Raw genomic sequence first — 72,089 nt, 5'->3', positions numbered from 1 at the left:
AACTAACCATGCATGAATTTACCAGAAGTAGGCTTAGAAAAATAAATTTTTTAAGAGATCAAGCAGTAAATATGTTAGTCTTTAAAGGCTAAAGGGTATCACTTGCTCGCTCTCTTGTTTGGCACTTTTTAAACACCTTTTTATCTTGGATTAAGGAACCCTGAAAAATATCAAATGATATGAACTGATCACTTTCAATGAGACGTAAAGTAGGACATACTTTAAAAGCTGTGTTATCTTTAGTTTGCAATTACACAATATGATTAAACTTTTTTTTTTAAAACACTATACATTCTGGGGCAAGTATTTACTTCTGCTATCATGGCACATAGTATAGGCTGTATTTAAATGAATGGATGCAACTGTCCTTCAGCAGATCCTTGTTTACAAGAATAAGCAATGGCTTCTGAGGCTGTGGTATGCTGATCCCTGAGTATCTCTGGACACATGACTGGAATTCTGGGGATTCTCCAAGCTGCTCCCTTAGTGTGCAGCTACGTTCTCTCATCTGTTGCTTGAAACCGTAATTCCATAGACTCAAATTGCTTGTCAGGATGCATGAAGCAAAGTGCCCACTGTGTGTCTAGAACCACAAAAGATGACTCATATGCTCTGGCAAAGGTGCCAATATTGGAATGTTGGGTGGTTGTCCAGTTGGGATCATAGGGTAAAATGACAGCCTGATAGGTGGGAGTGGGGTTTTCCCTGAAAGAAATTGACATTCACTTTTTAGGAAGTGGCTAACTCTTGGCAGGAAATGAGTTGGCGCTTTAGGTTGAGGGTGGTCAAACTTCTTTCTCCCTCTGGGGCCAGTAGGAGTTAAGCCTTGATTACAAATCACAGAAAAGCCTGGATGATTTTGTTTGTTAGGAGTAAACTAGTGGCTGCCTAATGAGGGTCAGAGCTAGAATGATTGGTGTCATGAAGTTCATGATTAGCCATGGTAGTGTTGAGGAAGAGAAGCAGTTCATTTCTGGAGCACCCAGCAAGTTCGAAGGGTTACAGAATCTGAAGAAAGCAGGGTCCTTTCCTAAAGTCCAGAATAGGATATGCTTCTGGGAGATTATGTCAAAATAATTAGGCAAATTACTACAAAGTAATTGGCAGGAGAGGTGAACTACATTTAGACATTATTCTTACTTAAAATCCCACAGATCATCAAGGGAAGCAAACACGTAATCATACTGTTGTAATATAAAGTATTAAGTGTTTTGCTAGAGGTGAGGTCATAGACTAAATTAATCTGGTGCCTAATTTATCCTGGAATTGGTCCTTGAGAAGTATTGTCTCTGAGCTGAGATTGCATGAATGAGGTCAAGTTAACCAAGGTAAGATTTGAGGTGAAGGGCCTGTGGATAAAGGAATCAGCTTGTGCAGGATCAAGTGGTTTCAAAGCAGTAGCGTGGAGTTTGGTTAGAGGAGTGACATTGGAGCCAGACTGAAGATTTACAACCTGACTCTTCAGCACTGTTTAAACTTGGGCACACTTGTACATTTGTCTGAGCCTCTGCTGCCTCACTGGCACTCCCTATCTCATGAAGTTATTAGGAGGCTTTTATGGAGCACTTGGAACCTCGTGTGCAACCAAGTGTGGGCAGAGATGTATACACAGGTCTTCATTAGGTTCATGGACAGGTGTGTTGTGATAAGTCTGCTTGAATTCCGACTTTCACACCAGAATAATCTTAGCTCTTAAATGTCTTTTCAAAGCTTGTGGGAGTGCCCTCCCTAATGTTGATACGAGGTTGTTTAAATAACCACGCATAATTCATGAGAGAGGAGTATGAGGGCATACACAACCGCGGTCAGTGTGTAGCTGATGTCTAAATAAAGCTTTAGCAGAAGAAAGCAAGCCGCCTTAAACACTTTCCTGCTGTTTCCTCATCTGACGTTGATTCCATCAAGGACTCTGGCCCTTCTTCCCTCAGTGGCTGCTAAAATTGTGAGAGCAGAAGGCACAATCATAAGGTCATGGCAATTACGTCATCCGAGTCCTTAGTGATGCAGAGGGAGGGAGGGAATCCTTCAGTTGGCTTTGGCTTGAAACTGCTGGTGCCAAAAGCTTCAGCTCTTCCTCAGTCTGTGACTGGTTTAGCTGACACCCTTGACTGGCCATTCCCTCATCTTGTTACAAGCAGTATTAGCATGCCATGTGGCCTGAGGCTGTGCCAGACACTGATCTAGGAGCAGAGTTTCTTGCTCTTTAAGTGGGAAAGTACCCATTTCTAGTATGTTCAGCGATGCCTTCATGGAATTACAAGGAAAAGAATCCAGCAATCTGCCACTCAATTACTCCATTGGTTTATCCAGTCCAGTTTTTCCCAATATGAAAGCATTTTTTGCATGTTTGCCTCATGTAGACTTTTGGGTCTGATGGCCGATTTTTTTGGATGATGCCAAGAATGGGCTTTAGTAAATGTGGGAAACTTGTATTCCTCTGAAACACCTATTGATTCTTTTCCTGCGAATAAACTTTTTAAATGAATAATGAACATAACAAAATATCTCACAATTTTGTAGCTTCCAAACTTATCACGTGTGTTTTTTCCAGTAGCTTTGGGAAGATCATTCTCCCCATTTTATGGCTGAGGAAATTTAAGTTAAGAAGAGTCCCTGTGATTTGCCAAGGTCCTAGTACTAATACTTGCTGGAGTGAGGTTTCAAACTCAGGTTTCCAAATGCAAGTTCACTTCTTTTCCATCTGCTATGCTTAGATAGGCTTTCTTACTTTTCCTTGTATGCAGGGAGAGTACAGCCCCTATCCTTGAGTCGGGACTGTATCCAGAGCTTTCGGTAAAGTGACCTCACTCTTGGCTCTTGCCGAAGATCCTCAGGGGGGAAAGAACAGCATCAGAAGCAATTAAAAAATACTATTTGATGATAATTACAAATGAAAAATATCATGTTGCCTTTACAGTGCTTTCTGTAACTGTCTAGACTCTCACAATTGTGTAAGCAGCAGAAAGGGGAGAGTCTGCTTCCCAAATCAGTCAGGGGGAGCAGGGAACCACGGGTTCCAAGCAATCTTCTTCACAAAGGAAAGTCATCAAAATCAGTGTCTTCAAGCCCTGCAATGCTAGTGAGTCTTTTGTGGATGTTACTCAAATGCAGCTTCTATTTTCAGTTTGGGTGTCTGTGAGGATGCTTCAAGAAGCGCGGGTTAAAAACAATTAAAAGAGAAATTTATGTTGGTGCAAACATTTTTTTTAAATTCGTGCATATCAGAAATCTTCTGAGAATTAGTGGAAAATGTATATTATGAAAAAGTTGTACTTTGGGTTTCAATTTTTTTTTGCACCAAAATAAATTGCTCTTTGAATTTCATTTCCACGAATTTTTTAAAGCATTAGTACGCAGCTGCTTTAACAAGCTCATAGTGATACTGGGTACAATTTCAGTAGCAAGGAACTTAAGTCACTATTAAATGTGACTTAAACATTGGAGGATTACAATAACACTGGTATCTGAGAGCGAACTCCAGAGATTCTAATTTCATTGGTCTAGGATGTGGGTTGTGGTTTCAAGATTTTAGAGAGTCATTCAGTTGATTCTGAGGTGCAACAAGGTTCGACTTTAACCCTCTAAGGTTAGTATCCTAATTTATGACTTTAAATGACAAAATGATTGCAGTAGCACATAGCTAGCCATTTCAGATGGGTTGGAAGGGAGAGTAGTCATATAGCAAATGTGCCACATCTTGCTCATAGAAGTTTTCTGATAAAATGAACAAAAATTTTGTTTTCCAAATTCCCAGATGGCACTAATAGATTCTGTTTTCTGAGTATTCCTCCCCCCGCCCCATTAATACACATTGTTACTGTGCTGACTGCTGAAAAGCAAGGAAACATAGTGGTTTTCAATTCACATTTCCAAGTTTTAGAATTGTTTTTCCTTTTCTTTGTTTTGAATGAACTATGTATTTTTTGCTACAGTGTTCCTATATTCAACTATATAGATTAGTCTAAGAAATATTCATTAACTATCTAAATACTATGTTCAAAGCTACACAGTGCCAGGCTGTGAGGGCCTGGTGCTGAATATGCCTGGTACCAGAGTTCCTGAGTTTTGGGGGTCTGGATGTTGGAGGGTAACTCTAGGTAGAGTCAAGGGTAAATAGTAAAATGCTGTATGATCAAGGATAGGGAAGTATGGAAGGAGAGAAGAAGGAATCAGATGAGTCCAGGAAGACTTTTCTGAGGACCTGGAAATGGAGGATGGGATCCTGATGGGATTTAATCACTTGCAAGCGAGTCAGATGAGTTTTATAGGCAGTAGGAAGAGCATCTCAAAAACCTAGTGACAAGGGAGAACATGGAAGGTTTGAGCAAATGGATGAAGTTCAATGTGATTTGAACGAAGAGCAGGAGAAATGGAGGTAGATAGGAAGATACAGAGAGATGCAGGATTCAAGCTGAAAGGTTCTAGTCGGAGAGCTTAAATTTCAGGAAACTGAGTTCTTAGCGACTGGATCTAAATCCCAGCTTTGCTACCCACTGATGTGACATAGCCCACACTAGTCACTATTTAATATTCTCAAAGTCTTATTCTTGGCTGAAGGAGGGAATAATAATTTCTGACCCTCAGTGTTGCTTCAAGAACTGTGGGAATAGAAACATCGAAGGAGCATGAGAAATGTTTATTATTTAACCCCATGAACAACCAGGAGTTACTATGTTTCTCTTTCTGGAGATTGCAGTTTGTGAGGGGTAAGATTGAATGAAGGCAACAGAGTGAGAAGGTACTGATAATCATGTTACTGGGACAAGAGAACTGGATGAATTGGTCAGATGTTAGGAAATAAGGAGGATTGTGAGACTGAGATGGTCCTTGAGATGGGGAAAAGGGCAATAGTGATAAGTCTGCAGTGAATTTTATGGGTGTTATGTGGTTTGTACGTGTTGAGAGTATATCCATTTATCTGCAGAGAATAGATTTCATGCTAGCTTGTTTGATTGGTTATTCTGAAGGAAGTAAATGACTCATAGAATTGTCCAGAGGGATGAAGAAGCCGAGTCCAGGTTAACCTTTCCAGTGCAAACTCCAGTGCCACACCTATGAGCCCAGCTGCTGCCGGAGTTGCTGTCACTTTAGTCATCTCACATTCAGGAAGCTGGCTTCATTAGAACCACAGCATTACTGCCATGAACAGGAAACCACTACAATCAGGAAGCCACTGCTGCTGCCTGTTCTAGCACCACATGTAACAAACTTCATCAGCAGAATGGTTGTTCCGCCCCCTCTTGTCAGACTTAGGGCAAGTACTAAGGTGTTTCTGAACATTGGAATTCTATACTTGCAACTGCAGAAAAATCACAGGCTCCGACATCTGTGCTGGCCAGATGCATGGACAGCATGCTAAACTCCTGTTTGTTTCAGGCCAAATTATCCTAGAACATGAGCTGCAAGGATATAAGGAATCATATGTTATCTCTTCCATTAGAGAAAGACACATTAGAACAATATTTTACAAACTGGGTTATAGCTAATAAGAGCATAGTAAAATCAGCTCAGGTGGTCACATTTTTTTTTTTGTTTGTTTTTTACTTTTAGTCCTGTGGGTTACGTAAGATGTGTCTTTCTCTGGTAATGGGGAAAACATTTGGAGAGCCATTGCACTAGCCATTGGGTATTAGTCTTGCATTGCAAGGTCTCAGGCCAGGATTACAAGTTACTGACAATTTGTGGACTTGATTTTAGGTGAAATCAAAACAAAAGATATATTTTCCCATCATGAGCAGAAATGTATCATTAGAATCCATGGGAGTGGGTGAAGTCATCCAAGAGACATAATGAAGAATGCAAGAAAAAGAGGCCTGGTGCAGACCCTGGGCAGCAGACTCCGGACTGTTGGGGAAAGATCCTTTTAGGGGACTGTGTTGGTCCTTTGAGGCCTCTGATGGTGTTTTTTGTTTGTTTGTTTCTTTTTTAATGTGCTCTCTAGGAAGAGAGATGTTTCTAGGGAAGCTCATAGTGCATTAGAAGGGCATGTTTCAAACACATGCCAACTTAGGGCTGATTTGCAATTGTCTGGCTGAGCTGTAGCACACTTGACTGTGCTGGACTATAAACCAGTACAGGGCCTGGTGCCATCTGACACTCAGGATGAGTTCGTTGACTGGTTGAACAGAGCAGAGGCACTGAGAAAATAGCCCTTCAGGTTCCAGACGCTAAGCTTTAGCTGGGAGGCTGTGACCACAGAGGGGTCTAAGTTCTCACTAGTCAAAAAATGGTAAACATAACTCTTTGCGGGAAGCCACTTAGAATTTCCTAAGAGTATTTTTGTTGTGTAAGAAATGACATCAAAGGATGGGAGGTCACAAGATGTGCTTATTTCCACATTGTATGTGTTAGCAAAAATCTGGAGGCTAATCTGTAGCACAATAGATGAACAATGGCATAATGAAGCAATGAACAAGTTTAATGAATGTGCTTGATCAACACGTATCAGTCTGGACAAATAAAAAAATACAATGCAAAAAATAAAGCCATAAAATTTTACATAACATGATATAATTTATAAAAATTTTCAAGAACCACACAAAATTTTACTGCTTGCTCTTGTGGGACACAAATAACATTGTTGTATGACGGGACCACAGAAACTTCTAGGCAATATTTGTGTAAACATTAAGGAGGCAATAGAGGAATGGATGGAGAAGCTAGCTCTGTTTCAACTATGCTATTGTTTTAGAAGAATCAAAAACAAATAGAGCAAAGTATTAATAGTTATTAAATAAGCCTAAGAGCATGGAAAATTCTATTTTCTGTTTTCATATTTTAAGATAAATATAAATGTATATACATTTTCTAGTAAAAATTAAGATTTTTTCCTCTGACCCAAGGTTAGGCATGTGATCTATAAAATTCTTTACTAGGGGAAAGTGTGTATTTGAGAAGTTATCAAAAGGTTTATGGAAAATGTACATTTGGAAAACATTCTTGTTTATAAAAATTGAGTTTGTATCAAAGTAAGCTTGGCTTTTGAATTTATTTTCCCCAAGTTTTTAAAAGTAACCTAATATATACATATATATACACAGGCATACATGTGTATTTAACATATAAACACATATACATATGCATATACATATTAACACGTGTACATCTATGAATACATATACATGCACATACATTCATAAGCTCAAATTAAAACAAGTTTTACATTATTAGAGAATACCTAATTTCTCAGAGACTAAATTTCTTAAAAGATTTATTTAGGCGGCAGAGAGCAATAATCTGAAAAAAGTCCTCCCACCCACTGATTCACTCCCCAGATGCTCACTCACAGTGACTGAGCCAAAGCTGGGAATCAGGAACTCAATCCACGTCTCCCACATGGTGGCAGAGACTCAGTTATTTGAACCCTCATCTGATGTCTCCCGGCAGGAAGCCATAGTCAGGAGCCAAAGCCAGCTGTGGAACTCAGGTATTCTGGTGTCTTAACCACTGGACCAAACGACTTCCCCAGACACAGAACTTTCACGTTGTGGGACTAACCCTTCTCTGTGATCTGACCATTTACTGAATCCCCAGAAGTTTGGAAGCATTGTTATCTTACATTTAAGTAACTGGAATGACTGGGGAGAGGACAAGGAAGAACAGAGGAAATCCTACCCTGCATGCTGGGAATTTCTGGACCTGGTAAAGACAGAACTACCAAATGTTGAGAAGAAAGTCATGGGATTTTCCAAGGGCAGGAGTACAGTGAGTCTACACTGCCTTGTAATTTTTGTTATTGATACACCACTTTCCTCTACCAATTCTGCAAATATATCAAGTGTGACACTGAAGGCTAAGGGAAGCAGTAGGAGGATGGAGGGCTGAGTTTATGAATTCAAATTGAGTTTTTACCCAAGAGCCATACATCTTAGGTATCCTGAGCTCCCAATTATATACATTATTTATTTTCCTTGCATCAATGGTGCCATTGACTCAACCAACAGGTGCTGGTTGACCCACAAGAGTACGTGGATTTAGGTTTAAATTTCTTGTGTAATCCACTGTCTACGTATTTATCTGTTAACATAAACTCTTGTTTAGCTACATCATTTTTTGAGTCTTTAAAAAAAATCTCTCCAGTTTATAAACACAGAATTAGTGGAGATCTTGTTTTAATTTGAGGTGGGTGGGCAGAGAAAGAAAGGAAATTCTTGTCTTCTAGATTGCTCTCCCAAATGCCTGCAGTGACCAAGACTGGGCTTAGCCAAAGCTGGGAGTTGGACACTCAGTTCAAATTTTTCATATCCGTGTCAGATACCCAGATTCTTCAGTCATTACTACTGTTGCTTTCTAGGGTCCTCCTGAGCAGGAAGCAGGAATCAGGAGCTAAAGCTGGGAAATGAACCTAGTACAGCAAAGAGGGATGTGAATATTCTCACTGTATTTTTAACTGCTGGGGAAAAAATACCTTCCCCTGCTGTTATTTTGGTAAATGAGATGCTCCTTGTGAACTTGACTGCTGGCTTTCTTGAGCATTGTTTGATATAACACAAGATGAGGAACCACTCCTAGCGCTGAGTTCCTCTGTTTGGAAGATGGTTGTGACCTGTGAAAATGCCACCTTTCCTGAGTTGTAATGTGTGGTATTAGAACATCTGGGGAGTTGACACACACTCAGGCTGCATATATACCTTTTCAAGAATGCAGAAGTTGGTCCAAGCAACTCATTATCTACATAGGTGGTGTGTAATTAAAATAACACATGTTCCTTGCACTCCAATTCGCAGTCCTCTATCTAGGCTTCCTGAATTCAGCCTCTTTTACAATGCCTTTTCTTCCCAAAGATTCTATACGCAGCAAAAGCTAAAGAGAAATGCAGACTTTACTGAATATTTCAGAGTGGAGACATAGAAAGAAGTTGGTATAGCATGTTGTTCTCCAAATGACTTGAATGTTATCCCTTAGCCATCTTTGTTTTGCCAAATCCCTCTCATTCACAACATAACTGGTAGCTTTTCCATTGCCTCTTTGCTAGCATTTCTCTAATTTTGGGGGAGGAGGGGGTTCTTATCTTCTTTTCTTGACGAAAATACACCTTTTGCTGCATTCTTCAGAATAATGGTCAAAGACTCGCATTTTCCTATTGATGCTTAAGCTTAGAGGCTTATTCTTTAACTTAGATGCTTATGTTCTGCAGCCAACAGGCAGCTCCAGCCATGATGATGCAAACATCAAATATGCTGCAGCTGGAGAAGTCTCAAGGTAACTTTGGTGAACAGAGGAAGCTGCTTTTGTTCTTATGTCCCTCTTGCTATTTTCAGAGTCATCATTTGCTGTCAGCAGTTTTCTGGGAACATACAAACCCTTCTCCACAGAACTGTTTCCCAAGGGGTGTTTGAGGCAGTGAACAGCAATGTATCACTCAGGAGATGGCCACAGCTACTCTGACTAAATGACAACATCAACTTGACCATAACACACAGACTGAATGCTTGTTGAATGCATGCCACTTTCCTGGCAGGAAGCAAAAGTTGCCTGCTGTAGAATTATTATCATTCTTATTGAGCATGGAATCAGACATTTTCAGATAGTTTTCTTAATATGCTTATGCCCCTTACAGTCTAGAGGTTCAGCTTGTGTGTCCATATCTTATAGTTCTCAGATTATTCAGGAACCCTGAATCTGTGCCCACAGTCTCACTCTATTGAGATGACATGTAGCCAGTTACTGCTTGTACTGTTGGCTTTGTACTGGCATGTAGTTCCTTCTTGTGATTTGGGGCCTCTAGAACTCTGTTCAGTTCAGAGGCTTGGTCTTCCAAGATGAAGCAGACTTTGGAGAGACTCAAATTCAGCCTCTAGTGAGTTCTGACCTCAACAGAAGAAATGGCTCAAGGTTATCCATGAATCAGCTGCTAGGTCAAGGCATATATCCATCCTCTGCTTCACAGGTGGGACACTGTCCACTACCCACACCATACCTCATACCACACAACACAGCGCCATATTACCCACACCACATGGCACCGTATCACACCATACCACAGAGCACCATATTTTTTTCCTGCCTTTAACTGGAAGAATCCTGACTCAAGGCTCCTTTTAATCCTAGAGCTGTCTTCCCAAGAGTCACAAGGAGACATATGCAATTTAACATGTGGTTTCAGTCTTGATCTAAAGTTGTCTGTTTGCCCAAGTGTTCAGGTGGATGAAATACTGTTTAGTAGAGAGTTGGTTTTTCCTGAAGGCCAAAAGAGCTATTTATACTTAACTGCTGTATAAGAAGATAGACAACACATTTTCAAGGGGAAAGGTGTTGGTATCCACATACTGAAATTTGTCTACCATAACTGATATGGTAGCATTGACCTGCAAGTAATCCAGCAAGAACTGGGAGAGATTCTGATATATCCGTTTGGTTTGCAGTCCAGATTCACACACTGTCACCAGGGCTTGTCTTTTGACCTCTTTGTTGATGAGAAGCTCCAACTTCAGGTCGATGGAATGATTTGAACATTGTACGAGAAACTGTAGTTGACAAATGATGAAGTACCAACCTGGGAACTGGATCACCAGTTTCCCATCCTGATATTTGACTCCGTGAACAATACCATCTTTGTTCCAAGACAGCCTTGTGCTGTTGAGATGCTTTGACACTGGGAAGATAAATTTAAGAAAAAGAATTGTTGAGAAAACTATAGGTAAGTATTTAAAAAGTCTTTTGTTCAAGGATCCTTATACTAGGTTCACAGTTTCTACGATGCTGCCTGGTATTCAACCAATGGATTTCTTTTATACTATCCTGTTGTGTCATGGTATTCAAAGCACAGGTAGAAAGCTACTTGGATTTATTTTCTCTTGCTACTTGAACCCGGAAGGTCACAGAATATGAGTATATTGCTATATTCTATATAATAGCTTTCCACTTAATTATTAGGGTATTTTTTGATTATCATCAGTATTTTCCCCAAGGTCTGGACTGTCACATTCATTTATCATGAAGGAGTATTTAGAGTGAAACTAGTATTTGGTAGGCAATGCAGAGAGTATCCGAGATAAGAAATTCAATACTGTACAGCTGACAACCAATTTAGATATTCAGGTATCCAAGAGGAATCTCTATTAACCTTTGTATTAAGATATTCCTTAACTATTCACTATATGGATTTTTGAATGCTTCTTTTGATAATTATGTAGGCCTCTCATGTGCTCATTAAGAGGTTCCTGACATCTGGAATTTATAGAAAAGCAGAGAATTAGATCCTATAAGCCTACATGTTTGTGTTGGAAGGCAAGTCTCTGAGTCCTAGCAAATGACAATTAACACTGACTGGTAAGGGTGTCTTTCAGAACTGGGGAACAGATATACTAGTTTTAATTGCTTCTATACTTTCTCCTTTCAACCTCTTTCAATTCCACTGAAGAATGAGAACTAATCCAACTGCAAAATTGAATTTTAAGTGAGCAGAATGGCTATTCAGAGACTCTAGGCTGTCTCCATATTGCATTCTTTGGTGGTCTAAGTGCTTATTGTTTCATTTATAAGCAGTCTCTTACCTGAAGTGAAATGAAACATGCAAAGGACCCTGTGCCAAGATGTTCATTAAGCTGTCAATCTGGGAACAAGGAAATTTCGTGATTTCCTTGTGAATAACTTCATAGAGATAGAGATTTAAAGCCTGCTTCTGTTGCATGGGGGGAAAGAATTGAACTTGGCAGAAACTGGCCGACAGTTGAATAGAGAAGAGTCTTGGAAGAGCAGGTGACGCAACACATTCTGAGGACAGGTAGGCAACAAAGGATTGATTGGGACTAAGGAATGAAGAACCTCTCAGCTGTGAAGAGTAATTCTCCTCTTCCTTCAGAGACATTCAGACTCAAATGATAAAATAGTACCATGCAGGCTAAGCAGAACATGTGTGCAGGTCCTGCTTGGATATGACTCTGTAATTATGGCCTCTAGCTTTTCAGTGGCTAAAAGGACATGGCCCTCATCTGGCTAGGTTTGCTGCATTTCATTACTCACCTTGGAGGTAGGCCCATGACTTCTTGAATGGGGCCCTTTTAAGAATACATAAGAGGTCCTCGGAGCAGTTTCCTAAAGATAAAGAGATTATACAATAAAAATCTTGTGCTGTTGTAGGAATTGGAGCTAGCAGAGCCTTTTATGCCCTTTTGATGGAAACAATGATCATGTTTCCATTTTGGAGGTTAAAGAAAGAGCCTTGCCAATTTTGATTTTGTCATCAGGTATCTTAATTAAAAAACAAACCTTTGTTCTTATTGATTGCACACACATGGGCTTCTACAGAAGACTGCAGGATTCAGGCAAGGGAATGACAGGACCTGACTATGTCAACATGCTAGCTTCCGTTTCTGTCACCCTAAATAATTTATCTTAGTCTTTGTGCAAGCTCTGTGAGGAGAGGCATTGTTGAGTCCTTCTGACAGATGGGGAAAACCCTGGGGACCAGCCAGGCTAAATACACAATTCCATGTAAGGCAATGGTAGTCAGAATGAGAATATCATTGTGTCATTTTAATAGTGGTTGCTGTTTTCCTACCTACTGTGGACCAGTTACTAGTTTGGGTACTCTATCTGTATCAGTTCATGTAGTTCACAGACTAATCCTACAGGGTTAACCAGGATGCCTAGAGACAGTGAATGACACACTCAAGGTCAAACAAGTTCACAAAATAACTGGAATTCCCCATGTCCATCTGGTTCCAGAGGTCAAGTTTCTTCCTCAGCAGATAATGAATGTTGAAAACATTGTTGTATTTAATTTTAAGAGAACCTAGGATTCAAGGTAACTTAGCAGAGCATTTAGAATCTAGAACTTCCTTAACAGAGGCAAAATGGCAATATGACACTAAGTATTTAAGAAACAAAAACATGTTTCATACATTTGTATTCATAGGAATGATAGCTCGCATTTACTCATCACAGTAACTTTTGTATGCAGAGACTCAAGGTATAGCTTCATGAACTACAGCTCATGAATTCAAATCATTCCTAGCAAATCCCTTCTTTCTTGGAGGCTTGATTTTTCCTATGCTAAAACTTGAAGCTCTCGACCTGATGACATCTTTTCAACAATGTCATCAGAGACAATCATTAAGCCCTATCAATCAGTGATGAGGCAACCAAAGGCCCATTCAGTTGAGTGGCCACGCCTGGTGTGTTTGTGCACTGTATTTCACAGTTGTGCTTGTTGCTCCACAATCTTCCACATTGCCCTTTTGCTCAGGATGGGGAGGTCCCTCCTTACCTTTTTTACAGATCCATGAGGTCTTGGAGTGATAGAAAGTAAATGAAGGGTTCCCTCTGCTGTCTGAATAAGCTCACTGCTACTCTACCCGACCCCTTTGTAGAGGTTTCATCTTGTCTGACCTATGAAGTGGATCTGGGCCAGATTTACCCTGGTTTGTAAGAGCCAAATGACCAATTGCCAATCTCTTGGTCACATCCCTCATTCGTCCCCAACTTATGTCTGGTCCTACCTGCTGCAGCCTGTGAACCACTTTATTGAGGGTTGATAGGTCGAGAGCTTCTGACTATAGATAGAAAGTGGCCCACTCTTCTCTTCTTGAGATGAGAAACATCAAGTTGGAAGGAACTTCTGGGGGCAGCTCCGACTGAATTGCTTTGCTTGGAGTCTGTTTCTGACTTCCTGTACCTGCACAATCAGGTTCAAGCTCCTCTGTGTGGCATTCACGGCCTTCCCATTCTGATCCCTATTGAGCTAGACTTTCTAACACCACACCTTTGCTTTTCCCATTTACTCTATATCTCAGCGATAATAAAAAGAGTGGCAGCAGCAGCGATAGCAATAGGAATATGTGTTGAGTGATGTTATTTTCTAGACATCCTGCGAAGCAAGTTACAGACACTATTTCATTGATTCTCCCAATTACCCCATGAAGGAGATTCTGCAGTTATTTTGCATATAAAAAAGTTGACACTATCAAAGGTTAATTGACATCCTCAGTAGATTGTTCACTGCTCCACTGAGGTATGAGGCTTAGAGTGCTCCCAAATACATCATGTTGGTTTCTCATCCTACTTTGGCACCTGCTGTTTCCCTCTACTGAAACCCACCCCCCTTCCCCTTCACTGGAAAAGTTATTTATCTCTTGAAACACAGCCTGGTAATAATCGCCTACAGATACCTTCTAAGATCCTTCCCTCTGTTTGCCTATTTGCCTCCTTTAGTAAACCATGAATCTCAGGGCTGAGACTTACCATTCATATAGCTTTCTGCCCAGCCTACATGTTTGTTGACTTGAGTCATCTAGGGCCATCTCTTTTATGTCCCTCTGTGGATGCCAGACAATAACTTAGAGCCTAGGTGAGGCAAAGGAGGATGCTGGGATTGCCTTTCTCATAAAATGAGTCCTCATTTCCCCAGAGGCTCTGCAGGTCAGGTTAGGTTAGATGGGAAGATAAGACTTTCACCCTGGACCAAGGCCAGGCTATCACACCAAGAACAGGCTCTGCTTATTGGCCAAAGGCCCCCTCACACCATGCTACCACGCTGGCACCTGTGTCAGGTGAGGTTCTGTAAATAGGGAGCTGTAGGAGTGCAAGCCCAGGCATGCTCTTACACATGCAGGCTCTTTTGTTGTTTTTTTCCCCTTTGGTCTTCACATGTTTAGTGAGGTGACCTCAGCTGTAATTCTGAGAAACCCAAGGGTGGAAAAACAACCTTTCTTTTTTTCAAACAACCTTTCTTTTTTTTTTTTTTTTTTTGCATTTCCTGGGGTCAAATAGCATGGCACATTTTACTTTTTCTCAATCTTTTAGATGATTTCAAGTTAAAAGGAAAATATGGGCAGCCCCACTCAAAAATGATGTCAGAGCTTATAAGAGGAGAGGCTTGAGGCAGGACACTCTAGGAGTTATTACAGATGTGGAGCTGTTGAACTTGTACCAGACCCTAGAATACAGCACAATCTCTTCTTGTAACATCTCACAAGATCCTCAGCAGGAAAACAGTGTAACTTGCTGTATGGGGCCAAAACACAAAGGCTCGAGTAAAAGATGAAGGAGATGGGGCCCTCAGCTAATGGCAGATACTGCTTACATCACTGTTCCTCAGATGCAGCCATAGAAGAGCATATTCTGAGAACAGCCAACTCACATTCTAAGTTACAGTCAATGCTATTCAAAGATGAGGTGGGTTTCTTTGGGATGGTGAATCTCTTGTTAAGGAGGACTACACTTGCATTTCATGGGTGTGACTTGAGCCTCACCTTGTGAGTTCTTTTTTGATTATGAAGAACAGAAGGAGACACTTGTAAACAGGTATTCCTATACACAACTAGGATCCTACAAAGCCTCTGAAATTTTGAAAACTTGGAGCATAGAAAGCAGAACACACTCCTTGTTTCATTTCCCAAATGTGTTGGATGTCCAAAGTGTTCTATTATGAAGAACAGAAGACTAGGTAGGAGAGAAACGAGAGCCATCTGTCAGCTGAGGCTGAGCTGATGACTCAGGGGTTGGAATCCTGGCTTACCCTCTCTCTGGGCTGTTCCAGATGAAGAACAGTGGATTGGATAATCTAGAAAGGTTCATTTATTCTAAATTGTGAAGACCCAAGTATCTAGTGCCAGGCTTTTGTAGTGACAGAGAAGTCAATACTAGGCCAATTCAATGTGTCTTCACACATTCAGATTTTCAGACACCTGTAGTGGCAAGATAGAACATTATAGCTCCAGGCACAATGTGTTAGACATAGTATGGTTCTATCAGAACATGCAAGGTTTCTAGACATTGAAGTCCCCTGAGAGATCATTTGGTCTTGGCTTGATAAACACATGGTCCATGTGCTCCACAATCTTACCTCCCATGCGGGCTGTCTTAGTGAAGAAGGAGCAGAGCCTGGGGCTGAATACTATACTATAGGGTGCTCTATCTTTCAGAAATCTCAAATAACCCAGAAATTCAGATGTATAAGTTCTATAAATTGTCTCGCCAAGCCTTGACCTCTTCTAGAAGGATCATGAGCCTTTTTTTTCCCCCCAGAAATCTTGAGATAAAGATGCGCTAAGGAAATCCTCTGGCCTGTTGCAGAGAGAGAGATAGGGAGAGAGGTTGCTCAAGGTGGTTGAAAGGCATATATTCTAGAATCAGGATTTTGGTAACTTTTCGACTAGAACTCACTTTGCAATTTTCTGATGTTGCCCTGAAAGGATCATTATATAACATACTAATGCAGACCCTTGTTTTTTGAATGAGAAGAGTGAAACCAAACAGATTGAGGGGCTGGCCCAAGACCCACAGAAGTTCAGTAGTAGAGTAAGGTTCAGAACTGCAGAGCTCTTAAGTTCTAGATGGAGACTCTTTTCCTGTCTTTTAATCCTCCCATGGAGTAGGGAGGGTGAAATGCAGAAAGAAGTGGGTTTACAGCCTCCGCAGACACTGGAATGAAAAACTGATAAGCCAGCTGGAGGTGTTAGAAAACAAATACTAATGAGCCTTCTGGGTGTCCTCTTATGGAAGAAAGCCAGCTGATGACTTGAGACCCATGAACTGAGCCCTGCCAAGTCACAAAACATGGGCAACTGGGCTTCCGCAGAGATGCAACAATGCTCAAGGCAGCTCAACAGTGGCACAATAAATAATGCTGAACTCTCAGACCAGATGGTATGCACTGTGAGTGCCAGGTACCTTCCAGTTTGACCACACCTTTGACATAAGGACAAGGCAGACATCACACATCTCAGAGAATGCACTGAGTGCTTGTCAAGGATTTTTGCTTTGGACCCATCGCTTGCTCTTAGCAAACCTGAGTCATCATGCCTGTAAAGTGGATGTTGTGAAGATGCAAGGAGATTATGAATGCCAAGGCATCAAATCTACACATAGCTAGAAGGGACACTCATGAAGAGGTAGTTCCTTTTTCTCTTCCTCATTATAGTAATACAGCTTAGCATTGCCATTTAGCAGGAAAAACTGGCTGATGAAATGCTTATTAAAACGGAGCTGATATCATTAGCCAATGGATTGGAGTTTCTCAGTTATGTACCTAAAGGTGTAAAGCCAGGAAAGTGCACAGAATCCTTTATGCATCTGCAGAAAATATTTTATTTCTTCCAAGAAGGAAAGGATTATCTTAATGACTCTGCAGTTTAGTTTCTTCCAGGAGAGTCCCAACAGTGACATCTAGAGGGAAGTTTCTCTGTTCTCAGTAGAGTTTGGGATCAGTGTAATGTCTTAACCTAAGGATTCTTTGCACGGATTTCAAGAGGATGATTCATGCAATATGCCTTGGCCAACTGAAGATGGAGAAATGATTACAGGACGCCCATCACCTTGTCTTTGTGATAGCTTTGTGGGAACACCTGCCCCAGAATGGGTACTGTTATACAAATAGAAAATGACCTGCATCCCGACCCTGGAGACTCCCATATCCTCATCAAGGACTATCAATATTTGTACCAAGGACTATATCCCAACTGGCAAGGAGATCACAGGGAACTGGAGTGCCTTCGTAGGCTGAGAACTGCGAGGTCAACCATTCCCTATCGGATCACCCACATGGGGTGGAAGAAGCCCAGATTCTTCCTCACAAGATCTAATGACATTGGAACAACAGCCAGGAGCCCTGAACAGTCTGCAGAAACAGAATAAGAAACTTCCTTTGGGACTTGGGACAGGAGCTTTCTCTGGTCCTAACTTAGTTCCAACTTTGGCTCCCTACAATCTCTGGCAATGACCATCAGGGTTGCTCCAGAGCCACCAAAACAAACAAACAAACAAACAAACAAACAAACATCAGATAGACAGAGACCAATAAGGAAAGCTTAGAACAGACAGGAAACAGTCAGCTTGGATTCCCAAATACCTTACTAGGTAGGACACAAACTTACTCCTCACTAAGGAATTGAAAATTTCTCTGCACACCCCTCCTAAAACTGTTCTGCTCCCCAGTTGTTGACACATGACTTGTTAGAGTTATAAGCCTGCTTGGACTATCCTAAAATTCATGTAGTTCTGTAGAAATCACGCTTGAATACTATAAGCTCCTAAATATAAACATGAAAATAGACACGGACAGCTGAATAGTATTATAACTATTTTAAGGTGTATACCAGCCGGTTGCGTATAAACTAAAGTCAAGATGTCAATGATGTAGTTAAGAACTTGTATATTCTAACATATTGGTCACTCAATACCATGTCAATTAACTTCATGATATTGCAAATTGTTGTTGAAATTGTGTAGTGGTTTTTCATTGGAGAGGATGATACTCTGCCAGCTCTACTTTCAGACCAGGGATGGTCTCCCAATGAAACCGTTGAATTTGTCTGGACAAGGAGATCCTGGACTCTATGCATGGTCCATGCCTGCAATGAAGGAATCATGACTGGTTATGACCTGTACTGATGTAACAATATGGAGGAACTCAATATGGGGGGAGGGTTTGCAGAAGGGTCGGGGGAATCCCAGAACCTATGAAACTGTGTCATAAAATAATAATAATAATAATAATAATAATAATAATAATAATAACAAAAGAGAGAGAAAAAAGAAAATGATCTGTAAATATACATTGAGATCAAGTTGGAATTCATTGAAATGCCCCAAAGATACTGTAAGATTTTGGGATTTCTTCAATCCTGACTTGTTGAAGGATTTAGGATAAACCTAACTGCATGTTTTTTTGAAGCCACAGGTTACCACTGGGGAACTTTAACAAGTACAATTAAGATCTATAAGTTAAAAAAGAAAAGTAAATGTGGAATCATACAGTGAATCTGCTAATAATTTCCATACTTTTATCAAATATCCACATAGCTATGTGGGAGGTAGATGAATGGCAGCACTTTGCAAAATTAGGCTTGATGCCAGATGTTCAAATCCTACCTCTGTTACTTGCTAATTATGATTTTGTATGTATTGCTCAATGTCTTTGAATTGCCCTTTCCTCTTCCCCAATGTAAGAAGAAAAATACTGACTTCAAGAGTTGATGGGAGACTAAAAGAGATAAAATAAAACAATGAACTTGTGAACAATGGCTCCTTCCCGTTCTCTGACTCAGGGCTTGTATTGCATGGATGGGAGAAGTCGAAGCTACTGCATATTGTATCCAGAGAACATGAGGGAAATACGGAATAAAACAAGTTTGAGGAACAGACTTACTCTTTCTCCCTCTAACACACTAACTCACCACCCTTCTTTCATCCTCTCTGCTTCCCTTCTTCTCCCAAATAATTAGAGTGGTGGAAAACTCAGATTGTTTTTTAAATTCAGATACTTTGGATTTTTATGTGCTAAATTCAAGCATAAATGTCAACCTGTATCGCAATGATCTGGGTTTTTCCTTTTATCTCTTCTCTCCCCTCCTTCATCCTTCCCTTCCCTGCTTCTCTTTCTCTTTTCTTCACTCTTCCCCCACCTCCTCTTTACGGCAAAGGCAGGTGATAAGCGAGTGGCAGTTGACTTTGGAACTCTGAATGGACTCTCCAGGACCCTGTTCATTTTATTCTGACTGGTTCATTTTCCAATATTTCTTGCAGAGAGATTCTTATTTCCTGCTAGCTCTATTTTAAGAAATAGATAGCAAATTTAAGACTGGGTTTTGTGTAACTGTGTTTAAATCAAGTGGTGAAGCAAATAGACTGCTTCTGACTACCTGAAAAGCAATTTACCTCCTGAGCAGAGAAGTCTCCCTTGCTGTGAAGAAATACCAAAGACAAAACAAAATGGGTGAACTGGACATTTGTAATCCAGGTCAGTGCATCTGATGGACATAAGATCTCTGTGAGTTTTCATTTTCTCTAGGGGAAGGGATTATAAGAGGGAGGGAAGCTGTGGCATCTCCTTATGCTTTCTGCTCCCAGAGCAGTGTAGATACTCTGCAAGTTTAGGAGGCAATCTCTCTGCTTTGTCTTCTTTAATATCTACATTTCTATTTATCAGGAGTTGGTTGAGGAACTTGCTAAGTCATGAGAAAACTGTAATGGAGCACGAATAAGTGGACAAAAACCCAAGATACTTGTTCGATTCATGGACCCTTACACTTACTGCAAAATTCATCTCGGGATTATACCATTTTTGCCCCTTCCAGCTTGTCACATTTTAGAAATAAGAAATCCATCTGCCCGAGAGGGAAAGTAAATTACTTTAAGTCCCAGGCCCGGAATGTAGGTATTTCAGATGCCAATTCAATTATTTCTCTCGAGGGACATATCTTCACCTGGAGAAGGGAAAGTGCACTGAAATGGTCAAGACCCCTATTTGGGCTCTACTGTTTCTACCTCCTGATGCCTTTGAATGTTAGTGAACATAGGAAAGACACAGGTCTTCTCACTGATATCTCATGATTCCTTAGGCTTCAGTTCAGCTTCTAGACACTTTGCTAGGGACCATTCCCTTGCTGCCTGCTGACTCTACTTCAGATACAGTCATGTGTGCACTCACTCATAGCGGCTCTTTCCACCCAGCTGGTCAACTAAACACACATTTCAGAGACATGAAAACAGCTGGGGAGGAGCAGATGCAGGAGAAATGCCAGAGTGCCAGAAGGATTCCTAGGTTTGGACAACCAGGAGGGTACTGTGTGATAGGAGCTTGACTAAGTGTTTCACAATACCATCCTGATTAAGCATGAGGTTTCAAAGTGGATTAACCTGGATTTGAGGTGTTACACTACTCTTTACAAACTGTGAAACTTGAGAAGTCAGTAAGCCTGTCTGTGTTCATCTTCTCACCTATAAAATGAGACTAACAGAGATGGGTGTGGTGGTGCAGTGAGTTAAGCTAGTGCCTGAGATGCTTCTATGCCATGTTAGAGTGCTGATTTGAACCTTGACTGTTTTGGGCTTCTAATCCAGCTTTCACCTAATGCATCTGAGGGGCATTAGACAATGGTCCAAGCACTTCATCTCTGCCACCTGCATGGGGAACCCAGGTGTTCTTGGCCTCTGGCTTCAGCTAGCTTAACCTTCTATTACAGGTTGCTTTATCTCTGTATCTCCCTTTCTGTCACTCTAATTTTAAGTCAAGCAACCAGTAAATTTTACAAAGAAAGTAAAATGAGACTAATATTTATCCCTGGGTATGTGTAGGTGGGTCTTGTTTTGAGGCCTTGACAAGATTTCCAAATACTACGATAGTTTTTTGCACTTCTTCTGTGCCCATTATTGCTTGCCATTCCTGCCATGAGAGAGAACAAAGAAGCCATCTTACAATTACCTGCAGAATTCCTCCAGGTGCAGTTGAGATCTGTTATTTGATTGGCAAGGGTGTTTGTTATGAAAAGGCCCAGAACACAATGAACCCCAAGGACCAATATCCTGCTGCCAAAACTACAAGTCAGTAGATTTTAAATTGCTTCAGGATTTGTGAGGGGAATGACTATGAAGAGAAAACATAGAAACACAGAAACACAGAGACACAGAGGCTGGAAAGTCCATGAGTGGAGGAGTGTTGTCCCTGAGAATTTGCAGTGGCTAAACTAGCCAAGAGCTTAGAGTAACAGAGGGGTTGCACATCTGATTCCACATTGTCAGCTTGGTTGCATTGAGTGAACACCCTATGCTGCCAACTTCTCTACACATCCTAAATCTTGCTATAGGTGTTATTAGGCACAAAGGTGGAACATTGTTGGAACTCAAGGCTATCTTCTTTGATGTGAGTTATGGGCATAGATGAGATTCAGAATTTGTTGGAAACGGAATTGGATCAAGAAGTCATGAGAAGAAACTCAAGTCCTGCTTTGCATCCTTCTCTCTTGATTTGATGCCATATGTGGGATGTTATGATATCATTTAACTATGGAACACTAGGATGGACAGTATGCCTAAAAGATGGAGACTCAGCAGGTGGAAGACAAAGGTCATGTTTGTTATTCCCTTTACCTTTATGGTTCCCTTTATCCTTCATGCAGGAGTTGTTATTAACTCCATCTTTTGGGTGAGTGAAATAAGACTGTGAGAGCAAAAGTTTTGAAGAGAAAGGCTCTCTTCCTAGCCCTACCTGAGCCCTTGGAATGGTCCACCAAGTGCTAAGCACAGGGTGTTGGTATGAAATGACATTTGACTGGCAGATATTTTGACCAGGAGTGGGAGGTTTGTTCTAGGACTCAGAAATCCTACAAATAGCAATGATGGCTCTTCTGTGGCTTCCTTGCAGCTATATATACTTCATGTTGTCACTTTAGTGCCTACACACAAACCTACATCTCAGGCTCTTCTCTGCTGCTTTCATTTTATTAGTGGAAGCATTCCCACAGTGTGTAGTACAGGGCTTCTTGGGAAGTATCTGACTTGTGTTCCTGTTCTCCCCAGTGACAAATCACAGGCTTCCTCATAAGAGTTTCTGGAAGAATGGCTGCCACTCTGCGTGGAATATTTTGTGATGACTTTTTTTTCCCAAAAGGTTTGATTTCCTGTGGGTGCCCATCTAAGACATTTTTTTTCTTTTATCAAAGCTGGAAGGACTTTTCCAGTTCATCTAGTATGTTGTGGTTGGATAAAACCCAGAGAGAAGAGAAAACCAGCCTGCTCTCTGTAGTCAGACTTCTCCCCATGTCAACCCATCTTTATCCTTGAATGTATCTCATCTTAGCAGCAAAGCAGGGTTGGCTGGTTAGTACTTGGATAGGAGATTGCATTACAGAAAGCACTAAATGAAGAGAAATCAAGAATCACACACAGCATCTCATTTACACTACATGGTTCAACCGCATCATGCAGGAGAATTCTGACACTTGCTATGCTGTTAACTTTTTGTACGGTCTTAACCAACCCACACTGATTTCTTGGGACTAATGCCTCATGTGTAGAATGTGACCATATGTCTCATAGCTAATATAACTCAAAGGAAGTACGGCAAGGGTTTTAACAAAAGTCTCAGAGGTCTGGTGGAGATTATCACTATAGTTTTAAAAACTCAGTATCTTTAGAGACATTGAATTGTGAAGTTAGGTTTGGTTTTGGATTAATGTGTGCAGTCCAGTCATTGCCCAGATAGGAAGGGATCTGATGAATGACCTGGTCAATGGTCAATGGTCAATGGTTCCCTAAAATTGGTATATCATTGATTCCCATGGTTTGAATACGGTTAAGTGTATTGGAAACTAATCCTCAAGTGTTGAAAATTAATCCTCAATTTGAAGCACTGAGATGGTGGGAACTTAATTCAACTATATTTTAGATGTATGCCTTACACAGTTGGTTAATGCTAGGTAAAGTCATTAGTCTGGAGTCTCCATCAACGGATCTTGATAGTTCTTCTTTTTTTAAAGATTTGTTTATTTTTATTGTAAATTCAGATATACAGAGAGGAGGAGAGACAGAGAGGAAGGTCTTCCATCCCATTGATTCACTCTCCAAGTGGCTGCAATGGCCGGAACTGAGCCAATCCAAAGCCAGGAGCTTCTTCCAGGTCTCCCATGTGGGTACAGGGTCCCAAAACCTTGGGCCATCCTTGTCTGCATTCTCAGGCCACACTCAGGGAGCTTGATGCAAAACAGGACTACCAGGATTAGACTCAACACCCATATGGGATCCTAGGGTGTGTGCAAGATGAGGACTTTAGCTGCTAGGCTACCATGCTGGGTCCTCTGATGGTACTTGTACAAAGAGGCAGAGAGAACAAAGAGACCTATACACATGTGTGCTCCTTGTCTTTTGTCAGCTGATAATGTTTGCTGCCTCAGGAACCTGCTCATACCGATGCAAACACTTGACTTTCCAGAACCACAAAATAAGCCTCTTTTCTTAATAATTATCCAACCTCAGTTATTGCATTATAGTAATGTGCAATGTAGCCTAGAGATGTTTCCTCTTGAAACGAAAATTCAGGAAGCAATATGCAGATTTTATTATACCCATCGTTATCATTAAAACAGAATAGTTCTAAAAGCAAACCAATTTAACTTCCACTTTTACCAATCTCAAGTTGTAAAGAAAGGACTTTTAACACCAAAATACCTAGGAAGTGAATACACTCAGAGAAATGATGACTGTTGCATTAAAAATAATTGGCCATGTGAACAGGAGGGTACATTGTTCTTTCTTCTACTATACTCTTACTCTGAACTGGATAAACTTTATTAAGGAGCCAAAAAGATTAGTTAGAGCCCCATGTTCTTGGAAACCTGCTGTTAAAGTACTCCAACAGAAAAGATCCAGAATGCCTGAGTCCCATTGCCTAATCAAACCCTTGCTAGTTGCTGGAAATCAGGTTCAAGTTAAACATCATCTGTCTCCTTCAGGTAAAGAAAGATTTTCATTTTAGTTGGAAAACTCAGTGAGAGATGATGATATAATTGTGAGATGAGAAAGGGGAAAATTACATCTACTCATTGTGTTTGATTATTGCTATTATTAATTACTATTTTGTGGCAAAGCTCCAGCTGAATGCATGGTACAATTAATCACAGGCACCTACCTGACCCCAAAGTTCACAGTGTTTCCAGTGTAGGGATCAGCAAACTCTGGTTCATGGGCCACATCTCATTTGGTAAATATGGTTTTTATGGAAATGTGGCCATGCTTACTTTGTGAGGAGTCTGTCTGCTCTAGCTGTACAACAGAGTTAACCAGTTAACAGTTAATGGTTCACAAAGCTTAAACTATTTACTATCTGCTATGTTGTGGGAAAAATTTGATTCCTTCTTCATTCTACCATGCTTCTTGGATGCAATGCAACTGCCTACATAGGCATTATAGAATTGAGATCACATAATCAGTAATTACTGCCAAGGTGGAGATATTGTTGATCAAACCGTGAAAGACCTAGATTGCATCTTCATGAGGGACTGTTGCTCCTGTTCCTGAAATCTTTGGGTGACAGATTAGGGAAGGTCTGGCCAAGGTTATCCTGAGCAAATATCAAAATGTGATGCTGTCTGGTTCTGGTGTCTATGGGGTTCCTGGTGTCTATGAAAACTCAACCCCTCTGTACTCTTTTCTCTGAGCTGCCTGGGTATTTAGCTATGCTTCCAACAAGGGCTGCACAGGTTATGGGACTGAATTAGATGTAAAAAAGACACTGGGTTAGAGACATGGATCGCAAGGTGTTGTTTTAGTTCTTATGGTCTTGGAAAAGGCACAGCACTTTCCCTTTCTGGGTCTGTCTTTTCTTCCTTTGTGGAATGAAAATGTGAATAAAATGCTTTCTAAATTGTCATCTTCAGTGTTAATTAAACTCTGATATCACCCCTTGGACTAGCAGAAATGATGTATTAACGAATGACTGGAAATTTGTGGGATGAGAAAGAAGTCTCTTTCTCTCTTTAAGTAATCGACTTCATTATACATTTTGACGCTTCCCAGTTACTTATTTATTGATTACTGTATGATGGTCATCCTGTTGGTTGGGGTGAGCATGTGGATGAGAGTACTGGTCTGGGAATACTCAGATGAGTCAAGTTGCATCAACTCAACCCTGAGCAGTCCACTCCTCCCCCTACTCGTTTTCCTGTTGTATACAGTTAGAGTGATTCTGGTAGACAGCAGGGTACCACTCCTCACCAGGCTATTTGGATGATTCACTACACACTTATTCCCAATTGCAAAGTCTTACCTCCTTTAAGGGGGAAGTTGTTGGGTGGGTTAGGAATGGAGTCCTGGAAGAGAAGAATGAGAATAGTACAATGAGAATGATGTTTAATTGAAACAACCTTCCCCTGCCCGCTTTATGGTTATCCTCAAAGTATTGTGCAATTTGGAATTCACGGCCCAGTTGACTTAGTTCAGAGTGGGCTCCTTATTCATTTGCTTCACAACTTGCTTTTTGGAAACTCAAGATAGGAGTTATTAGCCACATTTATCAGGCAAGGACCATGCAGTTGAGTGGGATACATGACTTGCCCAGGGCCACACAACATGCTTTATAACAGCTTAGATGGAACTCGTGGTTCCTAATCTGTGGCCTTTTTAAAAAACCTTTCTATGCATATTATTTTTTTCCTCTTCAGTCAACACAAGAACATTCCAGTATAATATGTAGGTAAATGTGGTTTTCTTATTCATTTTTGAATCATCAGTGAACATACCTGAAAGGTACATTTTTCTGTTTCTTGTGGTTGGAAAGTATGAATTGAGTATTTATATGCCAAGCACTGTGCATATACCATGAACAATTAAAATGGACTTCTGCCTTTGTGGTTTCATTGCAAGTTTATAGCTGAATATGCTATACAAAAATGCATAACTATGTAACATAAGTGCAAATATGTATTATATATTTATATAATTAGATGAGTTTAAGAAGTTCATGGTAAATGGAATTAAAATAGGTTACTTTGGATGTAAAAATTTTTGCACAATTTTTTTATAATGTGTGTTTTCCATCAAGTCTCTGGAGACCTTCCATGTATATTTAGTGAACATAAACATGCATATACATCAATAGGTACATACATGTAGGTATATACACAAATGCATATGAATATTTACATAAATGAGAAAGAAGTTGACAAAAACAGACTGTTTTCTGCAGGAGGAAGTCTGGGCTGGGTACAGGTTCTCTAAGCAAGCAGTCCACAAGAGCAAAGGGTCAGAGCTCTCCCCTAATACATGCAATCAAATTCAAATCTCTGCCAAAGCCAGAACTTAGCAGCTCCCACATGTTGTTTTTTGAGTGCTTTATGCTTCCCCATTGGGTTCATTAACCTTTCAGCACCATTCTTTGCATTCCAGTGACAGCTTGTTTTCTGGTAAGTAGCGCTCCTCTCTGGTCTGAACTGGTGGCAATGGATCCCTGAAACTCCTAAAGGCAAAGCCCTGGCTTATTACTTACTGGCCCTGGTACTGATTTGGAGATGGGAGAAGCCTACTGAAATACATGGGACTCGGCTTTTCAAGTTAAGGGAGGAGAGCCTTGGTTTGAAATATTCGTCATTCTCTAAATGGTCTGTGATTTTATTGCCTTAGTGGAAAGCTTGCAACCTGACAGCGCTCTAGATCACGGCCTTTCAATTCCACATGCAGTTCACAGGAAAACTTGACATCACAAAGTTCCCCTTTGTGTTGCCTCTGTGAGACAGCCAACGTTTCAAAATCTAATAAACACCCAATTTACTGCCAAGCATGACAATCGATTAGTGTGATATTTGACTGGACAAAGAAAAACATTTACATTTAAATGAGGTGCTAAGAACATTGATTTTCTTAGCTGACCAGTGCTCTATCCAGAGACTAACAAAAACCAGTGCAGTCACCTCAGGGGCAACTAATTGGGGGAAATACCAGCTCATTCAGCATGTGTTAGATGAGCAGCTGTGGCAGGTGTTAGTCACTAGAAGACATCCTGTGGTTTTCATGTTTTAGCCATTAATATACTCATTTAAAAATGCAAGAAATATATAGGACTTCAAGTTATGCTGTGAGCTATGGAGAGGAAGAATCAGAGTCTTAGTTCTCAAATGTGTGTGCCTCTGAATCCCATGAGGGAGCTTTGAAAAATGCAAATTCTGATTTAGCAAAGAAATTCTATTCTGACAAGCTCCCAGGTGATGCTAGTATGTCCTGATGAAACTTAAGTAGCAAAGCAGTACGTGTCGTATAGGGGTGAGGGAAGACTTTTGATGGGAGTAAAAGACCATTTCTTCTCCCTGTCATTCAAATGCTTTCTGGCTTACTAACTTCCAACAAGGCATGCCAAAGGCAAAAGCAAAGTATCTCAGTTTCCCATACCTCCCTTCAGGGCCCGGGAATGAGAAGATGGAAGTATGAAGATACCAATTTTGAAGAGCTCTTTAGCTGATTGTCTATAGCTTCGTCTGACTACTAGGGTAGACACAAAAAAGCCAACTATGCATTTTCCAGTTCACCAAGCTAAATTAAGGAAGAGGAAACCAAAGTATTCAAGATTTAGTAGAAAATCCTGGACTGCAGCTCTCCAGCTTGCTTCTTGCTGCCCCAGGACTGATGCTGCCTTCAAAATCTAAGGCTCTTCCTTGTTTCTTTTCCACAAGTTGACTGCGTTTTGTGGGATGGAGAAGCAAGGGCTGAAGAGATGTGACTGTTAACATTTGCTCAAAGCAGGTTAGACTCCAAAGAGTAGACTGAGTACTGTCCATCAACTCCTCTTTGGTATGGCATCTCCCAGTTTTAGATTTCTCCCTCAGTTTTACCCAGGAATCTGGGTACTGGCTGAGGAAATGTCATCCCTTTTGCTCAGAGACTTGGCTTTCAATAAGGTTGTATCATGGCCAGCATAACAGCTCAATCAGCAAATCCTCCACCTACAAATTCAAGTATCCCATACAGGGGTGCTTGTGTCCCAGCTACTTCATTTATGATCCATCTCCTTGTTTATGGCCTGGGAAAGCAGAGGATGATGGCCCAAAGCTTTGGCAAACTGTATTCATGTGGGAGACCCAGATGAAGCTCCTGGCTCCTGATCTCAGATTAGCTCAGCACCAGTCATTGTGGCATTTGGGGAATCAACCAGCAGGGAGAAGATCTTATCTGTGTTTCTCCTTCTCTCAATAAATATTCTAGTCCAATAAAAATAAATCTTAAAAAAGACAAGACAGAATCTACGATTGACCCACGTGCATGCAAATGGACCCTCTGGTTGCCATTGTCTGCTCTGTGAAAGTTCTTGGTAAACTTCCTAATGGCCACCAAACTTCATTTCTTAAGCGCACTCTCTGATTGTACAGCCTTTGTGGATACATGACAAGTATGTATAAAATGCTTAAGTTCCTTCTGGTTACAGAATGAGGAATCTTTGATCTTTTTATGCTTAAGGAAAATGACGCCCATCTCAATCATCTTTCCTACCTAGAACTATCTTCTTTCCTTGTATCACTGCAGTTGGAGGGATTGATAATACTCCCTCCATTGAGAGGTTGTGAACATAAGTAGGATACTTCATATAAAATTTCAGTGATTGGAAATGGTAGTTATTGTTGAGATTGCCTTGATTCTAATGGTGTGTTTAATGCAGCCCAAAACCTTGAAAAGTTTCACAGAGGAGCACTGATGGGGGAGGTGCAATCATCTCCTTTTGGCACAAAATGCTCACGGTAGATTGAAATTATCAAAGACAAATGAAATGTACAGGTTTCAGGGTGAATTTCATTTTCCTTTCCTCATTGGCCTCCAAATTGTCTTAAAAGGTGGGCTCTGATTTGTGGTGCTTTGGGACTTATTTTCATGCTACCATGATTAAATGATTAATGAAGGTTACTCTTGAAACTAAATGTTTCATATGCTTTATCTTATTTGGTCTTTACCTTGATCTTAAGAGTAATGGATACATGAATATTTAAGAGAAGTGACTTATCAGGTGGTTTTACAGATGTTGAATAGCCTAGGGTAGGCTCAGACTTGGACCTGTTGACTGTCAAAACAATGGCCTTTGATCACTAGCTATATAACACCTCTCTAGATTAGGGGAGGATAAAACTGTGTAGAAAATTCTCCTGAGACTTAGGCTAGTGAATGGAGGGCACAGGAAACACTTAACAAAAAGACTGTTGTTCCTGGGAGCACCTGCTTTGGCATGGTTTGCAATAAGGGAATGGGGGACCAGAGAGGTCTGAATCATCGCTTCTTCTCTTTAAAGGACTCACTGTCTCCTGGAGATATTGAAAAAAAAATGCAGATACTGTTTCAATGAGTCAGGAATAGGCCCTGAGGACTTGCATTTCTAATGACTTTTTAGATGATGCCAGTGTCTGTGGATATCACATGACATTTAAGCAAGGACTTAGCAACAGGCAATCAGAGCACGTGAGGTCTTCAAAGACTGCTGAAGAAGGATGGCTGTGTGGTTGGGAAATCTGCCTGGTCTGTAGGCTAGAATGGCATCTTGCCCTCTCACTTCTTCTCTCAATGCCATCTAGTCCTGCTTTCTGCTATTGCCCTGTCTAGCGTGGACCAACTTCCATTGTGGCCCCACCCCTCCCCTCTTCAAACTGGGATTGATTTTCTCTTAGTTGAACATCTGTTTGCTGTTTTGTCTCACTTGGATCACCTGCCTTGCTTTCACCCACCCCCATTCTGCAAATAGAGCACTCATTTGAGCAGAAGAACTCCAACTAATGAATGTGGAAAAATAATAGAGTTAGGTACTTGTTCTTCCTCAATCTCAGTACATGGAGCCAAGGATCAAGAAATGTGAGAGCTGCTGAGTTGAATGCTTATGACTCCAGGGTATAACTCCATAGTATACTTACGATAAGAAGGAAAAAAAATATAACCAGTCATCATCTTAATTAAGTGATTGCATATATTATCTGCACAGAAAGGACAATCTGACATATGCTTCTAGTTGTGCTATAGTAAGAACTACATCACATTACTAACCCAGATTACTATTAACCCAGATTTTCATCTGAATATGCTGATGAGTAAATATTATAAAAATCCAGAAGATGAAATCTTCTATCACAGAATTGGCCTGGAACCTGCAAAGCAGTCAAGGTCATGCAAAACAAACAACAAAGGTCAGGGCAGATTCAAAGAACTCCTCAAAGTGCAGATCACTTGGGAGCTTGTGAAAAATACAGACTTTGATTCAGGCAGTCTGGTATGGGCCTGAGGTTTAACATTTGTAACAACTGTCCAGGATCATCCTTTAAAGGGCCATGTTCTAGATTTAAGTAGATTGGATCATAGTACATAATGCAATACACAACTCTTGGTTGGAGTCTGGATCCAGCAACACAACAAAAACCAATAGATACAGAAGGTATTTTTGAAAAAAACGGAGAAATTAAAAGATGTGTTGTCTATGAGCGGGGCTTCAGGAGATTCAAATGGGAACCATTATCTGCAATACCTTTTTGTATGGACTTGTTGAAGTTCTCTCATACTGTTATTAGATAATATGACCACATTCACCCAAATTCTGTTGACCACTATAATGGCTTTATGGTAAGTAGGAGATGGATATTGAAGGCCATGTTGATGAAAGGCCATGCTATCCATCACATACGTTGTCATGCGGATGTAAAGACAGTATCACGTGACATGGAATATTGACGCTTGGCCGATCTAGGCTAAAGCTTATGCACATGCATAGCATTCTACTCTTTTATTATAGGTTTAAACACTTTCAAAGCAGTGATGTGAGTTAAGACATGTTTCACATTTTTAGAGGAATGGATTCCATCACTCTTCCATAAACAACTCTCCCATCTTCAGGAGAAATTCCTCTGTTGTCTGGTCTGGGGCATTTTTCCCAGGATCTGAGCTCCTCCACCCATTTAGGTCTTCCCTGCACAGCCTGGCTTGGGACTTGCTCATGTGAAGATTCTCAGTAAGATTATTGTTGAATACATGTCAGCCATATAGAATAACTGGTGGAGGGAAGCATCCCAGGGTATTTCAACTCCTCCATATGTTGCATCTGAGTTTATGAATTTCCTAAACCACCACCATCAATCACTACCATAAACAGCCTCGCTATTGGTGGGGGAGTTAGAATATTACTATCATGTGCATTTTTCTTTTTAAAATAGAATGTTCTTTGCTCATAAATAGAAAAGATTTAGTAACATTCTCTGTCTTTCTAGAAATGGTATAGCATCCTTAAAAACTTTGAGATCCTGTGCCCTTGTTCTCATCACTTGGAATGGAACCATTCACATCCTCTCCTTTGTCTAGCTAAATGTAGCCTCTTGGAATACAGAACAGATGTGTCTCTAGGGTTGAGGGCATGAGATCGTTTGTGAGCAAAACACCTGGGAGCCTGTCTAGTATTATGTTGGATGCATTCCTTAGTCTCTCAAGGAAATAAATTTTATTGCTTTTTTTTCTTTGCTGTGTCAATTGTGTGGAATTTCCTCTTGATTTGGTTGCAGACTCTTCGAGCCTATGTCAGTGCATGTGCACTTGGGCTTACTTAGTGACTAGCTGATTTTCTTCCTTTCCACATCTCTGTGACCAGGCATCTATTTCATGGTGGGACTTCTACTTTCTAAGGGGTTTATTTTTCCAATCTTTCTTGGAGGTTTAGTCATAACTTTTACTCAAATTCATTAGGAATTTATCCCATAAACACACTTATAGATGTAGCTAGAGGGCAAAAACTCTACAGAAAGTATAAGTGTCTCTTACTAGGCAGAGATAAAATAAATTATAAACCATTGAGTCAATAGCCCACCATGCAACTCCTCAAAAGAATGAAGTGGACTGCTAAGTCTTGACATAGCAATATCACAAAGTCAAATTATTAAATGAACAAAGCAAGGTTTAAATTCCAGGCTTATTACACTTATGTGTGTACTATGACCTGATTTCTGGAAATATAGATAGCTACCTGTTCACAACTTGCAAAATCAGTGAAGACCGACAGTGGTTGGGCACGCATATGTGAAACACTTTTACTTTTCTTTTTGTTCTCTTATTTGCTGATTACTTTTCTTAAATCATTCAATTGCAATATTTCATAAAAATAGAGTTCATTGTAAACATTAGTAAAATAAAATACAACCATTGCCGAAATTTTAAAGAAATGACTAAAGCTTCAGTTCCACAGGAAATGCAAGAGGGGAGATTTTGTTGATGTGGTTCAAGGGTCCACAGCCCGTGCTTAGATTCATATCCTGTCCACAACAGACATTCAATAAATGTTGGAGTGGCCTCTTTTGTCTCTCCTAGTGAGTTAAACCTTGCACCTTTCTGACCTTGAAGGCAAGTTTCAGGGCATTTTTGCTGGGGTCTTGTGTACCCATATTTTCTCTGAGCTTTCACTTACTCTGTTCCACCAACCGGGAGAGCCTTCTTCTTTGCTCTCCCCTCTCCACCCATTCTTGAGCCCATCTGAACTCCAGTCTCTAATGAAGTTTTCTTAAAGCCAGCTGATAAAATGCTCTCACTTGTTGATTTGTGGCCTTTTGGTAGCCCTTTGTGCCTATCTTATTTATGTTATATTTAACCAATATAGACACTTTATCTTATTTTTTAAAAAATGTGTGACCAATCCATACCACCCATAGTAACATATCCTGATAGATTCTCTGCAGACACCAACTTCCTAAAACGACCAGCAGTTTCTTTCGTGCTCTCATCTGTTTTCAGACACAGATCTTACCACTGCCTTCCAACAAAGCCAAGCTCCAGGCACAGTTTGACCCGGCAGAGCGTGCACTTCAGTGGCACTTTGCGTTCTCAGTTGTCCCGCAGGCAGCAGGCGCTGAAAGTACTTCTCCCTTCTGCCTCTCTACTTTGTGCCTCTGGTGCACCCCAAGCTCTTGAAAGCCCTGGCTTGCCAGGAAACTTTCGGTTTGTCTTGCGAGCTTTAACGCTGAAATGCCCACAGCTCTGGGGCAACACTTTCTCCCTAGCAAAGTTCCTCTGCAACTTATCTCCTAGTTTAAAAGAAAGAAAAATCTTCCTGGCGGTGGAGGAGGCCTTGGGAGCACCTGTAAGCAGAGTTTAAAAAAAAAAAAGAAAAGAAGAAAAAAACCTTCTGTGTCTCCCTGTTGGTCTTCAAGGCCTCATCAGCTGTGGGTGCAAACACATGCTTAGAGTTCTTGCTTAAATTTGGGTCCCTGGCTCAGCGCCTCAGGGTCAGTAGTTCTTTTGTATTCTTTTGGCAGATCTGGAAAGTTTCGAGATACTGATCCAACAATGTGTCTCTCAAAAGCCAAGTTATTTCACAGAGTTCACTTCCTATTTCTTTTCTCCTCTCTCGACCACATAGATAGCATGCACAGATATAATTATATATATCCGATTTGATTGTGTCGTAGGCATATTACATGCCTGTTACTTTTTGCTCTCTACCAATTTATAAATTGGTCCCCAGCTCGCACCCTCTTGCAGATGCTGGACTGAGCTAAGGAAGAGCAAGCCGGAGGAGTTCACTTACCGTCCTGCGTACCACCAGCACCATGAAGCTTGCCACAGTGAAGACGAGAACCAGAGCCAGCGTGGCTGTGGTGAAGCAGAGGTAGCCCCGGCTTGAAGGTCCCCAGGGACCAGCAACAGGAACCGCCGGCACGTGCATGGCCTGCATGGCCGTGGCTGCGGGAAGGGGCCCTCGCGGGAATGGCTGTTGCAGCCCTGGGTCCATCCTTTATATAATCTTACCCACATCACACCTTATCTCTCTTCATCTGATTCGATTCTGGGCCCAGTTCTGTTCCAAGAAGGATTTTCCCCCTGCATCCTGGATCATGTGACTTGGAAAAAAAAAAAAAAAGCCTTCACAGGCTGCTGCCTGGGCCAGAAACTCCTCTCCGGGGGCGTGGGGTGAAAGGCGGCGGCAGGGGTGGGGGAGAGGCTCATTTTTCATAGCCAGGGATTAATTCGGGTGCAGAGACTCTGCCGCTACAGAGAAAGTGGCTGATGTCACAGGGTGTGGAGGAAAGTGACGGTTCCTCTACGCGAGTGTGTCTGTGCGCAAAACCAACTTCTGCTTCCTTGAGACTCAGCTCAAAAGCTGCTTCCTGCTGCACTAGTGGCTCGTTCCCTTTGGCAAGGTCCGCAGCTCAGAGGACCTCCTGTCGGGGGGCCTCCCGCTGGATTCCTCCCGCTGCCTTGCAATGACTCCAGAGAGCTCACTTGTACAGATTGCACCTGCTGACAACTGGAAACAGTGTCGGTTTTCTAGGAAGGAGGAACTCAGAATTTCCCAAAGGGATCAGGCAGAATGAAACATAAGGGCAGCTTTAGAGGCTGTTAGACAGCAGGCATCTAGAGAGATGGATGTTTTCAGCAAGTATCCTTGTAGTATGTTTGAATCTCAGGTACCAGGCCTGCTTTGAAAAGGGAAAGGAATTAGTAAGTGACAGTAGGGGAGAGAGACAATGTGGTGTGGCATGCAGGATGTGTGTGTGTGTTCTGCATGGTATGTGCTGTTTGTGTTGTGTGTTCTATACAGTGTTCATCTGCAGGTTGTTTGTGTGGTGTGTATTTGTGATGCGTGAGGTATGTTGAATGTAGTATGATGTGTGTTATGTGTGAGTGTGAGAGTGTGTGTGATTCCTGTGTTTGAGCTCCAGCTCTCTCAGGCACAGTGCGGCAGTGGCCTCAGACACTTCACCCTTTGAGGCGGGTGATATTTCCTCTGTGCAGATGGGAAAATTGTGGGCAAGAGAGATTGGAAATGGATCCAAACAACGTCACAAATGCTGCTGCATGAAAGAAGTCTTGTTGTGTATCCAAACTTTCTTGGCTCCCGAGGCCCGTGCCTGTTCATTTAAGCCTCATCGCCTGTGAAGACAGGAAGCTTGAAGTCTGAGCTCAGCCCTTGCTGCAGTCCGCCTTGGGTCCTTGTACCCATGTGCGTTACAGTCATGGCGAGGAAGAGATGCGATGATGTAAGGGTACTCCATGAATGGGAAGAGACTTGGCAGCCAACATGGAGCAATTCCTGTTAAACATCCTAGAGAGGGCCCCTGGCCAAGGTTCGTTAGCTAGTTTCCCCGGGGGCAGAGCTGAGTCACTTCTGTGGTTACTAATGATCTGTGTATCAGACACCATTCAAAGTATTAATCAATGCAGAGCTGCTGCCTCCAGATGTGGGTCTTTGAAAATTACACTGTCTCCCAGCAAGTAGCCCAGATTGGACAGCACTCCTGCCCTTTCTGGCTCTCCGGCTGGGCGGTGGTGGTGGTGGTATACCTCTAGCAATTGAAGGCGAGCTCAGCAACCCCCTAAGGAACCGTCTCATGTTCAACGCCAGGCTCATATTGTCACTGATACTGTTATTGTGTCACCTGAGTTAGGTCAGATTTTTTTCAGAATTGATCTGGACAGCCCTTCCTGGTGACTCTGTAAAGTCACAGAATCTGGAGATGGAAAAAGCAGTACGAGTTGAAGTATTTTCTTGGGCTAAATGGAGTGATAGATGCCATGCCCACTTTAGAGCCAAGCAAGTTGAGGCCTTCTTGATCCCAAATGAAGCTTTGTTTTGGAAGAAGTGTCCATGCACATTCCATGAGTTGTGTGGCTCCTTTGGGGAGGAGACTGTTTTCTCTGGTAGGCATGGGCAGTGAGTGGGCAGCGGGGGTTCTGTGATCTGCCCAGAGCTGCTGAGAACAGCCTGTTCCCTTGGCCCTCTTGGTTCAGCCTCTTTGATCGAAGTGGAAAACTTCTGATTGTTGAATGGAAGCTGTGAGTGTTGAAAAATAAAAGGCTTTGCTTGAACTTCAGGTCTTGCTGAAGGCCTGTGGGGCTGAGAAAGGCAGTGGAAAAAAATGTTTGTCTTACAGTTACCCATTTTGCATACAGTAGTACAATGTCCTGGGAGGGAAGGCTGACAAGGGGAAAAAAAATCACCCTCTGTTTTTACTCAGAACCTTCTGAGCAGTTGAGATTTTTGAAAGAAGCTTCTAGGAGTTTGTCAACTCCATCTCACTCCTATTGTAGCAGCACTTCTCCAGTCACAAGCTTTCAATGGCTCCCTACGTCCTACACCCCTCCTTCTAGACATCTGTCTGCTTACCTACTGTACCTGACTCCAGCCCAGTGTGTCTAACAGCTCGTCCATTATGCTACTTGGAGGATTTTTTTGGGGTTTTTTTTGCACTGAGATGGTTGCAGATTCTTCTCAGAGGCAAAGCCATGTAGAGAGTATTAAAGCTTAAGAAATCAGTGCTATTGTGGCCGGATGGATCCTTCTCAACCCCTCCTTACTGGCCTGAGGACTCCCTAAAAACAACAAAATCTAGAAAGCTGTGATTTAGCCTGTATCTATCATTCCTTAAGAGAGGAAACCAAGACACTGACAGATGGAGGACGCGAGGGAGCTTGCTTGGAGAAGGCAGACACAGGCATGGTGCTCTTTCTTCAAATTCCTACCTTCTGCGAATGCTCAGACCCATGTGGGATCTTCTGTTGCTTTCTGAATCCGTTCAACTGCTTCAAAAAGTCTGTCCTTCCAAGTCTTTGCTGGCCTCTCAGACCTCCTCCAGGAAGCCCTGCATGTGTCTGATGAACCTGTCACTATCCTCTCTCTCGAGCTCTATCTCTATACCACCTGACTTATTTTAAATCTTTATTAGTTATCTGCTTCTGTTGGCATGTAACTGTCAAATGTGCAAACACGTGTGCATTTTGTCTCCCTTCCATCTCTAAGACTAAGGGTTCCTGAGAACACTTTGTCAAGTCTTCTGATGACTTGTGTTTCGTCCTGCTTCCCTTGGTGCTGGGCCTATGGATGGTCAATCGTTAATCAAAGTTTGTATTGACTTGGTATTGATGGAGAAATTTCTAGAAGAGCAGTTTATACAAAGGAATCATGTGATGGTATTTCTGCCTCTCATATCTCAGCTGTCCGATTCCCCTGTACTTCTCAAGATGAGTGATCTGATTGCCCAGCAGCCGGGCTCTGCGAGGGTGGCTTCCAGTTCCTTTCAGCCTGGAATGAGTGGCCGAGGTACAGTTGCAGCACCTAAGACTAGATGGGCAAACTAATGTCTCATTCCCTCAAGAGGGAACTCTATTTTGAGCAAACCAAGAGGAACCAGTGATAGACTTCTCTCCCCAGCATCCTACACACAGCTCTGTGTAATCTCTCATACAGGTTATGTTTCTTAAAGTTTGGTTCCTGGATCACACTGCCACCAGCCACAATAGCAACATCTGGGAACCTGGTAGATCTTCAATTCCCACTCAAGCCGCTGAATCAGAAACTCCGGCTCAGCTCTGATAATCTGTTTTTATGAAGCACCCTGGAAAATTCTGATTCTTGAAACCACCTGAAAACCACCGGTTTAGGGAAATAACCTGTCTAACTTCCATAAAGAAACCCCAAGAAATGTCATCTGGTCCGGATTCTGGACCTTTAGCAGATGAACCCCATGGCATAGATGAGAAAGCTAAGGCCTAACGAAGTTACTGTCCAGGTTCACGAACTGAATAAGGTGAAGTCTAGTTTTTCTCCCTCTTGGTTGAACTCTCTTTCTAAACTCAATTATGGCTGTCATAATTTTATTATAGTTAATAAAATTACAATTTTATTCATAAAGTTCTCTTATATTTGCTGTGCATGGTAGAATTATATGTATATGAACACTGGTGTTGTGAGATATCCCACTCCCCCAGGACATATCCAAGCAACAAAATAAGCAACTAAACTCCCTTTGAGGACTGGTCATCCTGTCGCATTATGGCAGAGTCCCTAATCTTTTTTCTTTTAAGATTTATTTATTTTTATTACAAAGTCAAATATATATAGAGAGAAGAGGCAGAGAAAAAAGATCTTCTGTCCCATGAGTCACTCCCCAAGTGACCGCAACAACCAGAGTTGCGACAATCTGAAGCCAGGACCCAGGAGCTCTTCTGGGTCTTCCACATGGATGTGGGGTCCTAAAGCTTTGGGAAGTTCTTGACTGCTTTCTCAGGCCACAGGCAGTGAGCTGGAGGGGAAGTAGGGCTGCTGGGATTAGAACTGGGGCCAATATGGGAGCCCAGTGCGTGCAAGGTGAGGACTTTAGCTGATAGGCCACTGCACTGGGCCCAGAGTTCCTAATCTTGTTGGGGTTTCTTGAGAAAACTGGATGTTGGAGTTGAGCCATAATCACATTTCATTGAGAGACCCAGTGCGAACAGGTGCAGTGTAGAGGGAAGGTTTAGAACGGGGTTTGGAAACTGTGGTCCATGAACCAATTACAGCAGCCACCATTGTTTTTATTAATAAAGTTTCCATTAATGAAGTTTTATTGAAACATGGTTATACCCAGATTTTAATGAATTGGTAGTGGCTGTGTTGTCACTACAGTAGCAGAGGTAAGTGGCTGTAAGAGATATCATAGCTCCCAGCGTCTATTTTTTTTTTTAAACTTTACAGGAAATGTTTGTTAACCTGTTCTTCAAAATGTTAACATTAACTCAAGGCAGGAAGGCAAACAGGATTTGGGGAAGAGAATAAAAAGTTTTGGTAGGCTTTTCACAAAATCTTTACCAAAATCTATATTGCCAAGGATTGCACAATTGTTCAATTGGCTAATCCTGCAAGTATCAACTGCAAGTATCAGCATCCCATATAGGTACTGGTTCTAGTCCCAGCTGCTCTACATCGCATTCAACTCCCTGCTTGTGGCCTGGAAAAGCAATAGAGGACAGCCCAAAGCCTTGGATCCTGCATCCACATGGGTTACCCAGAAGAGGCTCCTGGCTCCTGGCTCAGCTCAGTTCTGGCAGTTGTAATCATCTGGGGAGTGAGCCAACAGATGCAAGATCTTCCTTTTTTCTTTCTCTCTGTAATTCTGCCTTATAAGAATAAATAAATCTTTTTTTTCAAAGATTATTGCTAAAAAAAAGATTCATATTGCTAACTTATGCTTTCACATGAGAAAATGCTTTTTGAGATTTCCTCACTGTAGAGAAGTTGTCTCTCCTGGTGGCTGCATGGCAAGAAACCAGACTGTTGGGGAAGACATGGAAGCTGAAAGGTGACCGGACAAAGGCATCTGGGAGAGATGGAGACACTGGGTTCCTACTGGGTAATTTTATGTGTGCATAGTCATAAGCCATGTGTACAAGTGACTAAATTTCACAAGTTCAGAACTGAGGATTTGGGGAAAAAAAAGTCTATTTCTGTGCCATACCATTCAACTTGGTACATTTAGAGTCAAACCCACAACCTCCAGCTATGCTAGATTTATGGGCTTTTCACGCAGTAGAAACAGGCATTGAAATGTCTTGAAGTGCTGTTTCCTGGTGCTAGTCAAGTCAGGAAGTGATTTTTTTTTTGTCTCTTTAACTTGCGTTCAGTTTTTTCTTCAATTTCTATGAAACTGGAAGGATGGTGGTTTTGATTTTCAAGCAAAAATTCATTTATTCGCGATGGTTAGGGCAACTGTGTAAATCCTTTCAGATTGGACAAGTATATTACTTTTGTAAAGGCACATCTGACCAGCTGTGGTAGACAAGCGGAGAAAAAGAAATAGATGAATCACATCAGTACGCAGCTGCTCATTTCTCATATCAGCTTCTTGTGACTTCACTTTCTTAACATTAAACCTTCGGCATACAAAGAAAATGGGGGTTAGTAAAGAGAGTGAAAATAACCAAGTGTGAGCCTCACCCAAGGGTTGATAACCAGTGGTGGTAGTGGGGAGGGCTGGTGTTCACAAAAGTGTTGATCAACCGAACAACTTCAGGTGAGAACATTTCTAAGGCACTTGTGAGCAACATAGTTGTAGAAGAGTGTGGACTTTTGGAGAAAAGTTTAGAGAGGTATTCAGGAAATTACAAACCTGACCTCAAATACCCTCCCCCTTCCTTCAAGTCCAAAACAAACATTTGCTGAGCACCTGCAGTGGGGGTAATTGCAACCAGTGGTAGAAGTTACTTAGTCACCGTCGGTTGTTTTCATCGGCAGTGAGACAGCTGTCAATCCATCATTTTCACTCTTGTTGAAAGATAGACAATGTGGTTTAAAATACTTTAGAATGTATCTTGGTACACAGTGGGAACTCAGTCTACATGTTTGGAAAGTATTGGAACATTTCTTGTGGTGACTGGAAGTGTTAACACACCAAGCTAGGCAAGCAAACCATTGTGCTACCCATGACACAGCCACAAAACGTTCAAGGGCAAAGAGGATTAGGAAAAAAATTATACACGAATTTCAAGATATTTTGCATGGACATCAACTTATCTGTTAATTTAATTTTAACTTGGGAGGTTTTAAAGTACCCTCCTATGTGGTCAACACTCCCCTTCTCTCCCAGGTTCAACCAGCAAAAATATCCTTTCACTTTTCCTTTCTCCTTCCCTTTAGACTTTCAAGCTCTTCCTTTCTTGTCTCATCTGTCCCTTGTTCCCTGGTTGGCTTTTGAAGTCCCTCCCACTGACTGCCTAAATCTTCAGCTTTAGCAAATTTATCATGTACACACACATTTATATATGCATACACAATACACATATATACATATGTCTTCAAATTATTTATAATGACTATATTTTACTTTTTATAAGGTACAAACTAGAGATAGTTTGTAATATCCATGCACAGGGAAGACTTTAAATCATTCTTGGGATCATTCTTGCAATGCAAAGTTTCTTCAAGAAATTTATAGGAAGGCATATTTCAAAAGCCTATACACCAATTTGTAATTTTTCGTATCAAAATAAACTTCCCTTTAATTTTTTCTTTTCCAGCTTTTGAAGTACTTCTGTTTGCAATTTTCCGTGTCATAGGAAAATGTGATATTTTCTTGTCTGAACGCCAGGTACTACCTTTCACTACCTCTTTCCATGGAATGTAGTATGTTTATGAAATAGCATCAATTTGTCCTTCTGAAACCAACCCACAGGGTATCTAGCCCAGGCCTATGCATTCCTTTCCGTTTTCGCTATCAAGCTACTTTGTGAGCAGTCCATTTGTTCCCTGACTTCAGACAATGTTAGTGTGGCTGACTAATAGACGAACAGACTGAGTACCCTCTAGGGGAGTTGAGAGTGAATGAACATCAAATCTAGGAGTTTACTTGTAGAGTTTGGCAAGCTGTAGTAGATGATTGCTCAGTCCTTAGCAATCTGGGAAAGGCTCTCATCCCTGGATATGTCCTGTGAACTCCTGCCCTTTGGTTTCCCTCTGCAGTTACAAGAAGGTCCAGGCTGAACAAAAGTGATTCAGCTGTATCGTTTTGTTTTTCTTGATTTGATATAATGGAGTGTGGTTAATATTCCTGGGGTCAGAAAATCAAACCTAAATGTTAATGATTTTAAAATATTATGGGGAATTATTGTCCATGCTCCCTTGGAAATGAGAACTGAGTCATGTAGATGCTCTGGAAGAACATTCGTTGTGCCGTGATAAAGTGGAAATCAGAAGCAATAATAAGAAAATATGCATGACTAATGAGTCATAATGACAATGTGAGAATTTTATCAATATGTATGTTGGGCCTTGTTTCTAGGAACTACTCAGATATCCAGCTTCCTCCCTGTGGATAACCTGATAAAGACATGGGAAGATTTGTAAGGGATGGTGTGGCTTCAAGAGCACAGGGAGAACAATAGTAGGGATAGAAAGTAATGTCTGGTAAGAATTGTCATACACTGTCTGTAAGATAGCTAGCTTAACCCTGTCATTTTTGTTTGAACCAGAATGTCTATAAGGCAAAGGAAGCTTTTATATTAGTAAACACACTTCACTACTCTGGGACAACAGCTGTTAATGGAGACTGTGCTAGACACCGTGACACACATGGTCGCCCTACTATAATCCATTTAGCTATCACCCAAAAAGGTTGTCAGCGTAAACCAGGCAATTTACCAATTCTTTTCTCATTCTGCTTCTTTGCATTTGTCTGAAAATATTATGATGTGCAGCAGTACAAGGTAACACTGAGCTATCATAGGCTAAGTAAAGCAAAAGTCAGTTCTTCACTCATGAGAAGTGTGATGGATGACAAATGGCTCTGGTTAGTCTTCAAGATGCGTACAAAGGGAGAAGACAGTGTGGAGCATTGAGCATGTGAAAATCCATGGGTCAGGCACACAATTGTCTTGTATCATTGCTGACTACATGCTGCTGGTCAGAGCACAGGCTTTTGGCCCAATCCAAATGCAAAGCAGGTTGGAAAATGCAGTCTTTTTTGTATGTTCAGGAGATAAATAATATGATAAACACAAAACATTATTTGCACATTTTTTATAACTGTACCTTAACAGTTGTATCCTTAAGACTGGAGCCCTCATCAGTGTAACCAAGTGTCCTCTACTCATGTCTTGTCCCAATAGAAGACTGAACTGGTCTGCTCAGGCTGGTGTGATAACACGCCTCACAGGGTAGCCTGAGCAACCAGTGTTTCTTTCTTATTGTTGTGGAGGCTGAGAAGTCTAAGGCGAAGGCCCTTTGACTGGTGTGCTGGTGGTCGTTTTGCTTTTTCTCACAGACATGGAGCAAGCATCATCTCTGTAGTCTCTTAAATATAAGGGTGCTATTCCCGTCAGAAGGTCTTCATTCCTACAGCAGCAGTGAGCCTGATTGGAGGCCCTTCCCCCAAACACCATCATGTTCTGCAGTAGGACTTCAACACAAGAATTTTGGAGGACACGGATACTCAGTTCCTAACAGATGCTTTCTGTCATTTTTCTGCTTATACTTGGAAATGTGCATAGTTGAGTTCTGGTTCGTCTGTTATTCTGGAACTGGACTCTCTAGCCATGTGATGTGTTAATGCAATCTCCATCTTAAGAGTTGTTGAAGTCCTAAGCATGAAGGAGAGTTATGGAAAAGAATGATGAGTGAATGATAAAACTAGTATGGAGAGGAAGAGAGAGAGAAATTGTCTCTTCATCTTTCCATTTCACATATTCTTAAAGTATTTCTTCTTTTAGAAAATGATAAAAAAAATCAAGATTTGACTTTTAATTATTGAGAAATGCTCGGTTTCTTTGAATTAATTTAGATATAAAATATCCTGTCATGTACTAATTCTGTGGTGGAAGTGTTTTCTTTTGAAATTGATATGTATATATGTGTGTGTGTGTGTGTGTGTGCGACATATATACCATTGACCTATGTCAATATGTATAATAGAGTCACATGGTTAATTTACTTGCTTGTGTTTATTCAATATCTTCCAGATGCTAGTTTGGGTGAATGCTTCAGTAAGCTCATCAAACAAGGCCTGTGTCTTTACGGCTATAAAAATTTGACAGTCTCAAAGTATTTATTGACATTAAACAAAGAGATTAATAAAGATGTGGAAGCCACAGTGACTCCTAAAAGAACAGGCACAAGTTGCTATGAGGCAGAATAGTAAGACTCCACCTTAGTACACATGGTACGCTGGATGGCTTCGGTTTGCCCCAGAAAACTTTCTTTCAATTTTTCTTTCCCCACTTTTCCTGGGAGGTTTATCTGCATGAATTTTCTTACCAAGAATTGCTACTTCCAGTAAGGACTTGACCATGGAATTGGTAGTAGATAGGCAGATTAGGGTATCTACTTTCTCTTCTTCCTCTGCACCAGATCTTCTTGCATGACTGTTAACCTCTGCTGAAGGTCAGCGACCTTTGAAGGTGGTTCTCGTCTGACAGTTATCCTCTCTAGTTTCTGCGACACATGCCTCCTCTTCTGGCTTCAGATGTCTCCCCTCTGTTGCTAGCCTTGGGTCACTGCATCGCTTCATGTCGGTGTCCCTAAACCCTGTCCATACCTTTATATATGCTCATAATCTATTTACAGACATTTTTAAAAAGTTTATATATATGTTTACTTGAAGTTAAGAATCACTGAAAAGGAGAGATAGGCATGGTGGGAAGGAAGGAAGAAGAGAGAGAGAGAAAAATCTTCCATCTGTTTGTTCACTCCTCAGATGGCTGTGGTGGCTGGGTGCCTGAGGATTTATCCAGGTCTTCCACAGAGGTGATAGGGTCCCAAAGAGTTGGAACATCTTATATTGCTTTTTCATGTCATTAGCAGGAAGCTGGATTGAAAGTGAAGCAGCTGAAATATGAACTGAAGCCTGTATAGGATGCCAGCATTGCTAGTGTTTTTATTCATTGTATGCCATAATATTGGCCCTTCCTTTTATAAGCATTTTGCCCCATTTTGTATATGATGTATGGTTGTTTCTTTCTTTATATAGTTATTTTTAAATGTTATATTTTAATTGACATAAATGAGGAATTGTTGATAATTATTGGGTTCAGTGTGGTAATTCAATCTATACATGCAATGTAACACCTGTTTTTGTATGAGAGAACTTTGAAAAATTTATAGAAATATGTAATTAAAGATAAGTTTAATGACATGTGACTTCAATTGAGAGGAATAGGAAAGCTTGTTGGCAGTGTTAGTGTGTGATTGGGTCATCAGTAAGGTAGCTTTGATATTGTTTAATGGAAGGCATTTGAGAGAAACAGAATTATATTAGACAGAAGTCTTCCAAATAGTTGGTCTGTGGAATGATGAGATAAGAAGTCTGTACCTTAATGTGAATCACTTTACTATTTCCTTCATCAAGAGAGATGTGCAATGGCTTGGCTGCCGTTTGTATGTAGAAGATAGAAAACACAGAGCGAGAAGAAAGCTCAGTAAGCGTGGTGCAACTAGGCCAGGTCACAGGAAATACTAGAGCAAGGTGTTGGGACTTGACACTGGACGGTGGTAGATTTTTTGTTTGTCTAAGAAGTTTGTCTAACAGTGTCCAGAGGAAGGCCACTAACAGACTCTAGAAAACTGAGGTGAACTTCAGATAATAGGTGACAGGCTGATCTTCTCTCCCGTGTCCTTGCTTCATTTGTCAACATTTTCTTCATTGGAACTTCCCCGTTGCTGTGAAATTTACCAGGAACCAGGTAGACCTTGACCCTTGGTGGATGCTCAACCAATGCCCTTTGCAACACTTGCACTCAGGTGCACAGGTACAAAGCAATGATGACGAGTGCCAGGGATAGGTCGGAAAAGCCTGTAGTTAAGGGAGTAAGCGACCGAATCACTCCTTTAAAGACCTTAGGACCTTCACCTCATAGTTCAATCGCATTTACCATTAGCATTCTGTCTGTTTGGATTATCCTTTGCCCATTGTGCCATCTGCACATTTTGGACCCTCTTCATCATATACACTCCTGTGCCAAACACAATATGCAAGCACTATGTTTTCTAAAATGACGGATTAAAAAATCATTCTGGTGCTTTTGTTTCTCTTTTCTTGGTGTTTCTTTTCCCCTAAATAATCCCTAACACATTCATAAAAATATCTTCTGTGTATTTATGGTTTCTATGTGTGAACTCATTTAGAAACCATTTATTGAAAGCCTACTTCGTTATGTAATGAATACTCACCATATGCTGGAGGATTTAAATAATAGTTTCTTTGTTACATGAAGGTATCTTGCAGGTCTAGCTGTTGCTAACATTTCATAAATGAAGACTGTAGGTATGGGAAAGTTGTGTGACTTCATGGGGCTAGGTAGCAAAGAATGTTAATGCAGTGACCAATCATTAGGGTTTGTTTTGGATGGAGGAGATCTGTGTATGTGTAATTTCAGGGATGTGGGAAAACCAGGACTCTGGGTCACCCTATTGGTGAACTAACATTTGGAGCCAGTTCTCTGATAGCCAAGCCTTGCTCTAAGCCAGGACTGTCCAATAGAGTTATAATGTGAGCTACAAATATAAACTTCATATGTAATTTAAAACACTGATTAAAAAAATTAAAAAGAAATCAAAATGTATTGCAAATATAGATATATGAACGAATCCAACATTTTAACATGTCACAAATGTAAAAGTTATCAATGAGATACCTTAATTATTCTAATCCTTTTTGTAATCAGGTATGCACCTTACATTTATAGCAAATCTTGATTTAGACTAGCCGTATTTCCATTGCTTGGTAGTCATATGTGACTAGTAGCTGCATATTTGATTGTCTGGCTCTAAACCACTATTTTTGGTTGTATGTGTCAGGCTCTACACTAAGTTTTAAAAGGATATTACCTGCAGGATGTCACAGTTTATTGTGCTGAGAGAGTCATTAAATAGACAGAGAGGTGCATTAGCTCTTACTAGACCCTTTAGAAGCCAAAATCTGGGAGCGCAGGGAAATTGTGAAAATCTGCTGAGGTAAATGGAAATGTTCCCCAGGAAAGGAGACAGTGGACATAAGTGAAGAGAGTAGGCCTTGAGACAGTAGCTGAACAGAGAGAAGAGGATGGTTCAAGTGGGTGGTTTGGCTTAGGGGATAAAGAGGCCATCTGGGAATGACCAAGCAGATGGTTTCTACATCTCTCCATATCCCTATAATTCAGACTTTCAGTTAAATAAACAGATGCATAAGAAAATAAAAGAGAGGCAGATTCTAAATCGTGGTGTGCAATTTATATCCCAGAAGAGAGAACTTTGCACATGACCCTTAGGATAATGGGAACATTTGGAAAGAGATCTGCTTTCAATCAGAATATATTGTGGGTGCCTAAAAACGACCTGGGAAGAAGTGGGAGATAGTGAGAACTTTTAGCTTCTCCTGCTACAATGTTGAAAGTTCCAGAAAGCAGGCGGACATGCTCCTACTAAATGTAGCACAAATGCTTGCCAAAATGAAACACGGGACATTTAAAGGTGAGATGGGTTCTTGGGTCAAATGTGTCACAGGAAAATCTTTGAAGAACTGCTGGCAGCCTGCAAAGAGAGATTTCCATGTGGGATTCTTGTGATTAGGAGTGATAGATGGCAGATTAAAAAATCAAAGTAGGAAGGCCTGGCACGATGGCTCAGAGGTGGTTACATCCTTGCCTTGTATGCAGTGGGATTCCATATGGGTTCTGGTTCATGTCCTGGCGACCTCATTTCAAATCCAGCTTCCCACTTAAGTCCTTGGAGAACAGCAGAGGATGATTCAAATCCTGGGGCCTCCACACCCATGTGGGAGACCCAGAGGAGGCTCCTGGCTCATGGCTTTGGATTGGCTCCGCTCTGGCTTTTGCAGCCATTTGGGGAGTGAACCAGTGGATAGAAGATCTTTCATTTTGTCTCTCATTCCTTCTGTAAATCTGACTTTCCAATAAAAATACATAAGTCTTTTAAAAAATTATTGAATCTGTGATTTCCAGTAGAGAATGAATAACCCAGGACTTCAGGTAGGGTGTAGCCAGAGACAACGACACATGATCCTTTACCCTCCCAAGGTGAGCCACACGCATTAGCAGAAACTTAAACAGCATAGCTCAACTCTAGAACCCAGAAAAGTGTAAATGAGATTTGTTCTGCGGACTATGGCTCCAGTTATTGATTCATGGGTTTAGGGAATGGCATCCCTGCAAAGTGGTGCAGAGAAGAGGAAACACCGAAGCATGCAGGATGTCTTAGCCTGCATCTTGAAACAGGAATCAACTCTCTAGGCAGATGCAACAAACTTGGGATGAGCTATTGGATGATGCCCTAAATGAAGCTCACAGTGAATAGTCAAGGACAGAATAAAACAGTAATACAAGTTCATCGGCTTTTAGTGAAATTATTTTGGCTATATCAGACAGAGTATATACATTTTGAATTTGAACCTGGTCTTTATGTCTCAATGTTTAAGAATCACTTCATGAATTTACTAGTGAGCACTTACTTGTATATAATGGGGTAAACACACACACACACATGCTTGATTGTGGTAGTTGAATGAATCACTTATGTTAAAGTATAATGCTTGAATAAATGAATGAATTTTTCTTTAATGTTTTAATTAAATTAGTACTTCTCAAGATATGGCCCAGGGACCCCTGAGGATTCCTGAAGCCTTTTGGGGATATCCATGGAATCAAAACTTTTCATAATGTCAAAATATTACGGACTTCCTTCAACTTCATTTTATCATGAGTGTAGGTGGAGTTTTCTGAGGTTGCAAAGCTTCATCTCTGCAACAGATTGAATGAAGAATCAAATGTGAGAATTCATATCTCTTTCAGGAACCAGGTAGGAAAAATATTTGCAAAGGCATAAAACTAATGCCACTGTTTTTACTTAAAAAAAAATACAGTTTTTTTTCCTCACAAAAGTGTACCATTTGTATTGACATACATTAGGCTTACTTTATTTTAAAATGAAGTAATAAAAAATTAAACGGTCTCCATTCTCTCTCTATATATGCATATGACTTGTTTATTTGAAAGGTGGAGATAAGAATAGAGAGAAGAGAAACAGGGTTTTCATTTGCTTGCTTATACTAGGCCAGGCTGAAGGCAGGGAGCCAGGAGCAACTTTCAGATCTTCCACGCATGCTGAAGCCCAAGGGCTTGGGTTATCCTCTGCTGTTTTTTCAAGTGCATTAGCTCCTATTTCTAGTAACATATTTGTAGCTACAGCCATGTATCTACAAGTTCTTTGAGGTCCTCAAGTTTTAAAAGGCTAAGGAGTTTGGAGACCGAAGTGATGAGGAAGCAGTAAAATGAATGTTCAGGATGCATTATTAATTCAGTACTGCTGGTCCCAGGATAATAAAAATCATTTCTAATTAATCCTTATTAATTCTGACAGGAAAATGCCAGCAGCAGTGATGTGGAGGCTTCCTGCTGCTTTTAAAGGAAGCACAAATTAATATGCAGAGACATAAGTGTTATTTCACAAAAATAATTACATCTAGAGACAGTTTAACCCGAAGGCCTAGATTGTAAAATGTGATTGTAATGTGTTTTCTTAAACAGTAAGGGCTATTTCTTTAATAGAGGGATAAAAATACTCAATTAACAGAATAAAATAGGTGCTTACAGGCTCATGCACATTAGCACATGATCTTTTCTATAGAATCTTCCTTTTTTTTTTCAGATTGGTTTATTTTATTGGATGAGCAAATCTATAGAGAGAAGGAGAGAGGGGGAAAAAAAGGATCTTCCACCCACTAGTTCACTCCCCCAGTGGCTGCAACAGCTAGAGCTTAGCCAATCCAATCCGAAGCTAAGGGCAAGGAGCCTCTCCTGGGTCTCCTGTGTGGGTGCAGGCTTCCAAGGGTTTGGGCATTCTTGACTGCTTTCCCAGGCCACAAGCAAAGAACTGGATGGGAAGTAGAGCAGCTGGGACATGAACTGGTGCCCATTTGGGATCCCAGTGCTTAAAAGGGGATATTAGCCAATCAAGCCGTTGCTCCAGGCCCTCTGTAGAATTTTTTAAAAAGATGTTTATTTATTTTTACTGCAAAGTCAGATATACAGAGAGGAGGAGGAGAGACAGAGAGAAAGATCTTCCATCCATTGATTCACTCCCCAAATGGCCAGAATGGGAAGGACTGCACCAATCCAAAACCAGGAGCCCGGAGTCTCTTCTATGTCTCCCATGCAGGTGCAAGGTCCTAAGGCTTTGGCCTGTCTTCCACTGCTTTCCCAGGTCAAAAGCAGGGAGGTGGATAGGAAGCAGGACTGCTGGGATTAGAATCAGCACCTATGTGGGATCCTGGCGTGTTCAAGGCAAGGACTTTAGCTGCTCAGCTACTGCACCAGGCTCCCCTCTGTAGAATCTTAAAGGAGTTACAAATTGCCTTATGACCCTGATTCTGCCATCACCTGACTAAATGAAGTTGGACAGATCACTTCTTCCCATTATTCATCTTCTGCATGGGGGTGGAGACAATATATTTCCTTGAATTTCTTCCTCTCGAGAGACTCAAGTCTGAAACAAAAACAAGGAGAGATTGAAAACAGGATTTTGAGGGAGCCATTGAGGTGATAACAGAGACTGAGACGTCAGGTTTGGTCAAAGAGGGGCTAGTGGAAGCGTGAGGAGACATTGTAGGGAAGGTTGCATACAAAATTCCAGGAGAAGGAGAAGAGGTAGACAAGTGTGGGAGAAAGGCCAGATAACACAGAAGATGCCAAATAGTTGATGCCAGCAGGCACTGCACACTGGACAGTTCCAGAGCCAGGACGGATATTGGGAGGTCCCCTCTCTGGCTTATGGGTCTTTGGCACATCATCTGTAGGTGACAGACTCATCTTGGTTCAACTTTCTAATAACAAAGTAATTCTTGGTTAGCTTGTGGATTTGAATTTGATTGTTAGTGTAAAAATCATGAAAGGAAGAAATACATTCCAAATGTTTATCACAGTTTTTAGGCATATTCTTGTATTAGTTTTATGCTATCATATGGCCTCTGGAGAGGGTACAAATGCTTCACGATGCCTCTACGGCCTCTTTCCTGCTGCCGTTGCTGGTTTCTTAAAGTCTTCCATATCCATGTTCTCTTCTTCAACCTGCCCCAACCACTTTGAGATCTTTAAATATTGGTGGGTCCTCATGTCTCACCCAGAGCTTTTTACATGCTAGTCCTCCAGCCTGGAACGCTCCTTCTACCCAGCTGACTGGCCTGCTAGTCAGCTTCCAAGTTCTTGGTTTAACGAAGTCTATTTAGAAGCATCTTTTCTGAAAACTAAAGTAAGTTTGTAGTTTACCTGCCTCTATTGTTCTTTCTCACGGCACCTTGTTTTGAGGTTTTATAAAAATTGCTGCGTATCTGAATTTTTAAAGATTGAGTAATATGTATATGTTTGAATATGTATATTGAAATTATATACATATGTATATATTTTTAAAAAATCAAAGTTAGGGAGAAAGAGGTAGAGGGCCTGGAAGGGAAAGAGAAGAAGAGAGAGAGAGAAAGAGAGAGAGAGAAAGACAGAGAGAGAGAGAGAGAGAGAGAGAGAAAGAGAGTTCTACCTGCTGGTTTACTCTCCAGATGGCTGCAATGAGTAGGCTGCAACCAGGAACCAGCAGTGTTATCCAGCTATCCCGTATGGGTGGCAGGGTCCAAGCACCCACACCGTGCTCTACTGATATCCTCAGGCCATTGACAAGGAGCTGGACTGAAGTGGAGCAGCTGAGACAGGAACTGGCACCTACATGGGATGCTGACATTGTAGGCAATGGTTTTATTAGCCATGCCACAATGCTGGCCAGAAGTTCAAGTTTTAAAAATTAGCTTCGACTTTATGCAATATTATGACTACAGAGTTGAAAAATATGTTCCAAGATTTATAATAAAAATAAGTGTGCCCTGTGTACTAATTCCTACCTTGCTTGATTCTGTCCAGTAGATTATTTGCCTCTCGGTTCTTTCTTCTGGACATGACTCTATATTTGTAACAGATACTCTTGTGCTGTTACCTGTTGTTTATTAATGATGGACTTCTACTGACATGGTACTATGTTAGATGAAAATTTAGAACATTCATACATTTCTTTTTCATTCTCTTTGTTCCCTTAGTATTTACATCACAATTTTTGTGTAAAGCAGAATCAAAATTTCTGTTATGACCATGCAAATTGTGTTCACCGTTGAGTCCACTTAGTGTACTAGAATATTTCATTGTGTAGATCTATCAGATATGGATTTTGAATTGCTCCTTTATCTCTAATTGGCATTGCTTTTTTTTTATAAATACATTCATTTTTTACTCATTAGTCCAGGTTAGTATTTCTTACCCTTAAATGATTCATTTTTCGTTTAGACATTATTTGAGAGGTGGAATGACAGAGAAAAAGATAAAGGGAGAGAGTCTTTTTCGCTTCATGGATGTCTGTAACAGCAGGGATTGAGTGGGATGGAAGTTGGGAGTTTGGAATTTAATCCCAGTCTCCCAAATCGGCTTCAGGGATACAATCACCTGTGCCTTCCTTCCCTGTGGCTTCCCAGGAAGCAGGCATGGAATCTAGACACTCCAGAATGGGATGCACGTGCCATGACAATTTCTTAATGGGGAGACTAAATGCCTCGCTGTTTGTCCCTCGTTTCATAGCAGAAGTTGACAAAACATTTCTGTAAAGGGTTATGTAGTAATTATTTCTTGACTTGGAGTCCAGACACTATGGCAGTTCTTTCTGATTGAGCTGTGTGGTATGAGAATCATCACAGACAGAACTGCATGTAAATACATGAGTGTAGCTGTTACAATACAGCTCTATTAAGGCAATAAGGTGGCAGGTTTGATTTGGTCTCAGGACTATAGTTGGCTGACCCCTGTTATCTGTGATAAAATATGAGGGCACATCAAGAAATTTGTGGGGAAATTGATTTAAAAGATAAATTTATTTTTGTGTAAAATGCTTTGAAATCCGCACATAGGTTTTTCTATGAACTCCTTGAAGGACCTTGAGTGTATCACATATTAACTTTTGCCAAATCTTGCTTCCTTGCAGTTTGCTCACTTTCTCTGTGTGCATTACTGGTTTTGTTTGCATCCTGCCAACTCAGCCCGTTGCTGGGCAGGGTTCCTTCCATTGCTGTTTTGCTTTGGACTCTACTTCTTGAATTTCTTTCATCTTCTTCCTTCTTGTTTTATTCCCCCTTTTATATTATTTATTTTACTTGGAAAGGGTAAATTTACAGAGAGAAGGAGAGACAGAGAGTAAGATCTTCCATATGCTGGTTCATTTCCCAGATGGCTGCAATGGCCAGAGCTGAGCCAATCTGAAGCCAGCATCTGGGAGCTTCTTCTGGGCTTCCACATGGGTGCAGGCTCTGAAGGACTTGAACCATCCGTTCCAGCTTTCCTAGGACCTAAGGATGGAGCTGGATTGGAAGATGAACAGCTGTGACACAAACCCAAAGGGGCTATCAACCTTGGCGGGTGGAGAATTAGCTTGCTATGGCACCATACTGGTCCTAGTTTATTTCATTTTTATCGGGTAACTTCCTTAAAAAGAGGCTAGGCATGTTCCCCTGTGTTTATTAGCAGCTTAGCTTAGTCGTATCCCAAGTGTTCTTCAGAATTTGGAAGTTTTCCTTCCATCAGTTTCTGACATCTAGCATTTCTTGGAAGCAGCCTAGTTGCAACTTGAATTTCTGTGAACATACAGTCTTGAACCTCTCCTTATGTTCTCCAGCCCTGGTCTGTGCACATGTAGGATCATCTTTTTGCCCTAGAGTTCTGACAATATAGTGATGATCATCTTTGTTCTCCTGCCTCATCAGTGTCCCTCTGTCACCTGATGTATTTGAGTCTGAATTTCTTCAGGCAGTTCCCCCAGACCCTAGCTCAGCTGTCTTCTGCCTGAAACGTGACTATAAGGCTCTGTGAGGTCAGGGGAGAATCTTGGGGTTTGCCTCTTCCTGTGTGCAGATGTGCAGCTCCATCTTACTCCTTCTCATGGAGCATCAGGGCTTTGAGTGCCTCACCTTGCAGGTGGTGTGCCGAGTGCATAAGATTGATTATGGGCCCTTTAAGTTCAAGCTTTCTTCAGTCTGATAAATTGATCATCGCACATATATTTATATCCCCTCATCTAAAATTTGTTCAAGTTGTTTGTTTACCTATACCTTAAAATATCTCTTTTGTTGTTTCTTTTGTCAGGGGAAGGAAAAGATGTACTCAATAATGCTTGTAATCTGTCTGCCATACTTTAACCAGAAGTTTGCAATTTGTCCTCCCATAGAATACGTGCTTTCTTGTTGTAAAGGTTGTTGGCTCTCCTGCTAGAAAACAATTCTGTTAGTTCACACAGTTTCCTTATGCCTGGCTCCAAGTTGGCATCCTAGAAAAAAAAAATTAGTGAATGAACCAACACATGTTGAGGGGAATGGCTTCACAGGGAGTCCTAGAAGATGACGCTGGACGAAACTGAGTTCAGATTATGAAGAGCCCTGAGTGACAGGTCAAGGAGAGTGACTTTTTCCCAGTTGGAAGATGATGGTGATTCCACAGGGGCGATAGAGATGATGGTGAGGATGGGAAGGTATTTCAGTGAATGTGGTTTCAGAAACACTTTTTCTGGCTGTGGAGTTCAGGCTAGTCTGAATGCAGCATACATGTAAGGAAATAAGAAGGCAAGAGTAACACATGTCTGAGATTGAGGATGAGAGATTAGCAGAGAATTTATGGAGGATCACTCTAGAGGAAGTAAGTTCTGAATCAACATTAAGAGTCAACATTGATAGTAGGGAATAGGGGGCTTGATTATCAGAAAGAAAAGACCATATAAAGGATGCTGACATGGATGACAAGCAGTAGATGTCTTTTGTTGCATTTTAAAGAATCATTTTGACTTTCAAAGATTCACAGAGCAGGAAAGCTTCCTTTTGCAGATTACCTCCCCAATGGGCCACACCAAAGCCAGAAGCTGGAACCATCTAGATCTCAGATGGGTAGTTGTAGGGGCTCAGTTCTTAAGACTATCATCTGCTGCCTCCCCAGGTGCATTTGCTGGGAGAGGGAATGGAAGTAGAGCACCCATGACTTGAACAGATATAGGATGGCAGGTTGCAAGTGGTGACTTAGTTAACTTTACCACAGGGCAAGTCTGTTTGTCATCTTTGTGGCAGTAAAAGAACATCCAAGTGGAATTATTTGACACGCAATTGGCTATGTTATAAGTAGGAACTAAAACACAGATTGGGCAATTACTCTCCTGAAGGTCAACAGAGAGAATGAGTTGGGGAAAGATGATTATTGCTCGAAGTCATACAACTGAAATTGGCAGATTCAAAACTTGGAGTCAGGCCTGATTAAATACACGGCCCATCTGTAACCACAAGTTTGTACTGATGGAAAACTTTATTAAGATGCAGCCTGGGAGAACAGAAGCTTTAGCTTGCGTTTGGGGAGAAGACTCACTCGTAAGAGTGCAGCTGAGTTCTTAAGAATGAAGGGAAGAAATTCAACAGAAAAAGAAGAGTATAAGGGAAGAATGCCGCCACTCCAGGACTCTGCAGTTTGTGGCCAGTGGGATTGCATCTGGGACTGGCTGCTGTGGCAGACCACTGCACCTTGGTTAGGGTTGAGGCCTCTTGAAAATCTCTCTAACTTTCAGCCTGAGAAGTTCAGAGAGCATCAGCTGTGCTTTTTTTTTTTTTTTTTTTTTTTTAACACTTTCCACCCTGCCCACCGCTATGAATCAAGCCAAAGAAAACTGCGGCCAAGTAGCAATTCTCAGAACACAAGCAAGGCTGACATCCTGCCTGGTTTCCTCCTATGTCTCGCTCAGCCCAGAGCAGCCTGAGAAAATGCTGGTGAAGTGATACCAAGAGCTTTTCAGCAGTACCACCGACGGGGAATGGCCCGGGGAGTCACTGCCCTCCCAACTCCATCCCCGCCAGAATCTTGTGGTTTCTGGCAGAGGCCTTAGTGTGGAAGAGGAACTAGATGCCAGGAGAGTGGGGGCGTGCGGCATGTAGGCTGTGAAACCAAATGAGAATCTTCCAAAGCCAGCAAAGACGGTTTTGTTTCTGGAATTTGGAATTCAAAGTTTTTCACACTCAATATTTCTGTGACTAGAAGGAGAGATATAAATCTGGTTTTTACCTTTGGTTTATGTTATCTGATTTTCAACAGAAATAATTATAAGTCTTATATTGCTTCCTTTTCTACAATGTGGTTTAATTTCGTAAAGAGCTGAACAGGGTGGCAGAGATGAATCAGAGGCAGTGTCAGCATGTTAGCTTTATACCCATGATTACAAAACTGTGGTCTAGTAAGCTGGAAACTCTCCAAAAAGTATTTCTTAATCCTTTATTTTTGTGTTCAGTTGGGAACATTTCTTCTTTCTTTCTCCTACTAATATGACCTCTTTAATTTCATAGGAGAGATTGAAGCATGGAGTCTGAATCTCATGTCCTTCTCTTCCTTACTGGGTAATAGTGAGACAGATACGTAACCTCTCTAAGCCTCAATTGTCTGCTTATAAATGCAAAAAAGATGATCTTCACACACATGCATGTACACACACTGCTCGTACTTGATGCTAACATGTTAATTACTACTGCTGATCAGTATTGGACATCTTTTTTTCTTTATTGGTGGTTGCTGACTCACCAAAAGAAAAGAAAAGAAAACCAATTTACTGTATGTTGCTACTACAAGGGAGAGAATTGTGGGTGTTTATGTTTTGGACCTTATTTTTAGACATTAGAAGAATGTTCCATCCACTGGATTTTGAAATTAAGAATGAGGAACTATTGTTTATACCATGAATTACAGAAAATGCAAATATCACATGTATAATTTCAATTTTATATTATAGATAGTTAAATGAGAGGTGGGGTAAGGAGGGAGAGGGAAAAGGAAGGGAGAAAAAAAGGGAGAGGAGAAGGAAGGGGAAGAGGAAAAAGGGAAATGAAAGGACACAGAAAGTTGACAGAGATGCTAAAAACATGATGAAGTAAAGTAGAATTAAGCCCCAGGGTTTGCAGATTAATCGTTTTGTCCTAATTAGCACTTGGTCAGTGAATACCAGTGTCATGTGCTTGTTGCTGTCATTTCCCTTTGGAACCCATCCAGTCATCCACTGCTTTATTTAATTTAATCATTAACTACGAACTATGTCCTATGTATTTGGCCCTGTCCTAGGTGCTGGCAAGGCAGAAGATCAAACTAACCTGCCCTTCAAAAGCTGAAAGTCTTGCAGAAGGAACAGACAGACAAGTAAACAGTCACAGAGAGCAGTAAGTTCCTGATTCAGATTTGTGGTGGTAGGAACCTTCATAAAGCTTTGCTGAGTCTCACGGGAAAGGGGGCAATTTGTGGGATGGATGAGATTCTCAGAATGGTTAGGGATGTCTTCTGGACAGATGAACTGGAATTATTTTGAAATGACCTAATTCTTTCTGAGTTGGGATCCAGTTTATTTGAAACATAGCTTGCTGCATCCATGCTTCAGATGAGTAGATGAATCCTCATTAACTTGTTGTATAGACTTGATCAAGCTGTTGAACTCTTATGAAGAATTTGCTTTTACTTAGGTGGCGAATAAAACTCAAGAATGTTAGAAACTTCAAGTAAATTTAGCTAATAGATGTAAAATTTTTGTGCATTGTTATGGACACAAGAGACCCTGACATTGAAACCATTAATTTTATTTCACGTGTATTGGATCTTTGGTCTAGCAGCATTTTAGTGTGCAACTGGGACGGTGGACAAGATTAATATGGGGATAGAGGAGATCCCCTTTTAAAGAAGACGGGTTATGGTTTACTTATGACTTTTCAAGTCTTGTACTGCAACTTTCCAAAAACCTCTGAATCACAGTATTTCAACTAAAATTGCTGAGATTTTTTTTTCCTTTGGAGTCGATCTCCCTCAGAGGTTCTTAGGACTAGAATGAAATCAAACCGAAAGTGACAAATTATCCATTTCTGTTGTATATTAGCTCTAAATGGCAAAAAACTTAGAGCACTCCCTCCTGAGAGTGAAGCTATTTGAGACAGCCATCAGCAACACGATAAGCAAAAAGCTGTTTTCAACCCTATAAGTGAGCAGCATCAAGGGTTCAGCTGTCATAGGACAGACACCATGCACAGGATGTAGAGAGAGCAAGCAGAACCGTGAGAATTAAGTATACACAGAAGGAGGTAATTTTGAACACAGACTGACCTAGTTAGCTGTTTATCTCATAGGAATGCTATTAACTACCTAGAGGGAGGGGTGTGTGTGTGTGTGTGTGTGTGTGTGTGTGTGTGTGTGTGTGTGTATGGGGTATAATTCAAATCAGCTGAACACATCTCCTGTATACATATCTGTCCCTTCCTAGGAATGGCCCCGGCCACACAGCAAGCAAGTCTGTTCTTTCCTCCCTGTGCCCGAGACCAGACTTTATGCTAAGACAGCTATAATCACATGAGTATCTCTTATTTAAACACAGATTCCTGGGTCTCACTCCAGGTTGGGGTTTGAGAGCTGCTTTTCCGTGGCTCTTCGGTGATGCTGCAGCTGCTGCATGTGCCTTGAGAGCCCTTGATCTGGGAAGAGGGAGCAGGACTGCCACAGGGTTCCTCTACTACATACAATGCCACGCTGCGTTGCACATGTTTTCCATGTGTGCTTCCTGTTGTTTTCTAATATTTTTACTTATTTATTTGTTCTTGAATGACTAATAGACAAGCAGGCAGACACAGAGAACTATCATTTGCTGGCTCATTCCTTAGAAGCCTTGACTGAGTTGGGCTAAAGCCAAGAACCCTGAACTCAATAATCCTGCCACGTGGATGGCAGGCACTCAGGCAGGTGAGTCATTAGCTACTGCCTGCTAGGGTGTGCCACAGGTGTAAGTTGGATCAGAAGAAAGAAGCAACAAGATTCAAGCTGGGCATCTTACAGGATTTGGGCATCCAAAGTCGTAACTAACCACTGTGCCAAATGCCTGCCCCTCGGGAGTGCTTTCTGTTGCTCGCAAGTGTCTTAGTGGATATTGGAAGGGGGTTGTCCACAACCTGAAGAAGAGATGAATTAAGAGTTAAAGGGATATCAAGATGCTCTCCATAATGGAGTATCAGTTCTGTTCAGACAAGAATAGGAGGTGGATCTTACCAAGGTGCTGATTTTGCCTCTAATGAAGAAAGTTTTTCATAGTGTAAAATGTGGGCAAATGAGCAGCTTTAGGGTTAAAGATGATATGTGCAGTACGGATATTTATGTCTGATCTCTCCTTACATGCAAGTAACTGAACTTTCAGCATTACATTCAGCATAAACTCCTTTTAAAGGTTTTTTTTTTATTGTAAAGGTAAATTTACAGAGAGAAGGAGAGACAGAAAGATCTTTCATCTCCTGGTTCTCTCCCCAGATGATTACAATGGTCAGAGCTGAGCTGATCCATGCTAGGAACCAGGAGACACTTTTGGATCTCCCACGTGACTGCAGGTTCCCAAGGCTCTGTGCCATCCTCAATTGCTTTCCCAGGCTATAAACAGGGAGTTAGACGGGAAGTGTAGCAGTTGGGATGCAAACTTGTGCCTATATGGGATCCTGGCACTTGCAAGGAGAGGATTTAGTCACTGAGCCATCATGGCAGACCCTCAGAATAAACTTTTAAGACCCAAAGAAAATTGAGAAGATATGAGAAGGAAAATTGGAACACAGATTGACAAGTATTCCATCTGTCTTTAGCAGAACTGAAAAATTCTGTTGCAGAAGCTAGAAAAAAAGCAGAAGAGTAAGTAGGCTTGTCCTCTAGGTTCTCATAAAGGTTCTGGATTCTGGAGCTTCTAAACAGGGTAGAATGAAGAGAGTGGGTTGAGTAATATGAATATAGACAAGGGGCCAAGCATGATCTTACCCTTTCCAGTGCATCTGTGATGCTTTCTCCTACGCCCAGTATTTAACTGGAGGTTTGCTGTCTGCAGGCACCGAGTTAGAAGGTTAACCCTGGACTGGTAAACATCAGGCACTGAGGTAAAAAAGAAGTGCCTCGCATATATTGAGTAGGAGTAATGAATAATAGTGAAGAAATAGAACTTTACATCCCGAGTCGTTTTCATATATTGAGTTCCCAGAATGTTGAACGCCCCGCATATGCTTGCATATGATAGTATAAATCTGGGATTTGGAAGGCACTTAACAACTTCTAGCTACTACCCAGAAAGATTGGAAGAGAACTGAGGGTGCTTTTGGTGCTGAAAAGTTTCTTTTTTAGATTGAATTTAAAGTCAACAGTATTTACTGAGCAGATACTTTGTCCCTCAAAGCTGGTTTATAAGCTCAGAGTTTCAACAGGGACTTATTGCCCATTCCTCAGTGAACTGGGTAGTAGAGGGAGGGGCAGGAACAGCATATGCCAGGGCAGATGTAATACAAGAGTGTGCTGAGTTTGTGGAACTATAAACAGCTCAGTCAGTGTCATTGGCATGGAAATTGTAGATGTGTGGAGAGTGTGGGAGGAAGGAGGCCAAGAAATGCAATTTTGCTTACATCTCTCTTTTTACATTACTCTGTCAAAATGCCTATCATTTTATAGGCATAAGGTTTATTTATATACATATATATAAAATATATATATATATATACTATATATATATATGTAAAGTAAATTCTTGTTTTACATTTTTCCCATGGATGGCAATGTTTTTAACGACCATCTACATTGCTATGAGAATAATCTAAGTCATTCTTTTGAATTCCTGTTTAATATTTGGTGACATTTTAAGGTGTGTACCATTTTTTTTCTTTGCCAGCTTATTCTCTCGGGAATGTAATTTGAAATTATTTACTGAGCGGGTGGTAGCTGAGTGGCTAAATTCTTGCCTTGCAACTGATGGGATCCCATATTGGCACCAGATGTGTCTTAGCAGGAACAAACTGAGCACTCTGATGTAAGATGAGTTGTCCTTAGCAGAGGTTTAATTGCTATTCCACAGGCGTGGCCCTGTGATTATCTTTACTAAATGGAAGTTCTTAACCATCAATAATCACATTTGCTGTTTTTTGGAGGATACACATTTCAAATTTTACCTTTCCCACCCTAGCTCACAAAGATATTTTCTTATGTTTTCTTCCAGTGGCTATAACTCTTACCTTCATATTTAGAAATTCTTTCAAAGTTCACCTTTTGTATGTGTTACAGGTCATGGTTCCAGATTTATTGTTCTTTTCATAGTGAACATGGAAGTTAGTTCCATCCAGGGAAATGACAATGGTGACACGCAATGCCTGTTCCTGTAACCCAGTGGATGAAGTAATAAAGGGATACATTTGTGAATGAGATCAGATACTAGGAGATTGTATAGGGTTCATGAACACCATAAGTCACACAATGAATCTCAGCAGGGTATGCTGTCCTAGTCCTTAAAGTCACTTTTCTGTTTTTGAGACCCTGTGAGCTTTAAACTGAAAAGCTAACTGAAAATTATTTTTTAGCTTTCATAGAAGCAGCTCTTCCCTAGCCAGACATATATCCTTCAATTTCAAACTGCAATAGAACCAAATATTAAGTGTCTCTCTTTCTTTTCAAATGAACAGATTCATTCTCTGTGCGTGTTAGATGTTGGTGGGGCAATATGTAAAACCTTTCCTCGCATTTACAAGTTTCCATAATAAAGAAGATACAGCCTACTTGGTAGAGAGGTTTCTTAGCAACCCCTAGAAATCTGACATGTCTGACTAATTCTAGAGACTGTATGGACCATGGTTTTGTTTCCCTTGCAGTGGCATGACCACATCTTACATTTAACAATGGAACAAATACCTGGTGACCAAAAGACCAGATTGTGGTCACTACCATTATTCTCTAAAGATGTACATTTTCCCCCTGTCTAGATATCATGATAGGAAGATTGTATGTCCCCATTTCCTTAAACTTGAGTGGGATCATATGACTGTTTGGCCTAAGAAGAAGCCATCCTTTCATGTCTAAGGTGTATTCATCCCCAAGTGAGAGAGAAGTTATTTGAAATTCTACAGGGTCAAGCAATGTGTTCAAGATCACTCAGCCAATACACCTGAGCGCTTGGGGATGAAGCCCAGATTACACAAATAACTGGTTCCTTTCTAGGTACAGAGACTGGTTTGAAAGGTATTTCAGAAGTCTGGGTGAGCTCGGTTCCATTTAGTGATGAGAAGTTAAGGTGTCTAGCAAGCTACATTCTTACAGAGATTGTTGTTTGGTACCTGTTGCCAGGGGAGTTTCCCTATGACTCACGTGTACCCAGGAATCCAGAGGGGGAAGCTCAGTTTTTACTTCTTGAATTTTAGGGTTGCAATAAACGGTGGGGCTCACACAGATATGAGCCTTTATAAATGAAGGGATTGAAGGAGGCATTGGATAAGTCCATTTCTCTCTGAACATCAGTTTTTTTAACCATACACAAAAATTTAGTCGCCTTAATTAAAGTAAATGTTAATTAAGTCATTCGATTCAATTACACATTTAATTTAAGGTCCCCCTGAAGCTTCCTTTTTTTTTTTCTAGCTCTTGAGGATAACGCTGAGAATTCAATATAATGTTATTTCAAGGAGTGGTTTTGCAATGGTGTTACTCATTTGGACGAATTAAACAAACCTAATATCATTGTACACAAATGTGACTGAAATAGCCTGTAGGAATATCTTAATTATTCTATTTTTATGCAATAAATAGACACTAAGTGCCATATAGGAGGGACCAAGAGGGACCATATTCATTTTATGCATTATAACATATCAATTGGCCTTACATGGAGGTAGATAAGCAGTTTTAGCATAAAAAAGAATGAGAGGGGCCCGGCGCGGTGGCGCAAGTGGTTAAGGTCCTCGCCTTGCACGCCCGGGATCCCATATGGGCGCCGGTTCTAATCCCGGCAGCCCCGCTTCCCTTCCAGCTCCCTGCCTGTGGCCTGGGAAAGCAGTCGAGGACAGCCCAAAGCCTTGGGACCCTGCACCCGCGCGGGAGACCCGGAAGAGGCTCCTGGCTTCAGATCGGCATAGTATCGGCCCGTTGCGCTCACTTGGGGAGTGAATCATCGGATGGAAGATCTTCCTCTCTGTCTCTCCTCTCTGTATATCCGCCTTTCCAATGAAAAAATAATAAAAATAAATCTTTAAAAAAAAAAAAAGAATGAGATGGTAAATATAAATTTATATCATTAAAATTTTAAAAGTGATCTGTTGTTTAAAATAAAAATTATGCCAATATATTGTGCATTTTAGCCCATGTTAAGTAAATTTTATTATAAAGTAATATGAAGCATGTAAGGGACTGATGGAGGCATACTATTACAAAGTTTTACATTTGTGTGTGAGGTAGTGCCATGTTAACTGAATAAAGATAGTTGTATGTTAATCTAATGGATTAGATTATAATCTAATATTATAATTCAACAATGGAATTAAAGCAGAATAATAACAATGTTCTTATTATCAAAAATCATGGGAAAGAAAAAGAGGAACTAAGAACATATAATTTCAGAGCAACAAGAAGGTAAATTTAAAACCAATTATGTTAATACTTTATTAAATCCAAAAACTCTATTCCCACTAAAAGGAAGAAATTGTCAGACTGTAAAAATGCAAGACCAATTATTTGCTGCCAGCAGTGAAATTACATTGTATATAAGTTTATACATATATTAAAATTAAAAGCATTGGAATAGTTATGACAGAACAATCCTGACAAAAGTAGATATTATGTATTAATATCTGACAAAATGAAATTCAAAATAAGGAATATTACCAAGACTAAAGGGTAATAACACTATTAGGATCACTCATCAAAAAACATAATGGCCATAATTTGCACACAATTAACAGAGCTATCAGACATGAAATTAAAAGGAGTAGAACTGAAAGAAAAATCAAGATAGATCTTTAATTATCTTGGAGACTTCAACACCCATCTTCAAGTAACAGGTCATAAAATATGAAATCATTAAATCTGGAAGAACTGAGCAGGAAAACCAACCAAGTTGATCTGGCATTAATGGAATTCTCAAACCAACAACAGTAGAATTTACATTGCTTTGAAGAAATCATGACACATTCACTGAGGATAGATTGTTGGTTCACCATGCTTAATAATGAGGAGTGTATTATTTAGCATTAGCAAAACAATATTAGAAATTACCAGCAAAATCATTTCTAAATATTTACAAATTTAACAGTATACTTCTAAATATTCTATGGACTCCAAACTAGCAATATAAATGAAATTATAAAACATTTAAAATGGAAAATTACAGGGACATTTCAACTTTAAATGCCAACATCATGGGGAAAAGAATGCAAAGGAATGATTTAAGCTTCTATCTCTAGGCACATGTTAGCTATTGTCCACACATTTTGATGTGTTGTGTTTCCTTGTTATTCTACTCAAAATTCTTTCTTGTTTCTTTTGTATGATCAACACAATATTGCGTGGAGTGAGGAGGGCAGAGACCAGTGCCATCAACAAAGAACTAAAGGACACTGTGTTGGTTGTACCTATAATTTCTGCAGTAATTCATTAGCATTGCCCTTCTAAAGGCCAGAGGGTGACAATCTCCTTACAACTCATCATTACTAACACTCGAACAAACAAGGTGGAGTATAGTGTTTAAAAGATTTACTTATTTCTATTGGACAGTTAGATATACAGGGAGGAGAAGAGACAGAGAGGAAGATCTTCTATCTATTGGTTCACTCCCCAAGTGACCACAGCAGGCAGAGATGAACCAATCTGAAACCAGGAGCTTCTTCCAGGTCTCCCACATGGATGCAGGGTCCCAAGGCTTTTCCCACCAAAACCAAAGGCAAATGTGAAGAGCATCCCAGTAAAATAACAACAGAAGACTAAATCAAACAATGGACAACCCATTGCTAAAATGACAAGGCCAAATTAATTCATATTAATCCTGAATGTAAACAATTTAAACTCATCAGTCAAACATCACAGATTAGTAGGCTGGATTAAAATGCAAAACCCATCTGTTGTTGCCTACATATCTCACCAACAAAGATTAGTGGAAAATATACCTCATGGATTTTGATTTTTTTTTAAATTTTCATTTCTTCTCTTCAAAAAATTTTTTTTCTCATTAAATTCTTTACTGACTCATAGGTCGTACAGTAGCATCATTTTCTTCCAGAAGATTCTTGATTTTCTTTCATTTCTTTAGCATTACATTAGTCATGTTATTTAATTTTATGGCATTGTAAATTTTTTTATTTTTCTCCCTATTGTTGATTTGTTTTGTGAGTTTTCATTTAAGGGGATGTATAGTAACTGTGTAATGGATACTATCCTATCCAAATATGAGGATGCAATGCAGTATGCATCTGTGCTTTCAGATCAAACATGTGCTGCCAATGAAACTTCAATATATCTTCATAATAGGATGCTGGACCCTCTGCCATTATCCATGACCACAATGATGGACTTATGACTGTTTAGTATAGGGGAAATCAGTATGGGGAAATGGGATTGGGGGAGGGGATCAGTGAAATTTCAAAGCCTATGGAACTGTATCATAAAATAATAATAATAATAAAAGAAAAAGAAAACGATGTTGAATGAGGTTATATCGCAAGGTACTTAGGAGGATCGCAGTGGGGAATGTCAGGCTGCATGTCTGAACGCATGACATATACAGTGGAGACTCACGCTCCTAGAGAAACATCTGCTATCGGTTCTCTTACTAACCAGCTCAGGCAGGGAGGGAGCACATTGCCTTGCGCCAAGTCAACTTGTGGCCAGCAAAGCTATCATGAACTGAGGGTCCGACTCATCAAACCAGAAAGCTGGGAGGACCCAGCAGCAGTACACTGTACGATAAAAGTGGAATATATCAGGTAGAAGTGTTTGAGACCAGATATATAACAAGGCTTGGAACTAAATGTGAATTAACTTATTCAACTCCCACGTCACTCACATTCACTGCCCTGGCCTTTTCCTTTAGTTTGCATTAATGAATGCATATAGGTCTCTAGGTGATGGCCCAGAGATCTTCCAACGTGGAGGGAGGGGAAAAAAAAAAAACCTGAACATGGCTTACTGTTCTGGTATACAACTGCCAGATGAAACGAAAAACAATCGTTTTGTAGCACCACTCAGAAGTGGCTTTAAAAGTAGGATGCTTTGGGCCCAGCACGTAGCCTGGTGGCTAAAATCCTCACCTTGCACATGCCGGGCTCCCATATGGGCGCCGGTTCTAATCCACTTCCCATCCAGCTCCCTGCTTGTGGCCTGGGAAAACAGACAAGGACAGCCCAAAGCTGTCTACTTGGGGGAGTGAACCAGTGGAGACAGCTGACTCCTGGCCTCAGATCAGCTCAGCTCTGGCTGTTGCAACCAGTTGGGAAGTGAATCTTCTCTGTCTCTCCTCCTCTCTATATATCTAACTTTCAAAAAAAAATCCCTTTTAAAAAAGAGTAGATGCCTTTTCCTGAGGGTTTAAAATCTGTTTAGAAGCAGTATTTGATGTGTTTGCTAAACTAGATCAAGCTGTGAAAATAAACAGTTACATGTACACTATGGGGAAAAGTGGATACCTGTGTCTTATACAGTGGTATGCAAAGGATCCATCTTGCAGGAGAGGAGACCAAAAATTCACCCATCAGATCACGTTCTACCCCTACTAGAAACATCAGGTTCATAGAACAAGGACATGGATCCCTGCAAACATAGCTTCAATACTGGGGTGGGCTTGATGTGTCTTATTGCAGGTAAATAAATGACCTTTATGTCACTGTATCCCCAGAAGTATAATAAATAGAGGAGTTATCATAGCCAGTACTTGATAGATAGGATAAGCTGATGGCTTGGTGTCCAGGTGAGCTGCTTCCAATTTCCTTAGTGTTCTTTTATCTTGTCTTGGCTGGATGAAGACACAATCTAAGAAGGACATGGTGACAATTTCCGCAGACAATGCAAAAGCACAATATGGCAGTGGCTACAGTTTTCTTATCAACATATGATCCTGGGGGAGTACTTCCAGACCACGTAAAAAGCTGATCCAAGCTACCCAGACATATCCAAGGACTGCAAGACCCAGCCTCAAAAGCTAAGCCTCCTCCAGAACCTCAGAGCCCAACAGCCAGCTACTTCCAGGATTAGCCCCATCAGAAAGTATGGGCTTTCTCAAAGGTTATACTTTCTTCCTGGGGCTGATTTCCCCCAGCGGCTTGACCTGGTAAGGTAAAGATATGACTCCTTGCTGCAATGCAGGATAATTCTCCGGAATGAGTCAAGTTTGATAGATCCCTGAGGGATTAGTTGATGGCAACTCCTCATTCTTATCCAAGCCATCACTTACCACAGGTGTCAATTAGCAGATCACATTCACATTAACATTTTTCTGTAGATCTCTAGCTCACTGTTTCTTGAGGAGAACCTGAACTTGAGCAACCACTTTGTCAACTCAAACCTTGAATGTACTAAAGTGTGCATCCATTTAGGCTCCTTTTAATAGAGCGAACTCTCTGGAGAAAAATTACATCATTCTAAGGCTCCTGATTTTGAAATTTCTTTCTATACTTGAAAACCAGTGTTACATGGAGAGAGGGAGATGAACACACACACATACACACAAACACACGCTGGTTGAGAGAGAGACAGAGATAAACAAAACAGGTGGAGCTGTGTTAGGGTGAAGCCAGGAGTCAGGAGTTTTCTCCAGGTCTCCCTGGAGATGCAAGGGCCAAAATTCTCAGGTTATCTTCACTCTACTTCTCCCAAGTCATTGACAGGGAGCTAGAATGGAAGTGGTGCGATCAAGACTGGAACTGGTGTGTGTATGTATGACATGTACGCAGGTCTACTCACTCTGCCACAACGCCAACTCCAAGGCACTGATTTTTTTTTTATAATTAGTGACTTTCAATAAAACAATTGCTGAACATATCAAGCAGTAAGTCCGCAAAGGGAAAATAAATAGAAGTAAGAATCAAGGATGACTCTAATTAATTGATCTTGAGAAATATAGACTGTGACATAATTGGGATTGCTATCTTTAAGAAACTAAATTTCAAAATACTTTTTTTTTGGCCTCCAAATTGGGATTATATAAAAAGAATGAAATCGGCATTTAAAACTAAAAAAAAAAAAAAATGACCGGAAGATTGAATATAGAAGATGGGATCAGTGAATCATGAGTTTAGAGTATACACACTGAAATATGGAAGGCAGAAAGGATGCGACAGATTAAAAGGAGCACATAGATAATATGGACAAAGTGAGAAGCATATTGTATATAAATAGAATTAAAAGGTGAATTTATTTTGGTGCCAAATTTGGAAAACATTGCCTAGTTTTTTCATAGTACAGTCCTCTGTGCTTTAGCGAACACCAAGCATTAACAGCCAATCCATCGTCCTGCATGGGTGTAACACATCGCTGCATGTTTATTACATTTAAAGTGAATGAAGCCATTTTCAGTGGCATGTGTGGTGTCTCTGGGCCGGGCCTCCGAGCCCCAAGGTCGGTTGGTGGGGTAGGGAGGCGCTGTCTGGAGTCTGGGGTTCCCCTCCTGGGCCAGGGCACCTTAGTGCCAGCGAACCCCATGGGCCGTCTGGAGGCACCATCTGAGTGCTTGAGGTTCTGCGCTCACGGGTGGTATGGGTTCTGGCACAGGTGGGGCGTGCGGGAAGTTGAGGAGCCCCTCCAGGTGAGGAATGATTTCTGAGGGACTTTAACGGACAGGTCCTCGTGCCTGCAAATCAGAGCTTCTTCAGTGGTTTAGATGGAGCAAAGGATAGCATACCCAGATGCAAACGAGGTTATGGGCCAGATGCTGAGACACACTGGCACGTCCATGGGCCTCATTAGCCCTGCCAAACAGGGTCAATATCCCTCCCTGCGCCAGCAGTGTGTGTAGTTGGCTGAAGTATCGTGAGGCAATCTAGGCCCGTGATCTGGGACTTTTGCCTGGCCAGATGCCGAGATGTGCTGAAGGGTCCTTGGGTTGCTCTGGGTACTTGGAGGTATGGACCTATAAGGCATCTGGCAGAACAAATTGGACAACAACCCCAGGCAAACGATGACAGCAAATATCTGGGCAAGTGAAGACTCTGAGGCCTGCTATGTCGGCCAATGAACATTGAAACGGATCCCTCATCCGGGGATCAGTGAGATGGATACCATTTCAGAATTATCGAAACCACTTGGACAGAACCCTCGGAGTATGTGCCACATTGGGACCCTGGTTTGATATCGGGTGGACATTTTCAATCCCTGGGTACTGGGGCAGTTGGGAGGCTGGGTATGGCTTCTCACCTTATCCCACCTCAATCCCTGCCCACACCCCCCAAGAAAGACGAACAGAAACATTGGAAACAATGATCACACCCACTTTTCCCTAACCCTTGATCCATCCCACGCTGACCAATTATGTTATCATCATCTAAAATTTAAGAATAAAAACAATTAAAATTAAATAAATAAATAAAAATAAAAAATGAATGAAGCCATTACAGTATTGCTGCATGTGCTAACCTCCAAGAAGTTCCTACTCCTTCCAGACACTTCACATTTTTGCCATTCAGAAGGTACTGTGAGAGAGTGGGCTTTTAGTCTAGTGGTTAAGATACCCACACCAGAGTGCCTGGCTTCAATTCATGGCTCTGGCTCCTAATTCTAGCTTTCTGCTATAGCAGACCTTGAAAAAATAAGACTAGTGTCGTATGCCACATTATGACATTTTAGCAAAGAATGATCCAATGAGGTTATGTCACCCTGTGATGTCATAGTCATCTTAATTTGCTCATGATGCTCACACAACAATGAAATCATATAATGGGTATGTTGTATGTTATACATAATGATGTTTGATACAATGTTACGAAGTGCCTACGTCTCTGGAGAGTATGAACCACAGGTGGTTCTTCAAGGACAGTGAATGTGATGCTGCTAAGAACACAAACAAATAAGGTGGCATGAATAAGAACCCAAACAACATGTAAGAGAGACAAATTATGACCATCATAGAACTTAATATAAATGGAAGATAACATCATGTGCTCTCCTGCATAAATTTATTTTTGTATCCATGGTTTGTTTATTTTGTTGCTGAGTAAGTAGTATCATTTTTTTTATAACTACACATAGTTTGTTAATCCTTTTTCTATTGAAGGGTACCTGATACATGACATTTTTTTTCATTTTTATGACTAAAACTTCCCTGAATATAACTGTTAAGAAAAAAGAGAAATGCATGTATACATAGTTCTCATCTTTCTTGCAGGTACATGCAGGTGTACAATTAGCACTGGGTAGTACAGCTGCACAGAAAAGACATACAGGTTTAGATTAAACACTTTATACAAAGATCTATACCCCCCGCACTTTCTCTGCCTGCTAACTGGAATGCAGACTTGACAGTGAGTACTGGAACAACTATTCAATGGTTAGCTGCCATCTATTTACAATGATGAAGCAACAAGGTTGACAGAACGTAGGTCCCTGATGGTTATAGAGGCACCAGAGAAGCCTTATAAAGAGAAACAGCACACTGTATTTAACCACTGCTGAGTATTCATTACCACAGCCAAACCTATGTTCTATTTAGTTCAGTCATAAAACATCAAATATTATCATTATTTGAGTTTTTTAGGGTCTAAGCTGAGGCTAGAGACTACACTGTGCATGAAACTGCTCAGAGAGCCATAGTTTCACCTGCATGACCTGAAATAAATGTCTCAGTAGATGTATTATATGTGCTTCAAAACTCAACCTGTCGATTTCACTTAGTGCTTTTGCAGATGCAGCTCAGCATAGGAAAAGGGACAAAGAGGAGTACACAGAAATTTTTCCCTAAAAGTTTCAGTTTGAAAATGGTTAGTCTTTTCTTTCTCTTTTTTGAGAAGGTTGGAAATTATTCTTCTGCCTGTATGTCTAGAATGCCATAGCTTGTGGGTATGTGACTCACTCAAGTAGTTTCACATCACTAGATGCTCCTGGAAAACTGAAGCATCTTTTTGTCTTTCAGGTGGAAAGCAGAAAAATAACATCTTCATAAAGAAACTCCAGGGGATGCTTCTGTTTCTAACTGCTCACCTGTCCCTGTATAGCCCTAAGTGGTGAGGTTATTTTCTGGTTAAGTCATGTCAGGTTAGAACACTTTTTGTCTTTTTTGTTTGTTTTTGATTTTTGTTTTTGCTTTTAACACGAGGTACACCTTGTTAAGTATGGCAAGAGTGGTCTTGGTCACTTCAGGTAATTGTGAACTGCCCACACTAACCTAGGACAGTTCTCAAGGAAACATTGCTTGAACCCAACTGGTTGGAGTCGAAGTTCAGCGCTCTCTCAGATCCACTGAAGGAGATTCTCCTGCTGGGCATTGGCCCATTAGGTAAGTGATCTGCATCTCATGTTGGAGTGCCTGCATTTGACATTTGCCTTGAGCTTCTGATTTAATCTTCTTGCTAATGTGTGCAGTGATGATGTCTAAAGTAGTTGAATCCTTGCCACTAATGAGGAAGGCCTGGATTGAACTGTAAACTCCTGGCTTCGGTACACCCTAACCCCCGCTGCTGTGGTCATTTGGGGAATGAAACAGTGGAAGGGAGCTTTATCTATTGGCTCCTCAGATAAGCAATTATTTAAAAAAGAAATCTAGGGGGAGCCTGCTCTGCAGTTGCTGGTTCTGGGTAGTCAGTGAAAAGATGGGCATGAGAAGGCATACTCAAAATGTCCTAATCTGTTGAGTTGGGGAGAGCCTCAGGGAGAAGGTTGAGATTTATGGAGTTAAACCTGGAGAACTGAGGACTAGAGCATCCAAGAAAAACCAGAAAAGTGTCCTTAACGATGAGATGATGAATTTCTCTTCTAGGATTTAACCTGAAGGAAACCTTAATGAATATCAATACACATATACACAAGAATAGCTACAGTAGAATTTCTGGCAAGTTGGTATAGTGGAAACCATCTAGATTTGAATAATAAAATATATTAGAACTATAGTATGAAAGGTGGAGCCAGTGCTGTGGCTCAGTAGATTAAATATCACATATTTCAGAACAGGATTGAGTCCAGGAGACACTTTTTCTGATCCAGCTTCCTGTTAATGTGTCTGGGATGGAAGAAATTGATGGCCCAAAGAGCGGGGACCTTGCCACCCATTTGTAATACCTGGGTGGAATTCTTGGATTCTATCTTTGGCTTTATCCTGACTCGGCTGTTGGAGTAATTTGGGTAGTGAAGCAGAAAATGGTTTACTTGAAGCAGTAGATGGAAGACACTTCTCTCTCTCTCTCCCTCCCTACAAAGAAAGAGACAGAGGTTTCCTCCCTACTTTCCCCTCTCTCTGTCTCTTTCTTTGAATTGATTTATCTTTTGAATAATAATTAACTAGCTAACTAACTCTATCTTTGGAAAGAAACTATGATACATCCATATGGTGGAATATTATATAGCCAATGAAGTCATGGTTAGTCATTTGTTCTTAATAATTTTTGACTTACGGACTATTTTGAGGTTCTAAGAACCAAAGGTTTTGTCCCTTCAAAAGGTCACATATTCACATAATCTATGTCTACATGCAATTTCATGATGCCTCTTCCATTTCCTGAAGTCAGTCTATCGGACACTGTATTAGCAATCCTTATGTGAGACGTATTTTTACTCATCAGGAAAGGTTTTTAGGAATAGCATATTTTTGAACAAAAAAGTTTACGCAATGACATGAC

At 40.9% G+C, this 72,089-nt stretch overlaps 1 protein-coding gene and 1 long non-coding RNA gene across 2 annotated transcripts; one reads left to right on the top strand and one right to left on the bottom strand.

The window, feature by feature from the left end:
- Window positions 1-7,156: 7,156 nt before the first annotated feature.
- Window positions 7,157-34,217, bottom strand: TNFSF8 (TNF superfamily member 8). Its single transcript, XM_040963798.1, has 4 exons — window positions 33,734-34,217; window positions 25,484-25,526; window positions 11,965-12,036; window positions 7,157-10,594 (listed from the first exon to the last, which is right to left on the bottom strand). Exons 1-4 carry the CDS (start codon window positions 33,935-33,937, stop codon window positions 10,206-10,208), a joined length of 708 nt encoding a protein of 235 aa, XP_040819732.1. The 5' UTR covers window positions 33,938-34,217; the 3' UTR covers window positions 7,157-10,205.
- Window positions 34,218-56,597: 22,380 nt separating this feature from the next.
- LOC121144635 lies at window positions 56,598-70,587 on the top strand. The gene is made up of 3 exons (XR_005881902.1): window positions 56,598-56,690; window positions 70,391-70,481; window positions 70,574-70,587. It is a non-coding gene; the product is annotated as an uncharacterized LOC121144635 (long non-coding RNA).
- The last annotated feature ends 1,502 nt before the right edge of the window (window positions 70,588-72,089 follow it).

Source organism: Ochotona curzoniae, unplaced genomic scaffold, assembly GCF_017591425.1.
Source record: "Ochotona curzoniae isolate NIBS_2020 unplaced genomic scaffold, NIBS_Ocur_1.0 scaffold_3208, whole genome shotgun sequence".
Classification (NCBI taxonomy): Eukaryota; Metazoa; Chordata; class Mammalia; order Lagomorpha; family Ochotonidae; genus Ochotona; species Ochotona curzoniae.
This window is presented reverse-complemented; position numbering and strand designations above follow the sequence as displayed.

What these genes read in the sequence shown, in the direction of transcription:
- TNFSF8 (XM_040963798.1), bottom strand. Translation starts at nt 33,937, where the DNA reads ATGGACCCAGGGCTGCAACAGCCATTCCCGCGAGGGCCCCTTCCCGCA. An exon ending in TGCTGGTGGTACGCAGGACG is followed by an intron (nt 25,527 to 33,733) that starts GTAAGTGAACTC and finishes CTTCTCTTCCAG; the next exon opens with GACTCCATTCCTAACCCACC. An exon ending in CAACTTCCCCCTTAAAGGAG is followed by an intron (nt 12,037 to 25,483) that starts GTAAGACTTTGC and finishes CTTTATCTTTAG; the next exon opens with GAAACTGCTCCGAGGACCTC.